This window comes from Lolium rigidum, chromosome 1 (genome assembly GCF_022539505.1).
Source record: "Lolium rigidum isolate FL_2022 chromosome 1, APGP_CSIRO_Lrig_0.1, whole genome shotgun sequence".
Lineage (NCBI taxonomy): Eukaryota > Viridiplantae > Streptophyta > Magnoliopsida > Poales > Poaceae > Lolium > Lolium rigidum.
This window is the reverse complement of record NC_061508.1, coordinates 254839075-254911163: the sequence shown is the minus strand read 5'-3', so window position 1 is coordinate 254911163 and position 72089 is coordinate 254839075. Positions and strand designations below refer to the sequence as shown.

Sequence of the window (72089 nt, the reverse complement as noted above, 5' to 3'; positions counted from 1 at the left end):
AGAAACCAAGGTTTATCGAACCAGTAGGAGCCAAGAAGCACGTCGAAGGTTGATGGCGGCGGGATGTAGTGCGGCGCAACACCGGGGATTCCGGCGCCAACGTGGAACCTGCACAACACAACCAAAGTACTTTGCCCCAACGAAACGAGTGAGGTTGTCAATCTCACCGGCTTGCTCGTAACAAAGGATTAGATGTATAGTGTGGATGATGATTGTTTGCAGAAAACGAGTAGAACAAGTATTGCAGTAGATTGTATTCAATGTAAAAGAATGGACCGGGGTCCACAGTTTACTAGAGGTGTCTCTCCCATAAGATAAATAGCATGTTGGGTGAACAAATTACAGTCGGGCAATTGACAAATAGAGAGGGCATGACCATGCACATACATGATATGATGAGTATAGTGAGATTTAATTGGGCATTACGACAAAGTACATAGACCGCTATCCAGCATGCATCTATGCCTAAAAAGTCCACCTTCGAGGTTATCATCCGAACCCCTTCCGGTATTAAGTTGCAAACAACGGACAATTGCATTAAGTATGGTGCGTAATGTAATCAATAACTACATCCTCGGACATAGCATCAATGTTTTATCCCTAGTGGCAACAAGCACATCCACAACCTTAGAACTTTCTGTCACTGTCCCAGATTTAATGGAGGCATGAACCCACTATCGAGCATAAATACTCCCTCTTAGAGTTAAGAGTAAAAACTTGGCCAGAGCCTTTACTAATAATGGAGAGCATGCAAGATCATAAACAACACATAGGTAATAGATTGATAATCAACATAACATAGTATTCTCTATCCATCGGATCCCGACAAACACAACATATAGAATTACAGATAGATGATCTTGATCATGTTAGGCAGCTCACAAGATCCGACAATGAAGCACATAAGGAGAAGACGACCATCTAGCTACTGCTATGGACCCATAGTCCAGGTGACATAGGCATCCCAAAAGGGCCTGCCAAATATAGTACCCGGGGTTTCACGAAGGCCCACTACCCGAAGAATAAGAAGGTTCGGGAGCCCAAGATATATTAAGGAAAGTAGAATTGTAATAGGAAGTGTTGATTGTAAATCTAGCGGGATGAGTTAGAAACCGTCCCGGACTCTGTAACTTGTACAAAACGACACCCTCGGCTCCACCTCTTATATAAAGGGGGAGACGAGGGACGAGGAGATCATCGAATCATTGTCTACAAACCCTAGCTTTCATAATCGTCGAGTACTTTTCGGCTGAAACCTTCGAGATCTACTTTCCCTCTACTTCTAACTAAACCCTAGCCTACAATCCATAGGCATTGACAAGTCAATACCTTGTCAATTGGCGCCGTCTGTGGGAATTAGAGGCGTAAGGATCTGATCTCGATGGCACGTTCAAGATCTTCGACATCATCAACCGCAAGCAACACAATGGATCGAGGTAAACAGATCGCTGTTGGTCTTGTCGATTTTGTTCCTCACCCACCCTCCCGTTTGGATGCATATGCGTATCTGGCGGAGCCCATGGAGATGACGTTCGGAAGGTTTCACTTTCGCGTCGAGAAGGAAGGATCGTATCGTGTCGAGATTCCGATTACGTCGGGATCGTCGGTGGTCGATTCCGATTTTTCAAGCTATGCATCGTCAACCGAGTCAGGAGAAGAAGAAACCTCGGCGACACGTTACGTCAGCACCGAGCAAGAGAGAAACTCGCCAAGATCTTCAACGACATGTCGTTTGAGTCATCTGCGGACTCATATATAAGCGATCGCTCAAGCGAGGTCGACAGTTACGACTTCATCGACAAATCTATTACAGTGGGCAAGGTCTTCACCAATCTCAACGATGATGTCACCAAACCCAACGTAGATCTGAATACGAAGTATCATCAGATTTACGCCATCGAAGATCAAGAGGAGACATCTGAGGCTTTCGATAGTTTGGAAAATCCATACGTCGATCCCTCCAATCTGCGCCAAGGCCTAGGCAACAAATATATCGGGCCAGAGGCGCGAGACAGAGTTCAACTTTCACAAGCAGCGTGGGACAGGGCCACGAGAGCTATGAACGGTACAGAACCAATGACTACCACGGCCACACCAGAGGAACTACAAGCGTACCAATATAGGCTCGCACGAGCTGCCAGGGACATAGAAAAACAGACAGCTGAGTTGAATAGAAGAAAGGAGGCAGCTTCTGCATCCAGCAGGAGAAGGGCAGACTTAAGTCGACAATCTAGAACTACGGGTGATAGCCACAGGGAGGCGCGGAACAGAGCAAGATCAAGGCTGCAACATATACCCGAAGCAGAAAGAGAGCACTTGGTCCAAAACCTCGACATGTCTTTTATGTCGATAGATACAAGAGGAAACATCATCCCTAAGACACCAGAGGCCGGGTATATGGCGACACATGCTTTTATCCTTGCGTCCAAACCACCTCCAGGTGATCCAAGGGAAACACTGTACAATATGGCGGTAGCAGGAGTTGGAGCTATGGGGACAGCGTTTGTATCAACGCCTCCCGAAGGAGCGCCAAGGCAAAATAGTCCGCGACCTGCAGCAGCAACAGCGGCAGCACCTGAAGGACCAAGTGGAGCAAGGGACACAGCAGCACAAGCAAGGGTCGACAGAGCGCGGCAAAGCAGAAGGGATCATCGGCAATCTCCAGAACTTAATGACGAGGATATGTGCGGCTTACCATGCTTCACGAGGAGAGTTCGAAAAACTCGAGTCCCCTCGAGATTCAAGTTACCCGATCATTTCAAGAAATTCGATGGCCTTCAAGATCCAGAGGATTGGCTAGTCGATTATTTGGAGACAGTGAAGCTCACAGGAGGAACCAGGGCAACAGCTATGCAAAGCATCCAGGTGCACTTGAGTGGAGCCGCACGATCTTGGATAAAGAAACTCGCTCCAGGGTCCATCGACAGCTGGGAAAGTTTCGAGGATGTGTTCGTCAAGAACTTCAGATCCACGTGCAAAAAACCTGCGTCGTTAGAGGAGTTGAGAGCATGTCGACAAAAGCCAGATGAGTCAATGAGAAAGTACATCCAAAGGTGGAATATCATCAAAAACTCGGCAGAAAATATATCTGACGAGAGAGCAATAGATGCGTTTGTCGCAGGAGTCAGGCGTGGAGATTTTGTCGAGGACTTGGGAAGGACCAATCCAAAGACAGTATCTGCGTTAATGGAGATAGCAAATAAATGGGCAGATGGAGAAGACGCTGTCCACAATAAACGACACAGGTCGCCAGAAGAAGACCGTGGTCGAAACTATCAACCGAGGCGAAGGTTTCCTCGGCAGTACCAGAACTATGATGCTCCAGGGCAAATTTCGGCAGGTTTTCGGACAAATACAGGAGGAAATAACAGAGATGATTATCAGAGAAGCAGTGAGCAGCGAGGTGATAACAGGGATGATTCACGCAACAGGCAAAATAGTGGACCTAGGTTCCCAAGGCCTTTCGTATCCCCTGAAGATATGATGAATGAACCGTGCCAGATGCACTTCTTCCTCGACAGCAACGGTAAAAGACAGTCAGGGCACTTGCAGAAAGATTGTCGAAATTTTCAGGCAATGTTGCGATATGCAGAGAACGCTAACGCGCGGGCAGCACAGAGAAACCCTCGAGAACCCAGAAGCGAGATTCACTTGCCGCCTCCTCCCGCGATTACAGAGGACAATCGGCACCAACTCAGAATTGCGGCAGCACCTGCACCACCACCTTATGTTGATCCTAATTCCAATGGAGCAGTGTCGATGATTCAGAAGGGAAGGCCGTCCAATAGGGCTCAGAAAGTAATCTCACGGCAGGTGTTTATGGCCGAGAAAATGCCTCCACCAACAGTTGAGTACCTTAATTGGTCAGGACAAGATATCGGCTTCACAATAGCAGATCATCCGCAGCAAGTTCCTCGACCAGGGCAATCAGCACTTATTCTGCCAGCAGTTATCGCAGGATTTGATGTCTCGCGAGTATTCATAGACGGCGGCAGCAGCTTGAACCTTATGTATGCGGATACACTGAGGAAGATGAACATATCCTTAGCAAACTTGAAACCAACAGACACAAGGTTCCACGGCATCACACCAGAGAAACCAAGTTACCCATTGGGAAAAATCAACCTCGACGTTCAGTTCGGAACCCGAGAAAATTATAGAATCGAGAAACTGGAGTTTGAAGTCGTGGATTTTCCATCACAGTACCACGCTTTGTTGGGACGACCAGCATATGCTAGATTTATGGCAGTACCACACTATACATACCTGTTGTGGAGATTGCCTGGACCCAAGGGACCAATCACGGTCAAAGGGAGTTTCGCCTTAGCTGATAAGTGTGACAAGGACTTCCATCGGTTATCAGAAACTTTCGGGATGCAAGCTGAGTATTTGGCGTCAAAAAGCATGACTGATTACGACGTACTGCCAGACGTCGGGAGGCCAAACAAAGAATCAACTTTCAGTACCGAGAAAAATTCTAAAGAAGTGCAGATTCACCCGACAGACCCGAAAAAGACGACATCTATCGCAAACGACATGGATATCGCATAGGAAAGCGCGCTCGTCAAGTTCCTCCGTGAGAACTGGAAAATCTTTGCATGGTGTCCAGCTGACATGCCAGGAGTACCCAGGGAACTTGCCGAGCACCACCTAAACTTGGATCCAGTAGCGAAACCAATCAGACAACCTTTGCGGCGTTTTTCGGAACCAAACCGCAAAGCCATGCTTTCAGAAATAAATCGACTTGAAGAGGCTGGTTTCATTAGAGAGATATCTACAGAAGCCACATGGGTAGCTAACCCAGTGATGGTGCCGAAGAAAAACACGACAGTCCTTCGCATGTGCGTCGACTTTACGTGTCTCAATAAACACTGTCCTAAGGATCACTTTCCCCTCCCAAGGATCGATCAAATCATCGACTCCACGGCAGGTTGTGAACGTCTTTCCTTTTTGGATGCATACTCTGGTTATAACCAGATCAGATTAAAAGAAGAAGATGAAGCCAAAACAGCGTTTATTACACCTTACGGCGTGTTCTGTTATAAAACAATGCCTTTTGGTCTAAAAAACGCGGGAGCAACATATCAAAGGATGATGCAGAAGTGTTTAGCAACACAGATCGGGAAAAATGTGCAAGTATACATCGACGATGTCGTCATAACGACAAAAAAGGGGGCAACGCTGATCGAGGATCTCAAAGAAACTTTTGACAACCTCGACAAATTCTGCCTCAAACTGAACCCGACGAAGTGTTCTTTTGGCGTCCCAGCAGGAGAACTTCTGGGGTTTCTAGTCTCAGCAAGAGGGATTGAAACAAATCCCGACAAAATACAAGCCATAGTAACAATGAGGAAGCCAACGAAGTTGAAAGAGATACAGCAGTTAACTGGGCGAGTCGCCGCGTTGAGCAGGTTCGTCGCCAGGCTGGGAGAAAAAGCGTTGCCATTTTACGCGCTGATAAAACAAGGAGATAAATTCCAGTGGAACGAAGAGGCCGACAGAGCTTTCGAGGACCTGAAGCGCAAAATTTCGACACCACCAATCTTGGTGGCGCCAAAAGAAAGAGAACCTCTCCTGTTGTATATTGCAGCCACACCCCAAGTGGTTAGCACGGTGTTAGTTGTCGAAAGAGAAGAAGAAGGGAAAATTCATGGAGTGCAGCGGCCAGTATACTTCGTAAGCGAAGTTTTGTCGCCTTCAAAACAAAGGTACCCTCAGTACCAAAAGCTAGCATATGGAGTGTTCACGACAGCACGAAAATTGCGCCACTATTTTTCGGCACACCCGATCATAGTGGTCAATCAAGCTCCCTTGTCAAATATACTGAACAACCCAGAAGCTACGGGTCGTGTCTCCCTTTGGGGAATAGAACTTTCCCCTCGGGACATCACGTATGAAAAAAGAAAAGCAATAAAGTCGCAAATACTGCCGGACTTCATCGCAGAGTGGATGGAGTTACAAAATACAGGACCTCCAGATTTGTCGAGAACTTGGACCATGAACTTTGACGGGTCCAAAATACTAGAAGGAGCTGGCGCAGGAGTAGTACTCATATCACCTGAAGGCGACAAGTTGAAGTACATCCTTCGGATGACGTTCCCTAACGCGTCTAACAATGAAGCAGAATATGAGGCTCTCATACACGGGATGAAGATGGCGAAAGCCTGCGGCGCAACTCGATTAAAAATCTTTGGCGACTCACAGTTGGTGGCTCAGCAAGTTATGAACCAATGTGACGCAGTCAATGATAGTATGATGGCATACAAGGAGGTGTACAACGAGCTCGAGAAGTTGTTCGACGGATGCGAAGTAAATCATATTAGTAGATTAAGCAACGACGAAGCCGACGTTCTGGCAAACATCGGGTCGCAGTGCCTTCCAGTCCCGCCAGGTGTATTCTGGGAGGAGATAACAGAGAGATCCACCAAATCGACAAAATCAAAAAAGAAGGAGAAGAAACCCTCGAGGGCTACCAAGGAAAAGCAAGAGGAAGAAGAAGAAGATCAAGACCTGGTCATGATGATACAGATACCATGGATGCAGCCGTACATATCGTACATCCTCAGGAAAGAAATACCCGACGATCCAGTTGAGGCAAGGCGAGTAATTCGACGTTCCAAAGCTTTCACGGTGGTTAAGGGAGAACTGTATAAGCGAAGTATTTCAGGCGTCTTGCAAAGGTGTGTCACACCCGAAGAAGGAAGAATAATTCTGAAGGACGTACACGAAGGAATATGTGGCCACCACGCAAGTAGTCGAGCTATCGCAGCCAAGGTTTTTCGAGCAGGATTCTATTGGTTGACAGCAATCGAGGATGCCAAGGACATAGTAAGAACCTGTGACGCGTGTCAAAGGTTTGCCGCAAAACCTCACTCTCCGAGCGGCGAGCTAGCACCAATACCATTGTCATGGCCCTTTGCTCAATGGGGACTTGATATGGTGGGCAAGTTACACAAATCCTGGCCGGGAGGAAAAGAGTATATGCTAGTAGTCTGTCGACAAATTTACAAAGTGGATAGAAGCGAAGCCGATAAATTCACCAGACGGAGCATCTGCAGTAAAATTCGTGAAAGGCCTCGTCTTCAGATTTGGAGTGCCCCACAGCATCGTCACGGACAACGGCAGTAACTTCACATCCAATGAATTCAAAGACTATTGCGAAGAGGTGGGTATCAAGCTGAACTTTGCGTCAGTTGCACATCCTCAAACCAATGGGCAAGTCGAGAAAGCCAATGGCATCATCTGCAATGGCATCAAGAAGCGCTTGTTAGGACCACTAGAAAAAGCTCGACATACCTGGCCTGAAGAACTACCAAGTGTGTTGTGGAGCATCCGAACAACACCAAATACAGCGACACAGGAAACTCCGTTTTTTCTGGTTCATGGAGCAGAAGCAGTATTGCCAATCGAGATAGAGCACAACTCTCCACGCGTCGCGGAGTATGACGAAGAGACGTCGAGAAAAGCGCTAGAAGATGATGTCGACGCACTTGATGAAGCTCGAGATGAAGTACTGTCTCGGGTAACCAAATATCAACAGGACTTAAAGAATTACCACAGTCGACGTTTACGGCCAAGATCTTTTCAGGTAGGAGACCTGGTTCTTCGGCTCACGCAAAAAAGTCATGAAAAACTCGAGTCACCATGGTTTGGCCCTTACATTGTCACGGAAGTAATCGGAGGAGGAGCATACAGGATAAAGGACAAGAAGACAGGGGTGGAGGAGCCAAACCCCTGGAATGTGGCGCAACTTAGGCGGTTCTACGCCTAGAGTCGAAATATAGTCCTTGTAAAATTCAATGTACTGAAACGCCCACGAGTTTTCAGACGCACTCTTTTCCTTTTTCGGGGCACCGAGTGGGGCCGGGAAAGGTTTTTAATGAGGCGGGCTCGTGGTGCTGCAATATAATAAAGATAGTGGAGATATACTTCTTATTTTTTCGACACGCTCGGGGGCTCAACGCCCAAGTCTCAAAATACATACAATATAGATTCACTGAAATATTTCGCCTTGGTACATTAATACCTCGCCAAATATAACAAACTCGGAAGCCAGCAATCATAAATATAGTGTACACATCAAAAAACGTAAGTGCCTTGGTCTAAAAACCTCGCTATGTAAATATAGAATTTCGACATCAAAGATACTCGAAGATTGGCAATCCATCCAAGGGACGAACAAGGATGTCTTATTACAACAGAAAAGATAGATTTGAAGGAGGAAAAAATAGTGCAACCTTCGCCCAGTTAGGCTCGGGGGCTTCAACAACATAGAGGACCTCAGCAATATACAATAAATTCCTTCGGAAATATAAAAAAGAGGAGGGAAAACAAAAAAGAGTCAGATACAAGGTTTCCAATATAATACAAGTCAGTTAAACCCCAAGATAGTATCTACGGACAAGCCCCTGGTTGTTTTATGTTCAGCATAAGAACCTTTGGTAAAAAACTCCGAGTCCATCCGAAGAAGTTCATCTATCATCGATTCGGCCACAGGAGCTACCATCGCATCAATTGAGTCAATATCATTTTTCCGACGCGTTTTCTTGGCCAGGCAACCAGCAACAATCTTCGTCAGGTCCAACTTTGGATAACAGATGTTTATCATAATCATGGCAAATCTCGCTCCAGCAGTGAGTTGAGCCCGCACAAAGTTATGGATGCGAGGAGCATCTCTGAATACCTCCAATAATTCGGGAAGAGTTTTCGGAACCTCGTTTCGCGGAAATAGATTCCTATAGACAAGGGTTAATGTCGCCGTGCAAAAACTGAGAAAATCGCGCACTTGGCAAGCACGATCTTGGAACCTAACAATTTGTTGGGTTCGTTCAGGAGTGGCCCGGAACAAACACCCATGATTAAGGGAAAGATTGACAAGAAGATTTGTCCTCTCATTCACTCTCTGATCTTCGGCAGCAGAATCAAGAACTGAGCCTGTTAAAGCAACAGGGCAAGAAATTGGAAGAAAGGCACAGCAAAATAAAGAGAAGGCGCCTTGAGATTGCAAAAACGTACCTAACATATCCGTGCTAGCTTCCAGCATTAGCTCTAGCATACTATTTTCTCGGGTTGTGGCTCCCTTTGCTTCCAGCACGGCAGCATCCCTAGCAGCCATAGCTTCTTTGGCTTGATGAAGAGCAAGTTTTTCTCCTTCAGATGCTTTCCGAGATTGTTCCATCATGGCCAAAGTTTGTTTCTTCATAGATTGAAGTTGTTGTCGAAGTTCTTGCAAATCTTCCGACAAATGTCCGCTTGCTGAACTCTCGAGGAGATTATGATCGACCAGTACTTTCTTCGAGAAGGAAGATGCAGGTGAAGCAGCGGCAGAACAAGGAGGGGTCGAGTAATTATCAAATATTAACTGGAAAAGAAAGGCCCAGGATCAATGAAAAGCACGAAGAGAAATTTCATTACTTGCTAGAAAATTTACACAGACATTACACAAGAAAGTTTTCCAGGGGGACTAAGAGGGTAATTGTCGCCAAGGCTAAAATGGCGACAAGAGCAAAAGAAACAGAAAAAGAAACAAGGAGGCATGCAACTAGACCTCCGGCCTCGAGGAGCTAGGAGTCGAAGCTGGCTTGATCCCGAGATACGCCAAGATCTTCTTCGTGTTGGGCTTGGCTGCCTTGATCAGCGACCTCCATCTCGACTGCTCTATCTGATCGGTGTCGCCAACCTTCATCCAATCAAGCGTCTGTTGGCTGTCAGCAACCAGGGCAACAGTATTCTCGACAGCAACCTTCATATTCTCCTGACGCATCTTCAATCCAAGGTCTTCCGACGAATTGAAAAGCTTGGCAAGGGCAAGGAAAGTCGAAGGTTCCTCTTTCTTCGGGAAGAAGTAGGGGAACAACGCCGACAAACCTGCACTGGCATTGGCCACGCCTTCACGAATTTCACGCCCATGAAACTCCAGAAGAGAAAGTGCGTCAAGGAGAGGGTCATTGACGGGATTCTCCAGATCAAAATCTTGGTTTGTTTGGGCTGCCACACGAGACAAAACATTAGTCGAAAACCAAGAAACAGGAAGTACAATAAAATAGAAGGGATTGATGATATTACTCAGCGTACGTCGACTTTGCGACTTCAAACGATTGATGATCCCTTGCTCACGTGCAGCTTGTGCAGCTTTCTGCTCATCTAAGGCAGATTCAGCATCTTTGAGCCTTTTCTGCAGTTCCTCAACACTAGCAGCCTTTGCTTTGGCATCATCAGCCTCAGCTTTAGCTTTGCTAGCGGCAAGTTCGGCTTTCTCGCGAGCCGCCTCACTGTGCTCTAGTTGGTGAGCAAGTGCGTCGGCACGCTTGTTGGCCTCTGCAAGTTTCTCTATCAAGATAAAAAAAAGGGGGGAAAGAAAGATCAAAAAAAAAATTGCGACAAACAAAAAGGAGCAAAATTCAGGAAGAACAGTAAATATAAAAGTTATTACCTTCGGCTCTGCTGGCATACTCGCGGTACCCAATAAATTGGGACCCGATGCGGATAAGATCCTTGATCATAGGCTGTCAAAGAAGAAGAACGAAGGGGAAGACATCGGCATTAAAAAAAATAAGGGTCTACAAAAGCAAAATAGAAGAAATATAGACATCGACAAAACTTACATCATCCAAGAGCTGCGACGAAGAACTGCTCAATTGAGGAGGAGGCTCAACGATCATTTCAACCCTTGCCCTTTTTGGCGAAGGGACAAGGGGGCTCGAAGGAGGAGTAGATGTATCAACATTTTGTTGAGGAGGCGACGATTCTTCTCCTTCAACGGGCTTTTCCGAAATAACTAAAGTATGTGACGTGCTCGTCCGAGGAGCTACGTCACGAGGTGGTACTTCTTCCTCGTCATCACTGCGAGTAAGGATCAATAGCATAAAAAGCAAGACAAGGAAAAACTTCGACTACAGAAATAAGAGAAAATCAAGGTAACTTACGAGCTGACGAGGGATGCAACATAAGGATCATAAGTCGCCTTCGGATGGGAAGGAACAACTTCCTCGGCTTTGGATGTGCCGGAATCTTCGACATCGTTCCTCCTCCTTTTCCTTTGTGGGGAAACAGCGGGAGGAGGAGATTGTACTGACGTAGTGTCCTCGGAAGATCCCGCAGATTTTCGAGAATCCACGGGATCATTCACAAAGGACGGAGCTTCTTGATTGTCGTCGGTAACAATGCCCATTTCTTCGACTTCTCCATCCTCAGGAAGAGGAGGAAGGGAAGCCATAGTAGGGTGATTCTACAAGAAAATAGCGGCAAAGGCAAAAATAGAGAGATATCAATGCAATGAGATGCAGGGAAAATTCAGAACAAGATAAAAATTCGAGAAGACAAAATACCTCGGGGAGAGGATTGGTGGAGCTGTAGGGTTCCACGCGACAAGAGGAAGGAATATGATCCCTCTTGCTCAGCGAGGTAATTCTTCGAATAAGCTTCTCCAAGTCCTTCACAGAAAGATCATTGGAGAGCCTATTGGCGTCATTGGCACCAGAATACGTCCAAAGGGGATTTTTGCGAGCCTGAAGAGGCTGCACTCTAATCCTAAGAAAATAGGCAGTGATTTGGACACCAGATAACTCTTTGCCTCGAGTATTTTGGAGCTGATGAATACGAGACATAAGAGTTTCTGTCGCCTTCTTCTCTTCTTCGGAAGCTTCGGCGTCCCAGGAGTAGCGGCGTTGAATTTTTGCGATTCCGTCGAAAGGAACTATGTTGTGTTCCACGGAATTGGCGCTTTCTTCGTGTATATAGAGCCACCTTTTGCGCCATCCTTGGACAGAGTCAGGAAATTTGACGTCGAAATAATCGACATCGGTTCGGACACAGATAACTACACCACCTATGTTGTAGGTGGCGTTGTGAGCGCCATTGCGGCGAAGGCAGAAAATGCGCTTCCAAAGAGCCCAATTAGGAGCAACTCCAAGAAAGCATTCGCAAAGCGTGATAAAATAGAAATGTGAAGGATGGAATTGGGGGTCAGCTGGTGCAGCTGAATCCCATAGACAAAGAGAAGACCGCGGAGGAAATCATGGATTGGGGTAGAGAGGCCGCGGATGAGATGATCAACGAAACTAACCCGGTACTCCATTGGAGGCTTGGGATAGCTTTCTTCGCTGGGAAAGCGGATGGCGTCTTCCTTCTTCATCAGGCCGAGCCTCTTCAGCATATTGACATCTTGGTTGGAGATTTTGGATCTCTCCCACTCAAGATCCTCAGCGGCCATCTTGGATTCCGGAGTGCTGTGGCGGGTGAGTCGCGTGCGCGGTGGCATCAACAGCACTGGAAAAGTAGTGTTTGTGCGTGCGGAAGATCAGAAAGAGTTGGGCGCAGAGGAGTTTTTACAGAGGGGAACAGATGTGCGGCGCAAGCGAAGGAGTGGACGGAGGTTGAAGAAAGGTTTATATAGGCTTCGGGAGAAGTAATGAACCGTCGGATGAAGAAATCGTGTGGTGAAGAGAGATCCAGTAGATATGAGGGTAAAAAGGTATTTTTACGGAGATGAAATGGAACAGGCGTTACCGAACGTGCGCCAGGAAAAGCGGAGGACGTGTGTCCCCCACTTGCACGACGTGTCAACGTGGTGGGAACAATGGACCCACAAGGCAGAGAAATCTCGACCATTAATAGAGTTGAAGAGAATTTGACAAAGGAAAATATGTCGACAAGAAAAATAAAAGGAGGAGGCGACAGGATAAGTTATTTGCATACTTCGGGAGCCTTTGGTCAGAAACAAGTTTTTGCCCAAATGCTCGGGGGCTACTTCGATAAAAGTAAAATTTCGACTATGGCAAATATAGAAATTGTGGAGCCTACAACCAAGCACAAGTTCTTGGATGTAGCCTCGGGGGCTACTCCCATCGGGAGCGCTGTTCGCGCACCCGATAGAAAAAAAAAGAAGAAAAGAAAGAATATCGGGAGATAAATGGCAATATAGTGACAAGGTGGACTAAAATGTTGAGCCTACAACCAAGCACAAGTTCTTGGCTGTAGCCTCGGGGGCTACTCCCATCGGGAACGCTGTTCGCGTACCCGATGAAATATAAAAAGAAAAAGAAAGAAAGATAGAAAAGCAAGAGAGTATATTTCGAGTTATAATTAACTCTACATATACTCCCATCGGGAAGATTAATATAAGTCATATTTGACTCGATAAAATGTGCCATTCCAACAGCCGGAAAAGCACTCGACAATATATTCTCAGAACGCCAAAGTTGCGATCAATTTCTGAATGCCGCAAATTTGCGAAGGTAAGACCCCAGATCCATTCTGCTGGGCGTAGCATCGCCGAAGACTGCGCTCTGCTACTTTTATCCGTATCAACAGATACGAAGAAAAATCCTAACGGACGCGTTAGGTACTCGATAAATTTGACTGGGACTCGACAGAATGGTAAGACCTTAAGCGGCACCTGTCGAAGTTTGCACCAGTATCCCGAGATCATGTCCAGGGACGTGATTTTGAAGTAGGTTTTTGCGGATTGCCACTAGAGCAGTTAACTAGTACCTGATCCGTCAGATGAACTAGCCCCAACTACCAATATCCATGTGCAATATAGAAATTTATATAAAGAAATATAGAAAAGTTTAAATTGTTGAATAAGAGTAAGCAGTGGAGATTTTCCCTGATTCTACGATTCAAGCAAAATCTCGGGGGCTACTGACATAGGCATCCCAAAAGGGCCTGCCAAATATAGTACCCGGGGTTTCACGAAGGCCCACTACCCGAAGAATAAGAAGGTTCGGGAGCCCAAGATATATTAAGGAAAGTAGAATTGTAATAGGAAGTGTTGATTGTAAATCTAGCGGGATGAGTTAGAAACCGTCCCGGACTACGTAACTTGTACAAAACGACACCCTCGGCTCCACCTCTTATAAAGGGGGAGTCGAGGGACGAGGAGATCATCGAATCATTGTCTACAAACCCTAGCTTTCATAATCGTCGAGTACTTTTCGGCTGAAACCTTCGAGATCTACTTGCCCTCTACTTCTAACTAAACCCTAGCCTACAATCCATAGGCATTGACAAGTCAATACCTTGTCACCAGGGGTGAACTACTCACTCATCACTCCGGAGGCGACCATGGCGGTGAAGAGTCCTCCGAGAGATGATTCCCCTCTCCGGCAGGGTGCCGGAGGCGATCTCCTGAATCCCCCGAGATGGGATTGGCGGCGGCGGCGTCTCTGGAAGGTTTTCCGTATCGTGGCTCTTGGTACTGGGGGTTTCGCGACGAAGACTATATGTAGGCGGAAGGGCAGGTCAGTGGGCCACACGAGGGCCCCACACAACAGGCCGGCGCGGCCAAGGCCCAGGCCGCGCCGCCCTAGTGTGTGGCCGCCTCGTGGCCCCACTTCGTATCCTCTCCGGTCTTCTGGAATCTTCGTGGAAAAATAGGCCCCTGGGCGTTGATTTCGTCCAATTCCGAGAATATTTCCTTACTAGGATTTCTGAAACCAAAAACAGCAGAAAATAGCAACTGGCTCTTCGGCATCTCGTTAATAGGTTAGTGCCGGAAAATGCATAAATACGATATATAATGTGTATAAAACATGTAGATATCATCAATAATGTGGCATGGAACATAAGAAATTATCGATACGTCGGAGACGTATCAGACGCCGCCGCCGCCAATCGCATCTCGGGGGATTCAGGAGATCGCCTCCGGCACCCTGCCGGAGAGGGGAATCATCTCCCGGAGGTCTCTTCATCGCCATGATCGCCTCCGGATCGATGTGTGAGTAGTTCACCCCTGGACTATGGGTCCATAGCAGTAGCTAGATGGTCGTCTTCTCCTCATTGTGCTATCATGTTAGATCTTGTGAGCTGCCTATCATGATCAAGATCATCTATTTGTAATCCTACATGTTGTGTTTGTTGGGATCCGATGAATATTGAATACTATGTCAAGTTGATTATCAATCTATCATATATGTTATTTATGTTCTTGCATGCTCTCCGTTGCTAGTAGAGGCTCCGGCCAAGTTGATACTTGTGACTCCAAGAGGGAGTATTTATGCTCGATAGTGGGTTCATGCCTCCATTAAATGCTGGGACGAGTGACGTAAAGTTCTAATGTTGTGGATGTGCTGTTGCCACTAGGGATAAAACATCGATGCTTTGTCTAAGGATATTTGTGTTGATTACATTACGCACCATACTTAATGCAATTGTCTGTTGTTTACAACTTAATACTGGAGGGGTTCGGATGATAACCTCGAAGGTGGACTTTTTAGGCATAGATGCATGCTGGATAGCGGTCTATGTACTTTGTCGTAATGCCCTGATTAAATCTCATAGTACTCATCATGATATATGTATGTGCATTGTTACGCCTTCTTTATTTGTCAATTGCCCAACTGTAATTGACCCCGGTCCTATTCTTTACATCTTAAATACAATCGGCTGCAATTGTTCTTTACTGTTCTTCGCAAACAACCATCATCATCCACACTATACATCTAATCCTTTGTTTACAGCAAGCCGGTGAGATTGACAACCTCATCGTTACGTTGGGGCAAAGTTACGTGATTGTGTTGTGCAGGTTCCACGTTGGCGCCGAAATCCCTGGTGTTGCGCCGCACTACACTCCTCCACCAACAACCTTCAACGTGCTTCTTGGCTCCTACTGGTTCGATAACCTTGGTTTCTTTCTGAGGGAAAACTTGCTGCTGTACGCATCACACCTTCCTCTTGGGGTTCCCAACGGACGTGTGTCTTACACGCCATCAAGCATTTTTTCTGGCGCCGTTGCCGGGGAGATCAAGACACGCTGCAAGGGGAGTCTCCACTTCCAATCTCTTTACTTTGTTTTTGTCTTGCTTTACTTTATTTACTGCTTTGTTTGCTCTTATATTAAAAACACAAAAAAAATTAGTTGCTAGTTTTACTTTATTTACTGTCTTGTTCTCTATATCAAAAACACAAAAAAAATTAGTTACTTGCATTTACTTTATTTAGTTTGCTTTATTTACTACTGCTAAAATGGGTACTGTTGAGAATACTAAGTTGTGTGACTTCACTAGCACAAATAATAATGATTTCCTATGCACACCTATTGCTCCACCTCGCTACTACAGCAGAATTCTTTGAAATTAAACCCGCTTTACTCGCATCTTGTTATGAGAGAGCAATTTTCCGGTGTTAGTTCCGATGATGCTGCTGCCCATCTTAATAATTTTGTTGAACTATGTGAAATGCAAAAGTATAAGGATGTAGATGGTGACATTATAAAATTAAAATTGTTTCCTTTCTCTTTAAGAGGAAGAGCTAAAGATTGGTTGCTATCTCTGCCTAGAAATAGTATTGATTCATGGACTAAATGTAAAGATGCTTTTATTGGTCGATATTATCCTCCCGCTAAAATTATATCTTTGAGAAGTAGCATAATGAATTTCAAGAAATTAGATAATGAACATGTTTCTCAAGCATGGGAGAGAATGAAATCTTTGGTAAAGAATTGCCCAACCCATGGACTGACTACTTGGATGATCATCCAAACCTTTTATGCGAGATTGAATTTTTCTTCGCGGAACCTATTGGATTCAGCTGCTGGAGGTACCTTTATGTCCATCACTTTGGGGGCGGCAACAAAGCTTCTTGATGATATGATGATAAATTACTCTGAATGGCACACGGAAAGAGCTCCACAAGGTAAGAAGGTAAATTCTGTTGAAGAAACATCCTCCTTGAGTGATAAGATTGATGCTATTATGTCTATGCTTGTGAATGGTAGATCTAATGTTGATCCTAATAATGTTCCTTTAGCTTCATTGGTTACCCAAGAAGAACATGTTGATGTAAACTTCATTAAAAATAATAATTTCAACAACAATGGTTATAGGAATAATTCTGGTAACAACAATAGGCCATATCCTTGTGCTAATGTTAATAGTTATGTTAATTCTTATGGGAATTCTTACAACAATAATAGGAGTGTACCCCCTGGTCTTGAAGCCATGCTCAAAGAATTCATTAGTACACAAACTGCTTTTAACAAATCTGTTGAGGAAAGGCTCAATAAAATTGATACTCTTGCTTCTAAGGTTGATAGACTTGCCTCTGATGTTGATCTTTTAAAATTAAAAGTTATGCCTAATAAGGATATTGATAATAAAATTGTTACTACAGCAAATGCCATCCAAGTTCGAATTAATGAGAATATTAGATTGATGGCTGAATTGCATGCTAGGTGGGAAAGAGAAGAAAACGAAAAACTAGCTAAAGAGAATAATGTAGCTAAAGTTTGGACTATTACCACCACTAGTAATGTTAATGATTCACATGTTGCTACACCTCCTACTATCAATGGTAAAATAATTGGTGTTGGCAATGTTTCTACTCCTAGTGCAAAGCGTGCAAAATTGCCTGAAACTGCTAAAACTGCTGAAATTGATAAAACTGTTAAAAATTTTCAAAATATTGGGGACAATGCTCCCATTGCTGTAGATCATAATGGTTTGGACTTTGATGATTGTCACATCTCTGAAGTTATAAAGTTTCTACAAAAGCTTGCTAAAAGTCCCAATGCTAGTGCTATAAATTTGGCCTTTACAAAACATATTATAAATGCTCTCATAAAAGCTAGAGAGGAGAAACTAAAACTTGAGACTTCTATTTCTAGGAAGTTAGAAGATGGTTGGGAGCCCATCATTAAGATGAGGGTCAATGATTTTGATTGTAATGCTTTATGTGATCTTGGTGCAAGTATTTCTGTTATGCCTAAGAAAATTTATGATATGCTTGACTTGCCACCATTGAAGAATTGTTATTTGGATGTTAATCTTGTTGATAATGCTATAAAGAAACCTTTGGGGACGATTGATAATGTTCGTATTATGGTTAACAATAACCTTGTCCCCGTTGATTTTGTTGTCTTGGATATTGAATGCAATGCATCTTGTCCCATTATATTGGGAAGACCTTTTCTTCGAACTGTTGGTGCTACCATTGATATGAAGGAAGGTAATATTAAATATCAATTTCCTCTAAAGAAAGGTATGGAACACTTTCCTAGAAAGAGAATGAAGTTACCTTATGATTCTATTATTAGAACAAATTATGATGTTGATGCTTCATCTCTCGATAATACTTGATACACATTTTCTGCGCCTAGCTGAAAGGCGTTAAAAAAAACGCTTATGGGAGACAACCCATTATTTTACTTCTGCACTTTGTTTTATATTTGAGTCTTGGAAGTTATTTACTACTGTAGCAACCTCTCCTTATCTTTATTTTATTGCATTGTTGTGCCAAGTAAAGTCTTTGATAGTAAAGCCAATACTAGATTTGGATTACTGCGCAGGAACAGATTTCTTGCTGTCACGAATTTGAGCAGTAGTCTGTGTAGAAAAATCAAAAAAATCTGCCAATTTACGCGCGTGATCCTCAGATATGTACTCAACTTTCATTCAATTTGGGCATTTTCATCTGAGCAAGTCTGGTGCCACTTTAAAATTCGTCTTTACGAACTGTTCTGTTTTGACAGATTCTGCCTTTTATTTCGCATTGCCTGTTTTGCTATGTTTGATGGATTTCCTTGTTCCATTAACTTTTAGTAGCTTTGTGCAATGTCCAGAAGTGTTAAGAATGATTATGTCACCTCTGAATATATGAATTATGCACTGACCCTCTAATGAGTTTGTTTCGAGTTTGGTGTGGAGGAAGTTTTCAAGGGTCAAGAGAGGAGGATGATACAATATGATCAAGAAGAGTGAAAAGTCAAAGCTTGGGGATGCCCCCGTGATTCATCCCTGCATATTTTAAGAAGACTCAAGCGTCTAAGCTTGGGGATGCCCAAGGCATCCCTTCTTCATCGACAACTTATCAGGTTCCTCTAGTGAAACTATATTTTTATTCAGTCACATCTTATGTGCTTTACTTGGAGCGTCTGTTTGTTTTTATTTTTGTTTTTGTTTGAATAAATCGGATCCTAGCATTCTTTGTTTGGGAGAGAGACACGCTCCGTTGTTTCGTATGAACAAATATGTTCTTAGCTTCATCTTTAATGTTCATTGCGAAAGTTGGACTATTTCATTCATTGTTATATGGTTGGAAACGGAAAATGCCGCATGTGGTAAATGGTTTAATGTCTTGAATAATGTGATACTTGGAAATTGTTGTGTTCATATAGATCTTGTTTAAGCTCTTGCATCATGTACCTTGTACTCATTAATGAATAACTACATAGAGCTTGTTAAAATTTGGTTTGCATGATTGATCTCTAGAGTCTAGATATTTTCTCGGTTGAGGTGTTTGAACAACAAGGAGACAATGTAAAGTCTTATAATAGTTACAATATGTTCATATGTGAGCTTTGCTGCACCTTTTATACTTGAGTTTGCTTCAAACAACCTTGCTAGCCTAGCCTTGTATTGAGAGGAATTCTTCTCGTGCATCCAAATCCTTGAGCCAATAACCATGCCATTTGTGTCCACCATACCTACCTACCACATGGTATTTCTCCGCCATTCCAAAGTAAATTACTTGAGTGCTACCTTTAAAATTTCTATTCTTTGCCTTTGCAATATATAGCTCATGGGACAAATAGCTTAAAAACTATCGTGGTGAAGAATATGTACTTATGTGTCTTATTTCTTAATAAGTTGCTTGTTGAGCGGTAACCATGTTTCGGGGACGCCATCAACTCTTTTACCTTTGTTGAATATCATGTGAGTTGCTATGCATGTTCGTCTTGTCTGATGTAAGGGCGGTTTTCACAATCAAATGGTTTGAGTATGCATACTGTTAGAGAAGAACATTGGGCCGCTAACTAAAGCCATGATTCATGGTGGAAGTTTCAGTGTGGACAATTAATACTCAATCTCTTATGAGAATATTAACTGTTGTTGAATGCTTATGCATTAAAGAGGAGTCCATTATCTATTGTCTATGTTGTCCCGGTATGGATGTCTAAGTTGAGAATAATCAAAAGCGAGAAATCCAATGCGAGCTTTCTCCTTAGACCTTTGTACACGCGGCATAGAGGTACCCCTTTGTGACACTTGGTTGAAACATATGCTATGCAATGATAATCAGTGTTAATCCAAGCTAATTAGGACAAGGTGAGAGCACTATTAGTATACTATGCATGAGGCTTGCAACTTATAGGATATCTTATACATAACACATATGCTTTATTACTACCGTTGACAAAATTGTTTCTTGTTTTCAAAATGAAAAGCTCTAGCACAAATATAGTAATCAATGCTTCCCTCTGCGAAGGGCATATCTTCTACTTTATTGTTGAGTCAGTTTGCCTATTCCTTCTATCTTAGAAGCAAACACTTGTATCAACTGTGTGCATTGATTCTTACATGTTTACTTATTGCACTTGTTATATTGCTTTGTGTTGACAATTATCCATGAGATAAATATGTTGAAGTTGAAAGCAACCGCTGAAACTTAATCTTCCTTTGTGTTGCTTCAATGCCTTTACTTTGAATTTATTGCTTTATGAGTAACTCTTATGCAAGTCTTATTGATGCTTGTCTTGAAAGTATTATTCATAAAGACTTTGCTATATGATTCACTTGTTTACTCATTATCTTCATCATTGCTTCGAATCACTGCATTCATCTCATATGCTTTACAATAGTATGATCAAGATTATGATAGCATGTCACTTCAGAAATTATTTTTGTTATCGTTTACCTACTCGAGGGCGAGTAGGAACTAAGCTTGGGGATGCTTGATACGTCCCAAACGTATCTATAATTTCTTATGTTCCATGCTACATTTATGATGATACTCACATGTTTTATACACATTATATGTCATTATTATGCATTTTCCGGCACTAACCTATTGACGAGATGCCGAAGAGCCAGTTGCTGTTTTCTGCTGTTTTTGGTTTCAGAAATCCTAGTAAGGAAATATTCTCGGAATTGGACGAAATCAACGCCCAGGGTCCTATTTTTGCACGAAGCTTCCAGAAGTCCAAGGAGTAAACGAAGTGGGGCCACGAGGTGGCCAGACAACAGGGCGGCGCGGCCCAAGCCCTGGCCGCGCCGGCCCGTTGTGTGGGCCCCCCTGACGCCTCCTGACCTGCCCTTCCGCCTACTTAAAGTCTTCGTCGCGAAACCCCCAGTACCGAGAGCCACGATACGGCAAACCTTCCAGAGACGCCGCCGCCACCAATCCCATCTCGGGGGATTCAGGAGATCGCCTCCGGCACCCTGCCGGAGAGGGGAATCATCTCCCGGAGGTCTCTTCATCGCCATGATCGCCTCTGGATCGATGTGTGATAGAAAGATCATGCCTCCATTAAATCTGGGACAGTGACAGAAAGTTCTAAGGTTGTGGATGTGCTGTTGCCACTAGGGATAAAACATCGGTGCTTTGTCTAAGGATATTTGTGTTGATTACATTACGCACCATACTTAATGCAATTGTATGTTGTTTACAATTTAATACTGGAGGGGGTTCGGATGATAACCTGAAGGTGGACTTTTTAGGCATAGATGCATGCTGGATAGCGGTCTATGTACTTTGTCGTAATGCCCTGATTAAATCTCATAGTACTCATCATGATATATGTATGTGCATTGTTATGCCTTCTTTATTTGTCAATTGCCCAACTGTAATTTGTTCACCCAACATCTGCTATCTTATGGGAGAGACACCACTAGTGAACTGTGGACCCCGGTCCTATTCTTTACATCTGAAATACAATCTGCTGCAATTGTTCTTTACTGTTCTTCGCAAACAACCATCATCATCCACACTATACATCTAATCCTTTGTTTACAGCAAGCCGGTGAGATTGACAACCTCACTGTTACGTTGGGGCAAAGTTCTGTGATTGTGTTGTGCAGGTTCCACGTTGGCGCCGGAATCCCTGGTGTTGCGCTGCACTACACTCCTCCACCAACAACCTTCAACGTGCTTCTTGGCTCCTACTAGTTCGATAACCTTGGTTTCTTTCTGAGGGAAAACTTGCTGTTGTACGCATCACACCTTCCTCTTGGGGTTCCCAACGGACGTGTGTCTTACACGCCATCAGCGGCAGGGCCTCCTTCTCCGGGCGACGACCAGTCGATCTCGCGGCAGCGGTGACGATACCGAGCATCGGCGGCAGCGAGGTGCCGTGGCCTTCCAACAGTGATCCCCCTTCGATGGATGGGTCGTTGGTGCTGCCTGTTGGCCACGCCCCATGGCTGCCTTCGGCGGACCCGGATCCGTCATGTGTGGACTCCAGGCTTGTCGTCGAGGTTGTGGGCATCATGGCGGCACCTGGCTACGCTGACGCATGGGCACCGAGGTGGTGTCGCCGTCGATGAGCTAGGCGGGTGCGGGATCTCAGGCGGCGGCCCTATTGGATCTTGGTGGCGGCGGTCGCCATGGCTATGGTGGACGGTGCGGTGACCGGGGTTTGGAGGTGATGCGCCTGGAGAGTCTACGGGGGGACAAGCTCGTGGTCTTGGCGGTTGCTTGCAGGCGACGCTAACTGTGGCTTCTCCGCTGGCGTGCCATTGGTGTATTGCTTCCAAACTTGGAGTGCATGCGGACAAAAGGTAGTGTGGGGGCTGCCTATCCTGGTTTCGAATAAAGGTGGCTGTCCTAGGGTTCAAACTCGCTCCAAGATGAAGAGCTGCCAGATGGATGTTACCATTGATCTGACTGAAGTGTTCTGTTTCGGAAGGCTCCGCTGGCGAACTCCAATTGACGATTCATGCCTGGAGATGGCTAGATCGGGTGGAATTCGGTCGTGCGCACCCATCTTTTTTCTCTGACCGTTTGGTTTCAGAGGGAGCGCTTCGAAGCTCTGCTGGTTGTTAATATCATGGGGCATGTTCTCGTTCCATGGTGCTGGCGGAGAATGTCATGAAAGCCGAGATCTGATGACTAGCGATGGTGGTTTGAGTCTGGTGGGCGATGAGGAATAGACTTGGTGATTCGTGACTTGAAGCAGTGGCTTGCCAGTGAGGGCGGCAACAATGGCGAAGCTCAAGTCTTACCTTTCAGGTTGAAAATTCAAGGTCTGACCTTGTTGAAGGCATTGTTTTGAGAGCAAGGACTTTCTTCGGGGTGAAAACCTAAAATCTATGATCGGGAGACGACGGCGCTTGTGCACTATTTTCTTCTTGGGGAGGCATCGTTTTTGAAGAAACTGGGCGCTGCCTGGAGGTGTTAGTGCCGAATTGATCACTCGACTTTTTTTTTTTGTAATTCTTCTTTGTTTTTTGGATGGGTGCATCTGTAATGCCTACTCTTTGTCGAAAAAAATAAACCTGACAAATAAAAGTGCTCTTATTCTCCAAGAATTAAGATTTAATGCTTCTTCTTACCCCTTGTTGTGTATTAATCGACACAAATAACCCATTTTAGTGAAATTTACTCCAGCTTTTTCCCCTTTTAAGCATTTGACCCTTTTTTCTGGATGGGACTTTCGTTAGGTTGATGTGTTGCCCGGTGAGAAGGTATACTTCCTTGTGGAAAATCCTAATGACATGCTCGGCGTGTGCATTGTCTAACACTAGTGATTGGCAAGTCCAGAACAACGATACGACAGAGCACTACATGCTAGAGGAGGAGGGTGAGCTCGGTGGTGACGACTCCAGCGGCTGAAACATTTAGGTTGACCGCCCACCGCTTGCTAGCTAGTAGCTACATGTCAAGTTGTCAACTGACCCTGCTCATTTTTTTTTACGAAACAAGTCTCCTCTCATAGATTTTCATGACAGAAACTGCCATTATTTTACAAGCAACAAAATCGAAAGAAAGTAAGAAAAGCAGCCAACCTACAAGACACAGCCAAGTTTACATACATTTTCATCCACTGAGAACCAACTTAAAGCATGACTCGATGCAAAAGGACCATTTCAATCGCAGCCTGGTACCACCCAAACCTTGCAAACAGACCATATCACATCATTCTTCGCGCATACGCTTCTGAGATCACGCCTTCCTTCAACTTCTCTACGCCACCCTCGATATTTCTTATGTGTTGGCTTTTCTGCAACATCGCCCATGAGTTAACAATACTGCATAATTTGTATAGAACATTTGTTGGATCATGTGGGAAGCAACATTTAAAACAAGCATCATTGCTAAGAAAACAATGACCTTCGCCCTGCCCATTGCTGATGACAAACGAAAGTGAAGAGAAGGCATTCCGTACTGTTGCCCCCTACCGAGCCTATTTCATCGATGCTCCAATGTGAAAAAAAAACACAAAATGTAGATGTAATTTTTAAAACCCAAAACCAGAGTTGGAAATCCAGTATACCTCACGAAGTCATCAGGTAGACACGTCTGCCGAATCAAAGACGTATTTATATCTATACCTTCAACAATAAGGTGGGTTTATGGCGCGGGCGGTAGAGAAGCCTCACAGATTTCGGATGAACATGAACTTGGGAGGTGGCCATCATCCTGGAAATGAATTTTATTATTGCATGACTCAGATTGATCATCCTAAAATCTGCGATCTCAACGGCACCACTTTTTTTGATGGACCAAGGCATAATTTGCAGAGATGAGCACCAGGAAAATAAAGTATGGAAGACCTACATAATCGCATACTTACCCACGTAGACTTGATAAAAGGACCTACTGGAACCATTGTGTGTGGGCCTTATCACCGGGTGAATGGAAGATAATTGCATAACCTCCTACATCAAGAAACTAATATATAGACCCAGCATGTCCTAGGGCACACGTTGATTCTAATTAAGGTGAAAAAATATGCTTGCGCCATCTTCTCTTAGGTTTGTAGCCTGAAAACATTGCTTTTTTCCATGCTCTCGCTAGAACCGCAAGGTCAATGATTCTTCTTGACTTCTTGTTAAGTTGTCTTGCATTGGATAAATTCAAATTTTTATCTCTTATTAGCCATCAATTGTAGCATCTGATTTTCATATAATTTGTAAATTAATTGCACTTATTCTACAAGAGAACATACGCGTCCATCTTTGTTGTAAGTGCATTATCAATCCACTAAAAAGTTTATTATCACTACAAAAATATCAATCTTTTGCAAAATAACTTATATTAAATAAATACCAACTGAATTAAGCAACCGAAAACTAAACCACAAACATTATTTTCTCTAGTTTTGAATGGTCATGGGTAGGAAAAATGAAAGTACACCATAGACAAATTACGTGCGTTAGGTGGAGGAGCCATCAAAATTGCAAAGTGTAATCTGCACTACTTTCCTTCTCAGAATAATCAATGTAATGTGAATGGCAAATTGATTAAACCACTTTTTTCAGGTACACGTAGATAAAACCAGCATGGTCCTTGATTTTTTTTTAAAACGCTTTGTTAAACTCTAAATTAAAGTTCGCATCAAGCCAATTCCAAGAACAAGATTTTACACCCGTCCATGAAAATTTTTCTTGTAAGAGTGCAAGTTGTATGGAAATGTACATCCATGTTTGGATGCATGAGCAACGCTGATAACCATAGGCATGCTGACAGGTGTGTAGTCATTCCAGATTAGTAGACGACAAATATTCCAGGGCTACAATAATAATAATAAAAAATAGAGTGAATCATGTTGTCCTTAGAGTACTCTTACTGGTTAAACAATCTCTAGATGGCCGGGTTCTACGCATGCTGTGGGGAAGCAGATCGAGCGGTGGAGGTGGAGAACTTGTAAATATACTGCTGTCCAGCCATCTCTCCGAACGTTAATCTTCCAGATATGTGGCCATGAATTAGCAGACTGAGATGATCTCAGTTTTCAGCCTTCAGGAGTATTAGAAGATCTGAGTTTCCTGTGTTCTCTTTACAGGGGTCTGAAAGCAGTGCACTAAACTACATAACCAGACTATAAGAGTAAGAGAATATTTGACCGATGTCCTCAGAAATTCAGGCGCTTATTCGACCATATGCACATATTATCCGAACAAATATAATTGAGTAGTTGCATACTCTAATTATTTTGTTTGATGCCTAATTGCGCTTCGACTAATCTTGAGGCCCAGGAAGATATCCATGGTATTGATGTAACTATAAGAAGACAAAACTATGTTATATCTTAGTGTACTCATTAGACAGTATGCACCTTCATGACAAGATAACCACAGAAAAAACATAGTATGACAAAATATTTATGATTTATTTGAGTCAGATATATCACCAGTACATCTTAAGTCTTTTCACTGGAACTGGACTATCCCTGCTGTGTCTATCAGCTGCAAGTAATACAGTTTAAACAATGTTTGTGGTTGTAGAGCTGGTTTCCACAATACTACCATGTATAATGCCCGGAGCCCCGGACCCTGCTCTACTGAAATCGAATATCTAGTAGGGTTAAAATATAGGATGAGACAAAATGCAGCAGGTTAGAGCACGAGGGCACAGACATGCTCTCCTAAACTCTAGAGGACAACCAATAATTAACTACTAAAACAATACTGTTTCAGCACATTGGACATAATAAAGTACTACGGACTCAGAGATCTAGCTCAGAGACCCTTGTCTCTACCTTTATTAACAAATCTTTGCAGCTCAGTGCTTGCTCAGCTTTAGTAGTTTCCTTGTGGACTTCGTATGTGCTGTTGTACTTTCTCCAAATTTTAGTTTTGTTTCTAGCCTGTACGTGAGCACTGTCTTAGCTGAAGACCCGCCGCGAACGCAGGCAAACATATTCCGTTGGATGCAGATCTTCTGCGCACTCACACTGTTGCGCTGATGCATGAACTGTTGAGAGCTTAGCTGTCTGCTAATACTGACCATATTTCATTCGTACAACTCCAATCCCTGTGTAATCCGATGCTATCGGCGGCAGATGAAACCAATGCTTGGAGTCATGTGCAGCTTTTGATGTTTCCCTATCTTGTTTCCTGCCGATGTTTCAAAATAAATTATCACCCATCTCAAAAAGTTCCCTGTTGAAATTCGTGTGTCTCTCGGACCCTCGGTGGTAATTTACTCTGCTCAAATGTATCTGTCAGTGGAGAACTTCATACCGAGAACTTCTCTGCTTTTCAACAAAAACTAACACATTCCTTTTCACGTTGCAGTGAGATCTCTAGCTTAGGATTATTGTGAATACCATTTCGGCACTTTCGTGGAATTCCCAATCAATTCATGATGCTACATAAAATTATAAAAATAACTTGAGTACTCTCTTTTACTCGGAATAGATGCTAGTAAATCTTACTATTTAATTCAAACATGTCGCGATGGTCGGTACAACATTTTTGATTTCGTATTTTACCCCTGCCTTGTCAGATCGAGTTAGGAAATATTACATGCTCTGCCACCGGAAAATGCAATGTATCATGTGGCTGTTACATGGAAGTCCTTCTATCATTCCAAATCATATTTTATCATTCTGAAGCATATTTTATTATTACGAAGCATATTTATTTTTTCCTCTTACTAGCTCTTTTTTTTCCTGTTACCTATTTGCAGACTGATTGGTGTTGTGCAGATGTGCTTGAAACTATTGAAAATGCGTGGCTTGTTAACCTGTAGAAAGGACAAACAATTGAATAACTTTTTGATGGTATGAGCTCAACCGAGGCATCAGCTGATTAATTTCTCTCTGGTAATATACCATTAATTTTCTGGTAGAATTCAATTAATTTGAGGCATGACACAAGCATGAGACATTTGCTCTTTCAAATGTTTATTGTTCCTTGGTAAGCACATGTGTTTGCTCCTTCAAAAGAATTCCGTTGCAAGCGCAAGAGTGTCTTAATATTAGTTTATTAATAACTAATTTAAGACATGAATGTACAATGCATTTCAAGTTATAATTAGCAAATACAAATACGAGACAGAGTGTCTCTTATTCGACCGACTAGAGTGAAAGAAAAGAGTGTTCGGTGATATGGTAATGTCTGAGCTATTGCCATTGTAGTACCGCCAGGCTCTGCCCTCGGGTCGCTCCCCCGCGGGCGACTCCAGGGCGTCCAACCCTAGCTCTCCTCCACCCCCTCTCCTCCGCCCTCCCCCGCCGCCGCCGCCGGCGGAAGCCGTCGGGCAAAGCCCGGACGGTGCCGGCGGCGGGGGCCCTTCTCTACCCGGCGTTCTCCTCTCCAGGCGGGGCTGGCGGGCTGGCGGCGGTGCACCCAGGTCGACGAGGTTCCGGCGGCGGCGCGTCCCTCAGGCGGCGTGGCGGCGGGTGGCGCCGTGGCGGCGGCGCGGCTGCTTGGCCGCGGGACGGCGTGGGGGCTCGGGACGGCGCCTGCCTGGCCCAGATCTGGGCCCCTCGGGCCCCATCTGGGTCCGGGCGGGCCGGCTCCCTCCCCGGCGGTGGTCCTCGTGACGGACGGTGGGGCGGCCAGCGTGGGGGGTAGCGCTGCCGGCGGCACGTACGCTGCGCGCGGAGACCGGATCTTCACGAGCCCGCTCGGGCTCGGCCGGGCCAGATGGGCCTGGTGTGATCTGGTCACCGCGTCCGGTCGGTGTCCGCAGGTGGCGGTGGAGGCGGTTCCCTCCGACGTGGCTGTTGTCGTGCTACCTCTCGCTCCCGGTTGGCCCATCTTGTTCCTGATGTCCCCAGTTCGTTGGTCACGGTGAGACGGCGGTGGTGCTTGCAAGGCCGTGGTGGCGTGAGGTGGTGGGCGGCAAGTGTGGTGGAGCACGATGGAGCGTCCAAGGCGGGACTACGAGGGTCGGGAGAAATCCCTGTCGGTTCCGCCGACACCGACGCGGTGACGCCCGCGGGCGCCACCCTTCCTTCTTGAAGGGCGTCCGGTGAAGCCCTGTTTTCCCTGTCCTTGCGCGTACCGGGGGAAACCCTAGGTTCACTCCGGGCAGCAGCGTCGTCATCGTCGCATCCCTTCTTGAAGGTGTTGCTTGGTACGCGGGGCTTCCATGTGCTAGGCTTGTGGTGGATATTCTTCGGCGGGCGCAGCAGTGGCGAGGCATCTCCGTTTTCGTCGATCCGACCTTTTTCGGCATTAGTTTCTCTTGTCTTTCTTTTGTGTTTTCTTTTGGGCGTGCTTGTGCTGTTTGCCCCAGCCATGGATCCTATGATGTATCGATCTTGTGCTATATTAATATAGCGGGGCGAAAGCCTACTTCGAAGAATATGGTAATGTCTTACGTACAACAATGAACGCGATAAAAAAAAATCGTGTTGTTCTGAAGAGCATGAGTATACTTGAAGCCATCTATATGATGCAAGCCGAATGAAATCTTAGTCATGCCTATGATGTAAAATTATTGATTCTTTGTCGAATACATTTTTTAGCAAGATATAATCGCATTTGTCTTCAACATGATATGGCTATCTTCCTCTCTACACAGGAATTTTATATGTATTATATATAATTACATATGTGCCAAAAAGTTTGGGATATCTATGGCAACATATGGGCTTTCAATTAGTTTCGGACAATATATCATACGTAGTATTCAATGGGTTCCATATCCGTTGATAAACAACAGCCCGCTCTCACGATGCTTAATGGATCTCAGGCCTTGTGTTGTGTACCCTTCGGTAGGAAAAACAACTCCTTTTTTAAGAAAGTAAAGATAATTCTTTGATTCTTGCGTCTCTTTTTTAGAGCATCTCGACTCATCTGCCCATACATCGTCCGGCGTCTACCTGTATTGGGGGTGCCGGCAGGTAACCCCTAAATAGGGGAGCATCGGCATCCAGGCGCATCCCCCAAACGTTCATCCCAAATTTCAAACTGAAAAACATACGGCGATCAAATAGATTTCATGCCCACAAAAGAATCAATGTCTCGACTAACACATCCTCGCAAATGACAAGTCTCGACGAACACATCGTCGCAAATCGCAGCATATCAATGTCTAGCGAACCAAAAAAGGAGGCACGCTTGCCAGCTAGCATTAGATAGCCGCGTCAATCAAGCAATTTCCTCCACCGAGGAATCGGGGACGATGGTGCGTGTCGTCGGCGTACCGGTCGGCGATGGCGGTGTGGCAGTCGACGGGGAAGTGTCTGTGGCCGGTGGAGAAGTATCCGTCGCAGGAGTCGCGGTACTGGCTAGGGCGCGGACGGAGATCGACTCTCGGCTAGGATCGTGGCGCGTTGCGCGGAGCACCACGCCTTGACGTCGTCGTCCATGCCGCTGGTGTCGGCGAGCAGGATCGCCAGCTCGTCCTTCCTCTTCTTGGCGACGATGTTGGCCTTGATCAGGTCGAGCTTGATGTCCTGCCTCTCCATGACTGACGCCCATCTTGCCGACGCCACCTCCTCCATCTTCGCGGCTTGCTTCGCACGCGTGGTGGCGTGCTCGCCGAGCGCCGCCTTCACCCTCTTCCAATAGGACTTCGCATTCTGATTGGCGCCAATGAAGGGGTCGATGCTCACCGTCTTCCATTCCTCGGCGAGGCACTCGTCCTCCCTCGAGCTCCACTTTGGCCCGCGCCCGCTGGCCTTCTTCTTCGGGTCCGCGCCCGATGCCGTGGCAGCCTTCGTTTTCTTGCCTTTGGGGTCGGCGACGGCCGACGCGATCTCTTCGGAGGCCTCGACGTAGGTGTACACGTTGTTCTCCCACCCAACATCGTCGCCTTCTTCCTCATCTTCGGTGTACGCATCGGCTTCCTGCTGCGTGAAGGACGGCTACCCGTTGGTGCCGTCGATGATCATGTCCTCCAAGATGGCATCGCCCGGCATCGCGCCGGATGGCGCTTGTGCGCTGCTGCTCGCAGCGAACTGCTGCTAGCCGGGGTGAGGAGGAGGCCTGCCTTCACTTTAGAGAGTGCGTTGGAGCTCAGGCGATCCGGCCAGCATGTGCAGGTCGCCGACGGTGAAAGTGTTTGGGGCGGCGAAGGTGTTTGGGGCGGCGAAGGTGTTGGGGTTGAACCCAACGAGCGGGTCTAAATCGTGGCAGCTCGCCGAGAAGCGGGACAGGTGGGGTGGGTTACCTTGGGCGTCAAGGAACAACGGCGACGGTGATGCGGTGGACGGTGACGGCAAGGAGACGATGCCCTGTCTACTGCTCCACGTGCCAAGGTCGAACGGATGCTCAAGCATATGGGGCGCCGCCATGGCAGTGGTCCGCTCCATCAATGCCGCCTGCTTCGCCACCGCTGCCGCAGCCCTCTTCGCCTTCAGCTTCGCCTCCCTCGAGCGGCGCTGGTGTTCTCCACCGAGCGATGCTGGATGTCGAACGTCCACTCGGCGTCGGTCATTCCCTCCGGCCGCTCCTTGGCGCTGGATGTCCGCGCCTTCTTCTTCTTCGCGGGATCAGGCTTGGCAGCGAGGGCGTCCGGTGCCAACGTGCGTGGAGCGACGTACTGCCTCACCTTCATGGTTGGATGGTGGAGCAAGATGATGGTTTGCATGGGGGAAATGTCGAGAATTAGAGCCGGAGAAGGGGAACGGGGTGATATGACGCCAATAATGGTGAGAAAGTTAATATTTTTGGGGGAAACTAGTCATGTCTGACCAACAGAGCTGGGCCATGCTTGCTTTCAGCGTCATCCGGCGCCGCCGATAGCTTCCTGCAAGATTGGGTTCGGCCTGAGGATGCCGGATTGGACGCCCGAACTACACATCGTGCGGGCGCGAAAACATTTTTAGGACAGCAGGTAAGAGAGTATTTGGGTTTTTGGGCTGTAGGGGGCGAGTGGTGGATGATTCCTGCGTCCGTGTTCGTGAATCATCTGTGCGCACCAGCCCGCTTAGGGATCAGCACGGGCCGAATGAGCCTGCTGTTGCAGTGGGTCGAGTAAGGTGACGAGGAGTTGGGCCCTGGAAACTATGGGCTGAGCCCGGCCGGGAGAAGAAACGAGTGAAATTGGGCACACAAACCCGGAAAAGCTCAAGAGAAGCTAAAAAAAAAGAGACAAAGCCACGAAGGATGTTGATTAAGTTCCAGAATTTATTAGAACACAGAGATTCGTATTTAGCCTGAATAAAGAACACAGAGATTCGTATTTATCCTGGATAAAATACCAACCCTGCTCCATAATACTATAGAGAAATGTAAATAGGTTGTATTAGAATGCAGATCATATCATATAGTACAGTACCTAAATTGAATTTCGAATTAAAGAATCGATCTAGAAAAAGAATTTACCCTTTTAAGGATTCATGACCTGAAAATGTATACAGTTATATCTCTATTATGGTAATAGTTTAATAAAAAATACACAGTGAGGAAACCCACTGTTCATCCTCAAAACAAATTATGGTAATAGTTTTTGCCCACAATCACAAGGTCACATATATAAGAGAATATGGATCTATTAATTCTGTCTAGATAATATTAATATCTCATCACAAGCCAAGCACCTCATAGAATGTAGGTCCTAGATGTAAGGCTGAGGTCAGTATATTCATTGTATTGTGATAGATGATACCCTGTGGGTTTGCTGGACATTATTCAAAAAGTAGTCATTGATAGACAAAATGGTGTAAAACAATGTGGATCAGTGGTCGACCTCCTAAAGTATGTTTCATCTAGGAAGAAATATGTCTTTTGACTTGTCAAGGACTCAAGGTTATCCGAGGATAAAAAATATTAATACTATGATTTTCTCCCATGAAAAGACGTTATAGTAAATATCTGAACATGACATGATGAAAGATAAATCCACCAATCTTTGCGACAAACGCATCTATCTATTTGTGTTGGCCACCACACTTCGGGTTAGTGTATTTTATATATTTAAAATGTTGAATAAATTATACTTAACTTTGATAATAATTGGAATGGTAAAACATTTCATGATTTTTTATCAGAACTGGGACATGAATTTCCAGAGTTAGTATAAATCCCTTACAAAATATGTGATGTAATTGCGAATAGTGATTTTTTTTAATATGATGCCCTCTCAATACACTTCTTTCTACTACTAAGACTAGCAACAAATATGTAGGATATATATATCTAGTCAATGGAAACCCTACCTCCCCTGTCGCCCCCTCCTAGAGGACCCCGTCCTCAAGCCCCAGCAGCCGTCCCTCAGGCCGCCGCCGCTGCCGTCTCCGGTGGCGGTGGCGGCGCATCATGGGAGGTGGCCAGGCGCAGGCTGAGGATGCCAGGCGGCACGACTGCTTGGCCGTGGCCTGATTCACTTCGCCGATCGGCATGGAGGAGTGGATGGAGCGTGGCGGCCTCCGCCCCGAGCGGAGGTTCGGTGGTGGCAGTAATCTACGCATGATTTGGGTCCTCTAGGTCCCAATCATCGCAGGATCCAGGGATTCAGCCAAGCCATCATCGGTGCTCCGCGCGCGCCTCTTCTTCTTCTCTGGTGATCCGGCAGGAGTGACTGGTGGCGTGAGGGCTGCTGGTATAGCTTTGTTTTGGTGGCGGTCCTCGGGTTTCTCGCATGCGAAGATGAAGACCTATCAGAGGTCAGTCTGATTTGATCTGGCTAGAGTGATGAGTTCTGGAAAGCTCCGCCGGTGAATGGAACAGTGCATCTTTTGCCTGGAGTTTGCTGGATCGGGTGGTATTCGGTCGCGCGCACCCATGCTTTTATTCCGACCGTTTGGTTCCGGAGGGAGCAACGCGAAGCTCTATTCTGTGTTGACATCAAGTGACGTTTTGTTCCATGGTGAAGTCAGAAGAAGGAATATCATGAATGCCGGATTGGTGGACTAGCTAAGGGAGTTTCAAGTCTCCGCGATGTTGAGGGACTTGCTTGGCGTTCCGGGTTCCGCAGCAGTGGTATGAAAGTGGGACCGACAGCACATGTGAAGTTCATAGTCCTACCTTTGAGGGTGAAAACCAAAGGTCTGGCCTTAACTGGTTGTGTCTGACAATGATCTTGTTGGAGGCATTGTTTTGAGAGCGGGGACTATCTTCAGGGTGAAACCTAAGACCTTTGGTCGAGGGATGACGGTGCTGGTGCACCATTCCCTTCTTGGAGGCGTCGCTTTTGGAGAGTCTATATTTCAGGTGTTGTCATGGTGGTGGATGTATTGCTGTTGCTAGATCTGAGATGCTATAGCGGGACTTTTATTTCTTTTCTCTTGTTTGACTGTTTGCATCCATACTGCCATTAAGGTGTTGCGTTGTTGCAGAATCTAGGTGTAATTGGTATCTTTGATATTAATATATTTCCTTTATCGAAAAAATATATCCGGTCAATGATAGTTGTACCCTGTAAAGAACAAAAAAAAATACTTATCCCTATAGTATTGTCACGTCAATCACCAATAATGCACCAACTTGAAGATATGACGTACTAATAAATAAATCTGCTCCAAATGATGGCGTTCAACGCGCTACCCTTGAGAGTCGCGTGTGAACGCACATATGAAAACATGAGTTGGAAATCAAACGGAATCAGATTATGAAGTAGTCAATAAAGTACTTAACAAATAAAGGACGTACAAGCTTCCTTATAATTTTTCTGGAGGCGAACTCAAACTTTTAATCAGAGCAATGAAATATATTACTCCCTCATATCCACAATAAATGTCGAAGTTCTACTTCAAATTAGCTAAATCATAATCTCAGATTACAAAAAATGTGTAGATCTTTTGAATTATGTCAGGCTTGTACGGGATGATTTTTTGTTCTTCGTACATTTCGTATGCTCTATAGCTAGTTGCAACGAGAGTGTGTGATCACCTGGTCACTTAGGCCTTTCACAATGAGAGTATCTTAAAAATGCTGGAAATTCAATTCGGCTCCCGGGTGCGTATGCACCCTCTACCAAAAAGTCATATTTTGAAATGTCAAAAAATTTTAACAAATTTTTTTACAAGTACATCTTCATAATATATGTTCGTTCGTCAAGTTTCACAAAAAACCAATATTTTTTGTAGTCTATATAAGAAAGAGAAAACTTATCTTGTGAAAAGCATTATTTTGAGCACTGAATTTTGTCTTTTTTACACACGTCACATGATAAGTCGATTTTTTATGAAACAACTTTCTAAGCGTGTAGCACGAGAAAATTTACATGCGAATTTTTGGTTTCAATTTTTTGGAAATTCAAAATATGTGTATATAATTTGCTCACGTGTCACTATATTAATTGAGGAAAGAGATTGGTGTTGTATCTTAGCTAAGATACAATGCTTGACGAAGGCATAAGCAAAATCAGTTGATAGGCCAATCCCATAAAAACATGTACACAAAATCATTAAATGTAGATATGTATTAGAGTGTTTTTGTGGCTTAACATATACCCCTATCTAGGATAACGCGCTAAGATACAATGGATTGTGAAAGACCTTACGTGAGGTATACATTTTAGGCGTTTTGAACGACCTGGATTTTGTGAACATGGCTATAGATGGACCTGTTTTTCAAAAAAACAAATCCATGTTCTAGAAAAAAATGAAATAATTCACACATGTACCTTGATAGTTATCTGTGCAATTATTTAATTTTTTTTGAGAATACAGTACAACGCGGACGGTCACAAACACGCACGTACAAACATCCCTATGAACGCACGCATGCACATCCTACCCCTATGAGCACCTTCGAGGGACTGAGTCGGCATATCTTCAGGTTGACGAAGTCACCACTGGCGTCTCGTTGTTGACGGGCACGTCACCTACAACTGAAAGCATAGCGTCGGTTAAATCCTGGAATAAATCCAGGTAAATGCAAACACCAATACCAAGTCTAGGACTAAGGCAAGATACGATCACATATTGCCTACATAAAAAGGATAAAATGATTTTTTTATTTCTTTAGATAATTTATCATTTTCCTGTAGACCACATACAATCATATTTTTTTAAAAAAAATACACGATTAAGTGTCAAGATAATATTTCAAAAATCTATTTCAATAATTTTATAAGTTTTAAATAGCAGTTATTATATTTAAAAAAACCAAATGCGCCTAGATCCACGTTCCACTAGCACATTCCGGCGTCCTTGGTTCAAACACTATTTTCTCGAAACCTTGTGGAAACTGGCGATGATATCGTAATCATATATATGTTGAACTAGCCAAACGGCCCAAGTGGAGAAGAGACATGTGGTTCTAATAGCATTTCAAGCTGCCCAAGTGGACGGGCTTAGTTAAGAAAACAATCAAACCCTCTTGCAGAGAGTTACATCCATGAAAGCAAACATATGCACGTCGACGAATTCAGGTACGTGTATTAGTTGGGCTGTCAAAATCCCTCCACTTTTGGTTTAGAGTTTCTTCCGTTCCTGAATCCTGACCTCGTCAGAGTTCCGACCAAGAAGCACGACGACGCAAAAACACCGGAGACCTTGTGAATATTCAGAGCATCGGCGCATGCTTTCCACTCTTAGAGCGCGGAGAAGGCTCGAGCGACCCAACTCTATATAAGTTTGCTCACATTTCATGCTTTCCACTCATCCGCTACAACCTAGCTAGCAAGCTTGCCAATTAAACATTTCACTCTCTCCTTGGCTCTTTGCCAGAGATCGTTTCTCGTATAATCTCACCATCGGTCGATAGATGGCGTCCTCCAGGAGCTCATCTTGGGTCACAGTACTGGCTCTGCTCCTCTTCGTCGCTCTCGCGCACACCGCCAACGGCGCCGATCCTCTCTCCGCCGGGTACTACGCAATGACATGCCCCAACGCGGAGCGCATCGTGTCGTCCGTAATGGCCAACAGGGTCGGCGGCGGGAGGATGGCGTCTGCAGTACTCCGCCTCTTCTTCCATGACTGCTTTGTCAACGTACGGCGCATTTCTACATATACTATGTTCTTTTTTTTTGCGAAACTACATATATTTAGTCAAAGTTAGTAAAGTTTGACTTTTGACCAGTCCTTAGACGCCTTATATTTTGGGACGGAGGGAGTACTATGTTTGTAAATTGTGTTGGCAACCGTTTTCCTACGCCTCCATTACTAGTCTACTACTATGTACAACGTCTTCATAACAATTCTCAATCATACATATATGACAGGGATGTGATGCCTCGGTTCTCCTCGACGGGCCCGAGAGCGAGAAGGATGCCGAGCCGAACCTGTCCCTCACCGGCTTCACCGTGATCGACGAGATCAAGGCCGCCCTTGAGCGCGACTGCCCGGCCACCGTCTCCTGCGCCGACGTGCTCGCGCTCGCGTCCCGCGATGCCGTCACCCAGCTCGGAGGTCCCACCTGGAACGTGCCCCTCGGTCGCAAGGACTCGCGCTTCGCCCCCAACAAGGGGTTCACCACGCAGCACCTCCCCAAGGCGAACGACAACCTCGGCAGCCTCATCCAGATGTTTGGGGACCTCGGCCTCGACGCCCGCGACCTGACCGCGCTCTCCGGCGCGCACACCGTCGGGATGTCCAACTGCGAGAACTACAGAGAACGCATCTACGGCACCAGCGACACTAAGTACAACATCGACCCCTCCTTTGCCGAGACAAGGCGGCAGATGTGCCCGCTGCAAGGCCCCTCCGGTGACGCCGGCAAGGCGCCGTTCGACAAGGAGACGCCCAGGACGTTCGACAATGCTTACTACCGTGACCTTATCGCGCATCAGGGTCTCCTCAACTCCGACCAGGCTCTATACAGCGGTAGCGGCCTGGACAGCCTTGTGGTGATGTACGGTTCTGACAATGATGCTTTCGGGAGGGACTTTGCCAAGGCCATGGTGAAGATGGGGAATATAGCCCCGCCAATGGGAATGCCCACGGAGGTGAGACTCCACTGCTCCAAGGCCAACTAATGACGGCTCCATGCTAAAGAGGATGCTTACCCAATATATATTGGATTCATTTATCAAATGTGCAGGTTGTATCAAATATAAGTAAATTATACCTGTATTAAGTTTTTTTTGCATCTTAATTTATTTGTCTACAATATGGTCGCATTGTAATGTTCTCATAAATTAGCCAGGATTTCGCAAGGGCATCATCTTAAGTGTATTTAACGTGCCCGAGAAATAAATTTTTGGTTCTATTCTATGAATATACTAAAAATACTAATTTCCAGTTGGTATTATTCTACATCCATCACAAACACTGATCATAGTTCACATAGTTGCTTGCAAAAAACAATAGGAAGGAATTCACATCATGTAAAGGGTTAGCTCAATTTTGCAATATGCTGATGACACAATCATTTTTATGGAACATAATTTAGAGAAAGCCCACAACATGAAACTAATCTTATGTATCTTTGAGGAGCTGTTGGGCTGAAAATTAACTTCCACAAGAGTGAAGTTCTCTGCTTTGGCAAAGCAAAGAAAGTTGAGACAGATTACATAACTCTCTTCGGGTATGAGGCCGGTTCTTTTCCTTTTAGATATTTGGGAATCCCAATTCATCACCCCAAACTAAAAAATAGTGAATGGAAGGCCATCGAGGACCGTTTCGAGAGGAAATTCGCAAGTTGGGTGGGAAAGCTTTTATCTTATGTTGATAGGTTAGTGCTAATTAATTTAGTATTAACTAGCCTGCGGATGTTTATGCTCTCTTTGTTTGAAACACCAAAAGGGATTAGGAAAAGACTGGATTTTTTTAGATCAAATTTTTTTTTTGGCAATGTGATGGCCTTAAGAAGAAGTATAGACTGACTCGTTGGAACATCATGTGCCGACCCAAGAATCAAGGCCTAGGTGTGGAAGTGCTAGAGATAAAAAAAATAAGTTTTTACTCAGCAAGTGGCTTTTTAAACTGCTAAATGAACAGGGTGTATGGCAACAACTTATAAAAAACAAATATCTTCATTCAAAATCGTTGTCCCAAGTTAAAGCAAAATCTATGGATTCCCTTTTTTTGGCGCGGTTTGATGAAATCGAAAGATGATTTTTTTCAAACGCGGGTCCTTCACGGTAGGTAATGGAGAAGTAACTTGTTTCTCGGAAGATACATGGCTTGGGAATACGCCTCTCTCCCAACAATATCCCTCCCTATATAACATTGTGCAACGCAAACAAGTTTACTTGCTCATGTTATGTCACAGGTACCTTTAAACATAGGTTTTAGACAGGAACTTGTGGGAAACAGGGAGGATAGATGCATACACTTGTGCAACCGGATGTTTTTATTTGGAAGTTAACAATGTCTGGAATTTTTTCGGTCAAATCTTTGTATCCATATTACACGAATGACCACACAAAGTTTCTACGTAAATACATTTGGAAGATGAAAGTACCACTTAAAATTAGAAGATAATTTAGCAAAGAGGTACTGACAATGGAGTCGTAGATGTTGTTTTTTTGATCAAGATGAAACAATACAACATTTATTTATCGCTTGCCCCTTTGCAAAAATGGTATGGCGTGTAGTCTATATGATTTTTAATATTACGCCCCCCCCCCGCAAATATTGCGAACTTGTTTGGGCATTGGTTAGAGGGTGTACCAAAGAAAGATAAAGTGCACATCAGAGTTGGTGTCTGCGCTTTATTATGATCGATGTGGAATGATTATATTTTTAACAATGCAAAATCAACTTCTTTTATGCAAGTAATACCAATGGCTACACATTGGATCAGTATGTGGTCATTCCTACAACCAACAGAGAAACGCCAAGACTTGGATATTGGGTGCACCCTGGCTAGAGAAGGTTGCACGGGATATATACAACCAGTTCGGCTGGCGTTTTGATCTTAGATTAACATGGTAGCGCAGAATCGCCACATGTTTTCTCTTGTTTTTAGATTGTTGATTCATGTCTCAATCTTGTGTGACCCATGATGTAATCTTTTGTAAAGCGTACACTTAAAATTAATAGTCATCAATAAAAGTTGTATGTATCACTCGATGCAGAGGCTGGTGTGAGAGTCTCCATTTCGAAAAAAATGTAAAGGGTTAGGTGAATTAAAAGGTATGTTTTTCCTGACCTATTATTGACTGATAACGCGTGAAGCACACGTCCGTTGGGAACCCCAAGAGGAAGGTGTGATGCATACAGCGGCAAATTTTCCCTCAGTAAGAAACCAAGGTTATCGAACCAGTAGGAGATGAAGGCCACGTGAAGGTTGTTGGTGAAAGAGTGTAGTGCGGCGCAACACCAAGGATTCCGGCGCCAACGTGGAACCTGCACAACACAATCAAAATACTTTGCCCCAACTTAACAGTGAGGTTGTCAATGTCACCGGCTTGCTGTAAACAAAGGATTAAACGTATGGTGTGGAGAATGATGTTTGTTTGCAAAGAACAGCAGAGAACAATGATTGCGATAGATTGTATTTCAGATGTAAAAGAATGGACCGGGGTCCACAGTTCACTAGTGGTGTCTCTCCAATAAGATAAATAGCATGTTGGGTGAACAAATTACAGTTGGGCAATTGACAAATAGAGAGGGCATAACAATGCACATACATATCATGATGACTAATATGAGATTTACTTAGGGCATTACGACAAAGAACATAGACCGCTATCCAACATGCATCTATGCCTAAAAGTCCACCTTCGGGTTAGCATCCGCACCCCTTCCAGTATTAAGTTGCAAATAATAGACAATTGCATTAAGTACTGTGCGTAATGTAATCAACACAAATATCCTTAGACAAAGCATTGATGTTTTATCCCTAGTGGCAACATCACATCCATAACCTTAGAACTTTCTGTCACTGTCCCAAATTCAATGGAGGCAGGAACCCGCTATCGAGCATAAATACTCCCTCTTGAGTTACAAGTATCAACTTGGCCAGAGCCTCTACTAGCAACGGAGAGCATGCAAGAACATAAATAACACATATATGATAGATCAATAATCAACTTGACATAGTATTCCATATTCATCGGATCCCAACAAACACAACATGTAACATTACAAATAGACGATCTTTATCATGTTAGGAAGCTCACAAGATCTAAACATGATAGCACAAGAGGAGAAGACAACCATCTAGCTACTGCTATGGACCCTTAGTCCAAGGATGAACTACTCACGCATCAGTCCGGAGGCGGGCATGATGATGTAGAGCCCTCCGGTGATGATTCCCCTCTCCGGCGAGGTGCCGGAGGCGATCTCCGAATCCCCCGAGATGGGATTGGCGGCGGCGGCGTCACGGTAACTTTTCTCGTATCGTGGCTCTCGGTAATAGGGTTTTCGCGACGGAGAGAATAAATAGGCGAAGGGGCAGAGTCGGAGGGCGCCCGAGGGGCCCACCCCATAGCTGGGCGCGCCCCCCCTCTTGGCCACGCCGCCTGGTGGTGTGGGGCCCCCTTGGCCCCTCTCCGTCTCTCCTTCGGTGTTCTAGAAGGCTCTGTGCAAAATAAGACCGTGGGCTTTTGTTTCGTCCAATTCCGAGAATATTTCCGGTGTAGGATTTCTGAAACCAAAAACAGCAGAAAACAGGAACTGGCGCTTCGGCATCTTGTTAATAGGTTAGTGCCGGAAAATGTATCAAAATGATGTAAAGTTATATAAAACATGTGAGTATTGTCATAAAACTAGCATGGAACATAAGAAATTATAGATACGTTTGAGACGTATCAAGCATCCCCAAGCTTAGTTTCTACTCACCCTCGAGTAGGTAAACGATAACAAGGATAATTTCTGAAGTGACATGCTACTATCATAATCTTGATCAATACTATTGTAAAGCATATGAGATGAATGAAGTGATTCAAAGCAATGGTAAAAGATAATGACTAAACAACTGATCATATAGCAAAGACTTTTCATTAATAATACTTTCAAGACGAGCATCAATAAGTCTTGCATAAGAGTTAACTCATAAAACAATAGATTCTTAAAAGAAGGTTTTGAAGCAACACAAAAGAAGATATAAGTTTCAGCAGTTGCTTTCAACTTCAACATGTATATCTCATGGATAATTGTCAATACAAAGTAATATGATGAATGAAAATAAGAAAGTATGTAAGAATCAATGCACACAGTTAACACAAGTGTTTGCTTCTAAGATAGAAAGAAGTAGGTAAACTGACTCAACATAAAGTAAAAGAAAGGCCCTTCGCAGAGGGAAGCGGGGATTACTCATGTGCTAGAGCTTTTTATTTTGAAAACATGGAAACAATTTTGTCAACGGTAGTAATAATTCATATGTGTTATGCATAAAACATCCTATAAGTTGCAAGCCTAATGCATCGAATACGAATAGTGCTCGCACCTTGTCCTAATTAGCTCGGATTTCCATGGATTATCATTGCATTACATATGTTTCAACCAAGTGTCACAAAGGGGTACCTCTATGTCACCTGTACAAAGGTCCAAGGAGATAGATCGCATTTGATTTCTCGTTTTTGATAGATCTCAACTTGAGGACATCCATACGGGACAACATAGAAAACAGATAATGGACTCCTCTTTAATGCTTAAGCATTCAACAACAGATAATATTCTCATAAGAGATTTGAGGATTAATGTCCAAACTGAAACTTCCACCATGATACATGGCTTTGGTTGGCGGCCCAATGTTCTTCTCTAACAATATGCATACTCAAACCATTTAATCATGATAAATCACCCTTACTTCAGACAAGACGAACATGCATAGCAACTCACATGATATTCAACAAAGGTGTAACAGTTGATGGCGTCCCCAGAAACATGGTTACCGCTCAACAAGCAACTTATAATAAATAAGATACATAAGCAACATATTCAATACCACAATAGTTTTTAAGCTTTTTTTCCATGAGCTATGTATTGCAAAGACAAGGAATGATATTTTAAAGGTAGCACGCAAGCAATTTACTTGGAATGGCGGAAAAATACCACATAGTAGGTAGTTATGGTGGACACAAATGGCATAGGTTTTGGCTCAAGGTTTTGGATGCACGAGAAGCATTCCCTCTCAGTACAAGGCTTTGGCTAGCAAGGTTGTTTGAAGCAAACACAAGTATGAACCCGTACAGACAAAACTTACATAAGAAAATATTGCAAGCATTATAAGACTCTACATCGTCTCCTTGTTGTTCAAACACTTTTACCAGAAAATATCTAGACTTTTAGAGAGACCAATCATGCAAACCAAATTTCAACAAGCTCTACGGTAGTTCTCCACTAATAGGTTCAAACTACATGATGCAAGAGCTTAAACATGATCTATTTGAGAGCTCAAAACAATTTCCAAGTATCAAATTATTCAAGACCATATACCAATTACCACATGGAGCATTTTCTGTTTCCAACCAAATAGCAATGAACGAAGCGGCTTTCAACCTTCGCCATGAACATTAAAAGTAAAGCTAAGAACACCAGTGTTCATATGAAACAACGGAGCGTGTATCTCTCCCACACAAGGAATGCTAGGATCCGAATTTATTCAAACAAAAACTAAAAAAACACATAGAAGCTCCAAGTAAAGAACATAAGATGTGACAGAATAAAAATATAGTTTCACTAGAGGTGACCTGATAAGTTGTTGATGAAGAAGGGGATGCCTTGGGCATCCCCAAGCTTAGATGCTTGAGTCTTCTTGAAATATGCAGGGATGAACCACGGGGCATCCCCAAGCTTAGACTTTTCACTCTTCTTGATCATATATCATCCTCCTCTTTTGACCCTTGAAAACTTCCTTCACACCAAACTTCTCATAAACTTCATTAGAGGGGTTAGTACTCAAAAAACTTTAATCCACTTTAGTCCTGTAGTGACACATTGCAAGAACTCAATAAAACATTAGCTACAGCTCTCCACGTCTAGAAAGCCTCACTTAAAGTCCACAAGACTTGTGGACATTACCCAAGGCTACTGAAAGTTAATGGAGCAAAGAAATCCATTCAAACACAGTAAAGGAGGCAATGTGAAATAAAACGCAGAATCTGTCAAAACAGAACAGTCCGTAAAGACGAATTTTTTAGAGGCACTTAACATGCTCAGATGAAGAAGCTCAAATTTAATGAAAGTTGCGTACATATTTGGGGATCACTCATGAATTTTCGCAGATTTTTCTAAGTTTCCTACAGAGAGTTCTACTCAAATTCGTGATAGCTAGAAATATGTTTCTGCGCAGAAATCCAAATCTAGTATCAACCTTACTATCAAAGACTTTACTTGGCACAACAATGCAATAAAGTAAAGATAAGGAGAGTTTTCTACGGTAGTAACAACTTCCAAGACACAAATATAAAACAAAAATTGCAGAAATAAAATAATGGGCTGTCTCCCATAAGCGCTTTTCTTTAACGCCTTTCAGCTAGGCGCAGAAAGTGTAAATCAAGTATTATCAAGAGATGAAGCATCAACATCATAATTTGTTCTAATAATAGAATCAAATGGTAACTCATTATCTTTCTAGGGAAGTGTTCCATACCTTTCTTAAGAGGAAATTGATACTTAATATTTCCTTCCTTCATATCAATAATAGCACCAACAGTTCGAAGAAAGGGTCTTCCCAAAATAATAGGACAAGATGCATTGCACTCAATATCCAAGACAACAAAATCAACGGGGACAAGGTTATTGTTAACCGTAATGTGAACATTATCAATCCTCCCCAAAGGTTTCTTTATAGAATTATTAGCAAGATTAACATCCAAATAACAATTTTTCAATGGTGGCAAGTCAAACATATCATAGAGTTTCTTAGGCATAATAGAAATACTTGCACCAAGATCACATAAAGCATTACAATCAAAATCATTGACCCTCATTTTAATGATGGGCTCCCAACCATCTTCCAACTTCCTAGGAATAGAAGTTTCAAGTTTTAATTTCTCTTCTCTAGCTTTAATGAGAGCATTTGTAATATGTTTTGTAAAGGCCAAATTTATAGCACTAGCATTAGGACTTCTAGCAAATTTTTGCAAGAACTTAATAACTTCAGAGATATGACAATTATCAAAATCTAAACCATTATGATCTAAAGCAATGGGATCATTGTCCCCAATACTCTGAAAAAATTCAGCACTTTTATCACAAACAGTTTCAGCAGTTTCAGACAATTTTGCACGCTTTGTACTAGGAGTAGAAACATTGCCAACACCAATTATTTTACCATTGATAGTAGGAGGTTTAGCAACATGTGAAGCATCAACATTACTAGTGGTGGTAATAGTCCAAACTTTAGCTACATTATTCTCTTTAGCAAGTTTTTCTTCTCTTTCCCACCTAGCATGCAATTCAGCCATCAATCTAATATTGTCATTAATTCGAACTTGTATAGCGTTTGCTGTAGAAAATGACTTAATATCTTTATCTTCATTAGGCATAACTTTCAATTTTAAAAGATCAACATCAGCAGCAAGACTATCAACCTTAGAAGCAAGAACATCAATTTTACCAAGTTTTTCCTCAACAGATTTGTTAAAAGCATTTTGTGTACTAATGAATTCTTTAAGCATGACTTCAAGACCAGAGGGTACACTCCTACTATTGTTGTAAGAATTACCATAACCATTACCATTACTAGAAGGATATGGCCTATAGTTGTTACCAAAATTATTCCTATAAGCATTGTTGTTGAAATTATTATTTTTAATGAAGTTCACATCAACATGCTCTTCTTGAGCAACCAATGAAGCTAAAGGAACATTATTAGGATCAACATTAGATCTACCATTAACAAGCATAGACATAATAACATCAATCTTATCACTCAAGGAGGAGGTTTCTTCAATAGAATTTACCTTCTTACCTTGTGGAGTCCTTTCAGTGTGCCATTCAGAGTAGTTGATCATCATATCATCAAGAAGCTTTGTTGCGGCACCCAAAGTGATGGACATAAAAGTACCTCCAGCAGCTGAATCCAATAGGTTCCGTGAAGAAAAATTCAATCTTGCATAAAAGGTTTGGATGATCAGCCAAGTAGTCAATCCATGGGTAGGGCAATTCTTTACCAAAGATTTCATTCTTTCCCATGCTTGGGCAACATGTTCATTATCCAATTGCTTAAAATTCATTATGCTACTTCTCAAATATATAATTTTAGCAGGAGGATAATATCTACCAATGAAAGCATCTTTACATTTAGTCCATGAATCAATACTATTCTTAGGCAAAGATAGCAACCAATCTTTAGCTCTTCCTCTTAAGGAGAAAGGAAACAATTTCAGTTGTATAATGTCTCCATCTACATCCTTATACTTTTGCATTTCACAAAGTTCAACAAAATTATTAAGATGGGCAGCAGCATCATCAGAACTAACACCAGAAAATTGCTCTCTCATAAGAAGATTTAGTAAAGCAGGTTTAATTTCATAAAATTCTGCTGTAGTACCAGGTGGAGCAATAGGAGTGCATATAAAATCATTATTATTGGTGCTAGTGAAGTCACACAACTTAGTGTTCTCAGGAGTATTCATTTTAACAATAATAAAAATAAACTAAGCAAACTAAATTAAGTAAAGTAAAATAAGTAACTAATTTTTTTGTGTTTTTGATATAAAGAAAGCAAACAAAACAGAAAATAAAATAAAGTAAAGCAAGACAATAAACAAAGTAAAGAGATTGGGTGTGAGAGACTCCCCTTGCAGCGTGTCTTGATCTCCCCGGCAACGGCGCCAGAAAAAGAGCTTGATAACGCGTGAAGCACACGTCCGTTGGGAACCCCAAGAGGAAGGTGTGATGCGTACAGCAGAAAGTTTTCCCTCAGTAAGAAACCAAGGTTATCGAACCAGTAGGAGATGAAGGCCACGTGAAGGTTGTTGGTGAAGGAGTGTAGTATGGCGCAACACCAGGGATTCCGGCGCCAACGTGGAACCTGCACAACACAATCAAAATACTTTGCCCCAACTTAACAGTGAGGTTGTCAATCTCACCGGCTTGCTGTAAACAAAGGATTAAATGTATGGTGTGGAAAATGATGTTTGTTTGCAAAGAACAACAGAGAACAATGATTGCAGTAGATTGTATTTCAGATGTAAAAGAATGGACCGGGGTCCACAGTTCACTAGTGGTGTCTCTCCAATAAGATAAATAGCATGTTGGGTGAACAAATTACAGTTGGACAATTGACAAATAGAGAGGGCATAACAATGCACATACATATCATGATGACTAATATGAGATTTACTTAGGGCATTACGACAAAGAACATAGACCGCTATCCAGCATGCATCTATGCCTAAAAAGTCCACCTTCGGGTTAGCATCCGCACCCCTTCCAGTATTAAGTTGCAACCAACAGACAATTGCATTAAGTACTGTGCGTAATGTAATCAACACAAATATCCTTAGACAAAGCATTGATGTTTTATCCCTAGTGGCAACAACACATCCATAACCTTAGAACTTTCGTCACATCGTCCTAGATTCAATGGAGGCATGAACCCACTATCGAGCATAAATACTCCCTCTTGGAGTTACAAGTATCAACTTGGCCAGAGCCTCTAATAGCAACGGAGAGCATGCAAGAACATAAATAACACATATATGATAGATCAATAATCAACTTGACATAGTATTCCATATTCATCGGATCCCAACAAACACAACATGTAGCATTACAAATAGACGATCTTGATCATGTTAGGCAGCTCACAAGTTCTAAACATGATAGCACAAGAGGAGAAGACAAACCATCTAGCTACTGATATGGACCCTTAGTCCAAGGATGAACTACTCACGCATCAGTCCGGAGGCGGGCATGGTGATGTAGAGCCCTCTGGTGATGATTCCCCCCTCCGGCAGGGTGCCGAAGACGATTTCTAGAATCCCCTGAGATGGGATTGGCGGCGGCGGCGTCACAGTAACTTTCCTCGTATCGTGGCTCTCGGTAATAGGGTTTTCGCGACGGAGAGAATAAATAGGCGAAGGGGCAAAGTCGGAGGGCGCCCGAGGGGCCCACCCCATAGGTGGGCGCGCCCCCCCTCTTGGCCGCGCCGCCTGGTGGTGTGGGGCCCCCTTGGCCCCTATTCGTCTCTCCTTAGGTGTTCTGGAAGGCTCCGTGCAAAATAAGACCGTGGGCTTTAGTTTCGTCCAATTCCGAGAATATTTCCTGTGTAGGATTTCTGAAACCAAAAACAGCAGAAAACAGGAACTGACGCTTCGGCATCTTGTTAATAGGTTAGTGCCCGAAAATGCATGAAAATGATGTAAAGTGTATATAAAACTAGCATGGAACATAAGAAATTATAGATACGTGATGACCCACAAGTATAGGGGATCGCAGCAGTCTTCGCGGGTAGTAAAACCCAATTTATTGATTCGACACAAGGGGAGACAAAGAATACTTGAAAGCCTTAACAGCGGAGTTGTCAATTCAGCTGCACTTGGAAACAGACTTGCTCGCAAGAGTTTATCAATAGTAATAGTTTTATAGCAGTAGCAGTAGTGAAATAACAGCAGCAGAGTAACAGAGACAGCAGTAGTGATTATAGTAAACAACGGGATTAAAATATTGTAGGCACGGGGACGGATAACGGGCGTTGCATGGATGAGAGAAACTCATGTAACAATCAAGCAGGGCATTTGCGAGATAATAATAAAACGGTGTCCAAGTACAAAGCAATCAATAGGCATGTGTTCCAATTATAGTCGTACGTGCTCGCAATGAGAAACTTGCACAACATCTTTTGTCCTACCAGCCGGTGGCAGCCGGGCCTCAAGGGAATCTACTGGATATTAAGGTACTCCTTTTAATAGAGTACCGGAGCAAAGCATTAACACTCCGTGAACACATGTGATCCTCACATCACTACCATCCCCTCCGGTTGTCCCGATTTCGTCACTTCGGGGCCATTGGTTCCGGACGGCGACATGTGTATACAACTTGCGAGTAAGACCATAAACAATGAATATCATGATGAAGTAATAACATGTTCAGATCTGAGATCATGGCACTCGGGCCCTAGTGACAAGCATTAAGCATAACAAGTTGCAACAATATCATCAAAGTACCAATTACGGACACTAGGCACTATGCCCTAACAATCATACACTATTACATGACCAATCTCATCCAATCCCTACCATCCCCTTCAGCCTACAGCGGGGGAATTACTCACACATGGATGGGGGAAACATGGCTGGTTGATGTAGAGGCGTCGGTGGTGACGGCGGCGATGATCTCCTCCAATTCCCCGTCCCGCGGAGTGCCGAACGGAGACTTCGGCTCCCGAGACGGAGTTTCGCGATGTGGCGGCGTTCTGGAGGGTTTCTGGCGACTTCGACTTCCTCCCGTGCGTTTTTAGGTCGAAGGCAATAAGTAGTCCGAAGGAGGGCGTCGGGGGCCGACCGAGGGGGCCACATGCTAGGGCCGCGCGCCCCCCTCCTGGGCCGCGCCGCCCTAGGGTGTGGGGCCCTCGGGCCTCCACCTGACTTGCCCTTCTAGCTCCGTGAGTCTTCTGGGAAAATAGGGCCTTCTGTAAAAATCCCGAGGTTTTTCCTGAAAGTTGGATTTCTGCACAAAAACGAGACACTGTAACGGTTCGCTGAAAACAGCGTTAGTCCGTGTTAGTTGCATCCAAAATACACAAATTAGAGGCAAAACAATAGCAAAAGTGTTCGGGAAAGTAGATACGTTTTGGACGTATCAACTCCCCCAAGCTTAGCTTATTGCTTGTCCTCAAGCAATTCAGTTAACAACTGAGCGATAAAAGAACTTTCACGAACACATTTGTTCATACGATGTAAATATTCTCATGCTATGGCTAACACTTAGGCAGTTCATAATAAGATACATGCAAATAAGATCATCTAATAGCTATGTCAATCATGGAAAGGTACCAACAATTAATAACAAGCATCATGAATCATGTATATAAGCAGGATTGCAATGTTCATAAAAGAGTATGATAGAGTGGTATCTCGCTTTCCCATATTTGATTAGCAAAACATAAATGCTCAGGCACCTCTGAAGTTCATAGAAAGACTAGAAATAGTGATTGTCAAAGATAAAAGCATCAAAGTTATACCACAATCAATCATATTTTGAGACAAGCATATTATACTAAGAATGACAGTTGTGCTCTCAAGAAAGTGCTCAAAGAAAGGATGGAGACACAACATAAAAGTAAAAGATTGACCCTTCGCAGAGGAAGCGAGGATTAACATGCGCTAGAGCTTTTCATTTTTAAAACGAGAGTAAAATTGTTTTGAGAGGTGTTTGTTGTTGTCAACGAATGGTAATGGGTACACCAACTACCTCGCCAACCGGACTTCCAAGAGCGGCTCCCATGAAGGACGTTATCTCTACCAGCAAGGTAGATCATCCCTCTTCTCTTTTGTTTACACACGTATTTTAGTTTTATTAAGGGTGACACTCCCCCCCAACCTTTGCTTACACAAGCCATGGCTAACCGAATCCTCGGGTGCCTTCCATCAATCACATACCATGGAGGAGTATCTATTTGCAAAATTAAGTTGCTTACCGATGAATCAGAGCAAAACATGTGAAGAGAATTATTAGTAAAGTTTGTTAATTGGGGCTGGGAACCCCATTGCCAGCTCTTTTTGCAAAATTATTGGATAAGCGGATGTGCCACTAGTCCATATGGAAGTCCGTCAAGAGTAAATGACAAGGTTGAAAGTTAAACACCACATACTTCCTCATGAGCTATGAAACATCAACACAAATTGAGAAGCATTTTGAAGGTTTAAAGGTAGCGCATGAGAATTTACTTGGAATGGTTTGAAATGCCATGCATAGGTATTTATGGTGGACACTCTGGAATAACTTGGTTTTAATGTGTTTGGAAGCACGAGCAGCGTTCCCGCTCAGTGAAGGCTAGCAATAGACTGGGAAGCGACAATCAAGAGAGCAGTAACTGTCATAATCATGCTTGCGGCAAAATAAATTAACTGAGGCATAAAAGTGATACAAGAACTCTGAAGCAATGTAAATCATTGAGGCTTAATTGACTCTTGTTCAGTCATATGCATGCGTGAGCATATGCCAAGTTAATTCAAACGAATTATTCAGAGGAGGATACCACAATATCATACCTATTTATGAATAAAACAATGCAAGCAAACATCCATGACATGCTACTCATATTAATAAATTGGAGCTAAACATGAGAGATCATGAACTACTAGACTTTCTTAAATGACATATACCTCACATGGACCAACTAAGCATGCTCACATGGATGAGTATATGTACAAAAATGAAAACAAATAGAGTTCATACCAGCCTCTCACCACAATCCAATTGTCGAATATCGTCATTATTGCATTTTCACTTGTGTAGCTTGAATAATATGGAATGAAAAACCACGCTCCAGCCACCGAAGACCATTGAACTCATAATGAACTTTACAAACCAAAGAAAAACATCAAATATTTTTGGTGTTTTCGAATTCGAGAACAAGAATAAAAGGAAGCAAGCAAACAAAGCAAAATCTTTTTGGATTTTCTTATAGCAAACCAACGATAGCAAATAAAGCAAGATAAAAGCAAGAAACTAAAATAAACAAGTGGTGAAGAGAAATAACAGAAATATTTTTGGTCTTTTTGTGTTTTAGGAAAGAAACAAAGTAAGAATAAGAAAATGAAAACTAAAAGAAACACAGAAAAACAAGATGGCAGAAATCTGCCAAAACTTGACAGCAGTACAGTAATCGATTTTAAAGAAATTCTTAAGCTGATCAGCTCGAAAAGTGTTCAACTAATGAAAGTTAGATAACAACCTGGGGAACACGCACAAATATTGGCAGCTCAAAATAACGTTCTGGCTGTGCGCACGAATTTTTTTAGTAACAGTCCAGAATCTGTTTTCAGGCAGCACTTCCCCAAATATCATCTCCCTCTTATTAGAAAACCACTCAAAGAAACTAAACAAGTTTATACAAGTATCCAGCAACCATAATATGCAAAGAATGAGTGATGCCGGTATACCTCCCCCCAAGCTTAGGCTTTTGTCCTAAGTGGAGATCAACCCCATGGTGCCCATGAAGAAGCACCCTCGTAGTACGAAGATGGATCATATTCCGGGTATGTGCTAGAAGAAGCACCCGGATACGTGACGGTGTAGTCGTAGGAGGGCTCGGCGTCCTCGGAGTCATGCTGCTGGTGGAAGTTGTGTATCTTCGGCTTCTCATCCACCTCCTCCTTAGAGCGCGACCATGGTTTCCCGTTGATACCGAACAAATCTGGTTGGGGCAAAGGGACTTCCTCTCTTCCCCGTCAGCAAACAACACTCTATAGACAATATTATCTAACCTAGAGTCAGCTGTAACAAATTGATGACTCTTCATAGCAGCAATATCGAGCCTCATAGGAGCTATTTTTACATCACTAGGGTCAAGAGGAAGCTCTAAATATGCTAAAACGCGCGAAGCAATAATTCCTCCAAATATGGGCCCCTTGTTAGACAAGCGGCGAGCAACAAGAGCACCAAGATGATAAGGTGTTTCCCCGAGTGAGTGCAGCAATTAAGAAACCAAGGTGATAGCTAGATATGTTGCTAGTGTTCTCCCTACCAAGAATGCTAGTGCCAATGTAATAAGCAAAATACTTAATGGCGGGGAGTTGAATGTTTCTTATCTTGCCACGCTGAATGGTGCGACAATCATCATTGGTGATCCCTCGATAGAGCTCCAACAATTCCCTTGGGTTGTCCTCGATCTTCCTTGCTGTACCTACAGGGACAATACCCAATGCAGCACAAATTTTTTCCAACTTCATAGTAATAGGTTTACCATAGATCTTGAATGAAACTGCCGGGTTAAAGTGCCTATTGTTGAACTTGAAGCTCTCCACAAAGATTTTAGTGAGCGTGTAGTATTGCTCACTCTCATCTCCCACATAGGTGGTTAAACTTGCCCTACCGACGAGGGTAAAGAAATCATCCAACAACCCCGCATTACTCAAAAAGTCATAACATGGAAAGGATGCGGCGTTGGGGACTCCATTGTCCTCCTCGGGTGCGAAGCTTGGTGCGATGAGGTCCTCATTATAGGATGGCTCGCACCGGGTGGATGACCTAGAGGGCCTCCCCGTGCTTGTTGTCTCCCCTTGGAACACTTCTCCAAAGTTAAAGTTGTCCATCCCCCTTTTCTGAAATTTTTCAACAAACAATATAAAACTTGATTTGGTGACATATAATTAGGGGAAACTACCATAGGAACTTGCTAGAGTACTAATCATGCATCAAAACTAGTTTCTACCACTTAGAACAAGCATGCAAGCTCACTAAACATGTTACCTACAGCAGCAAAATATGCAAGATATACTCCACCAAACAAATTTCTACTTGGATAATCGAAGGAGTCACATACCGAAGAGCAAATGTGCCAAATTTCGGACGAAATCTGGGCTGAGCAAAGAGATCGAGAAATCTGGAGTTCTTGAGCAAAAACACGAGTGAGAGGAAGCTGGTGTCGATTTTTTTGGGAGAGAGAAGAGTGTGGGAGGAAGAGATGCTAAAGTGGGGTAAAGGGGGCCCACACAACAGGGTGGCGCGCCCCCCTTGCTGGCCGCGCCAGCCTGTGTGGTGCCACCCTGGGGTGCCCCACTGGTCATCCCCAGGTGCTCCCAGGTGCCTCGTCGAAAAACAGGACCAACGGTATAATTTTTGTGAATTTTTGAAAACTTTGAAAAATGCACATTTCTGGGTATTAAGTTTATTATTACTGGCCAGGAAAAAATTTGAAATCTCTAATTAACTAAGGAACTTTGCAAATTAAAAGTGCTACAGCAAGTAGAGTAAGTGGTGGAAGAAAGAGATGTTGTTTACCTCCTCTATGCATATAAAAAGTATTTGTTAACAAGGTTGATCAAGTCTTGCCACCAAATAAATTTTACATAGCATAAGAAGAAATAAACCTCAAATCAATCATGTTACCTTGTATTGTATTGATATGGATCCAATCACAAGAGTTTGATATTCTTCTTTAGGCTCATATATTGGACAATAAATAGTTCCCACTTTGATAGTTCTCACATTAGAAATTGTATTTACTCCACATGCTTTTTCAATTCTCTTGGGGAAATAGACGGTGTGCTCCTTGTCATCAACATTGAAAGTAACCTTTCCTTTATTGCAATCAATAACAGCCCCTGCGGTGTTAAGAAAAGGTCTCCCAAGAATAATAGACATATTATCATCTTCAGGCATTTCCAACACAACAAAATCAGTTAATATCAAGCAGTTATTAGTAACTTGAACAGGAACATCCTCACATATACCAACAGGAATAGCAGTAGATTTATCAGCCATTTGCAAAGATATATCAGTAGGTATCAACTTATCTAAGTAAAGTCTCTTATAAAGAGAAAAAGGCGTAACACTAACACCGGCTCCCAAGTCACATAGAGCAGTTTTAACATAATTATTCTTAATAGAACAAGGAATAGTAGGTATACCTGGTCGCCCAACTTCTTTGGAACTTTGCCATTGAAAGAGTAATTAGCAAGCATAGTGGAAATTTCCTCATTGGGGATTTTCCTTTTGTTAGTAACAATATCTTTCATATACTTTGAATAAGGAGGCAATTTAATAGCATCGATCAAAGGGATTTGCAAGAATAAAGGTTTCATCCAATCACGAAATTTATTATAGTGTTCTTCTTCCTTTGATTTTAGTTTCTTAGCAGGAAAAGGCATTTGCTTTTGCACCCAAGGTTCCCTTTCATTACCATGTTTCTTAGCAATAAAATCTTCTTTAGTATACTTTTTATTTTTATCTTGCTTTTCGGGTTCATCTTCAACCTCTTCTTTATCGAAATATCATTCTTATCATTACCATTATTATTATCATGTTCATTACCACTTTCGGTTTCAGCATCGGAAATAGAAATACTATTAGGATCATTAACGAAGTTCGGAGGATTCTACAACATTTTTATGTTTCTTCTTCTTTTTCTTAGAAGGAGCTCTAGGTTCAATGCGTTGAGAATCTTGTTCAATTCTTTTGGGATGCCCTTCGGGATATAGAGGATCCTGGGTAGAGACACCACCTCTAGTTGTTACTTCATAAGCATGTTTCTCCTTAGAATTATTTTGTAATAAGTCATTTTGCACTTTAGTGAGTTGATCAATTTGAGTTTGAACCATTTGAAAATGTTTAACAAGCATCTTAACATCATTGGATGTTCTCTCCACAATATCATGCAAATTGCTAATAGCTTGAGAATTTTCCATTAGATGATTCTCTACTCTCGTATTAAAATTTTCTTGCTTAACAATATAATTATCAAACTCATCTAAGCATTGCGCAGGAGGTTTTGAATACGGAATATCCTCTCTAGTAAAGCGCTGAAGGGAGTTTACCTCAATCATGGATGAAGGGGGAATTATCTCACATATATCTTCTATGGGGGGTAGATTCTTCACATCTTCGGATTTAATACCTTTCTCCTTGAGAGACTTCTTGGCTTCCCTCATATCTTCATCATTCAATTTAATTAAACCCCTCTTCTTCAATATTGGCGTTGGAATTGGTTCAGGCGTAGTCCAATCATCATGATTCCGGCCTATTTTAGCCAATAATTCTTCGGCTTCGTCCGGAGTTCTTTTCCGAAAACACAACCAAGCATAACTATCCAGGTATGCCCTAGACTCAATGGTTAGTCCACTATAAAATATATCAAGTAAATCATTCTTTTCTAAATCATGTCCAGGTCGAGCTCGATAAGAGAACAAAATCTTGCCCAAGCCTCGGGCAATTTCTCTTCATCTCCCCGGTCAAATCTATAAATTCTCCGTAAAGCAATATGTTGAGCACTAGCAGGAAAGTATTTTCGAAAGAAAACATCACGCAAATCAGTTGGATTTTTAATAGAACCAGGAGGCAAATTATTATACCAAGTTTTAGCATCATCCTTTAATGAGAAAGGAAAAAATTTAGCGACAAAATAAGTACGCATCTTGATATCATCAGAAAACAAACTACTCATAGAAGAAAGTTCAATCATGTGTTCTACAACACTTTCTTTTTCAGTACCACAAAAGGGGGCTTTCTCTACAATAGCTATATGAGATAGATCAAGAGAAAAATCATAATCTTTATCCTTAATGCATATAGGAGATGTGGCAAATTTAGGATCAGGAGATAACTTATGTCTAACAGTATATTGTGTGAGAAACTTTTTAATTTTACTTGCATCAGCAGTAGCATTGCATCTATTAATAAGATCATCATTAAGCTCCACATAATCTTCATCGGGATCATCACTAGAATAATCAAGTTCAGGTGAACTAATAGGTGTAGTAGCATCAGGAGTTTCAGCATTTTCAATTTGTCTAGACCTAGCAATTGTAGCATCTAGAAAGGATCCCAATGAACCACTATCATCAAGCACAGCAGAAATATTATCAAAATTATGAGAGTTTTCAGATTCAGCAGAAGTACCAGCATGTGAAGCATGTGGTGGTGAAACAAGTTTATCAATCACAGATGGTGAATCAAGAGCAGCAGAGGTACTCAGAGTTGTACGTTTTCTTGTAATGGATGGTAATATGGCGACTTTAGGATCGCGAGATTTACCCATGATGGAGAATTTGCAGCGAACAATATCAATCCAAGTGAACTTCCAAATAAAGCTATGCTCCCCGGCAACGGCGCCAGAAAACAATCTTGATGACCCACAAGTATAGGGGATCGCAGCAGTCTTCGCGGGTAGTAAAACCCAATTTATTGATTCGACACAAGGGGAGACAAAGAATACTTGAAAGCCTTAACAGCGGAGTTGTCAATTCAGCTGCACTTGGAAACAGACTTGCTCGCAAGAGTTTATCAGTAGTAACAGTTTTATAGCAAGTAGCGATAGTGAAATAACAGCAGCAGAGTAACGAGACAGCAGTAGTGATTATAGTAAACAGCAGGATTAAAATACTGTAGGCACGGGGACGGATAACGGGCGTTGCATGGATGAGAGAAACTCATGTAACAATCAAGCAGTGCATTTGCAGATAATAATAAAACGGTGTCCAAGTACAAAGCAATCAATATGCATGTGTTCCAATTATAGTCGTACGTGCTCGCAATGAGAAACTTGCACAACATCTTTTGTCCTACCAGCCGGTGGCAGCCGGGCCTCAAGGGAATCTCATTGGATATTAAGGTACTCCTCTTAATAGAGTACCGGAGCAAAGCATTAACACTCCGTGAACACATGTGATCCTCACATCACTACCATCCCCTCCGGTTGTCCCGATTTCGTCACTTCGGGGCCATTGGTTCCGGACAGCGACATGTGTATACAACTTGCGGGTAAGACCATAAACAATGAATATCATGATGAAGTAATAACATGTTCAGATCTGAGATCATGGCACTCGGGCCCTAGTGACAAGCATTAAGCATAACAAGTTGCAACAATATCATCAAAGTACCAATTACGGACACTAGGCACTATGCCCTAACAATCTTACACTATTACATGACCAATCTCATCCAATCCCTACCATCCCCTTCAGTCTACAGCGGGGGAATTACTCACACATGGATGGGGGAAACATGGCTGGTTGATGTAGAGGCGTCGGTGGTGATGGCGGCGATGATCTCCTCCAATTCCCCGTCCCGGCGGAGTGCCAGAACGGAGACTTCTGGCTCCCGAGACGGAGTTTCGCGATGTGGCGGCGTTCTGGAGGGTTTCTGGCGACTTCGACTTCCTCCCGTGCGTTTTTAGGTCGAAGGCAATAAGTAGTCCGAAGGAGGGCGTCGGGGGCCAGCCGAGGGGGCCACACGCTAGGGCCGCGCGCCCCCCTCCTGGGCCGCGCCGCCCTAGGGTGTGGGGCCCTCGGGCCTCCACCTGACTTGCCCTCTCCGGCTCCGTGAGTCTTCTGGGAAAATAGGGCCTTCTGTAAAAATCCCGAGGTTTTTCCTGAAAGTTGGATTTCTGCACAAAAACGAGACAGCAGAACAGTTCTGCTGAAAACAGCGTTAGTCCGTGTTAGTTGCATCCAAAATACACAAATTAGAGGCAAAACAATGGGAGTGATGTTTTGGCACATGAGAGCATATGCTCCCTTTATTTTAAAATGCATGTTAGACACATTTTAAAATGTCAAAAAAATTGAAACAAAAATTTCGCGCGTACATCTTCATGTGCTACGCGCTCACAAAGTCGTTTCATGAAAAATCGACATGTCATGTGGCGTGTGTAAAAAAGACAAAATTCGGTGCTGAAACAAAGACTTGTCACACGATAAATTTTCTCTTTTTCGCTTAGACTACAAAAAGTATAATTTTTTCGTGAAACTTGACGAATACACATATATTATGGAGATGTACACGTAAATTTTTTTGTCAAAATTTTTTAACACTTGGAAATATGTTTTTATGGTAGAGGGATCATACGCACCAGGGAGCCGAATTGAGTTTCTGCAAAACAATAGCAAAAGTGTTCGGGAAAGTAGATACGTTTTGGACGTATCAATACGTTTGAGACGTATCATTGACCTGGCAAGGAGATTACTGTTTTAGAAACCTTCCATCCATCTCCAACATCTCTCGTAATTTGATCAAATATCTAACAAACCATATCCGTTATTGACCTGGCAAGGAGCTTACTGTTGAAGACACCTTCCATCCATCTCCAACATCTCTGGTGATTTGATCAAATTTGTAACAAAACATGCCCCTGTCTTGAAGTGCTATAGAGACACAAAAAGTAATCCCTCAACGGTATAGTTGAGTGGTGTCGCAAAACTACCTCAATCATTCGAACATCCACTCTAACTCCGGCAACGCTAGGGCAAAACTTATATCTTCGTTTTTCTAATTAAAAAACAACAAAAGCACATCAAACCAATTACTTAGAGGAAACGATCAGCTGATTTTTTTCATACATGAAGTGATTGATCAGTTATATGAGATAACAGTCATATGACACGTAAATGTTCCAACATAGTCATAACTGGATGACTTGGATCAAGAAAGTGGTTACTGGTGGGACTCTCAGTGTCAAAGGCGAATGACAAGGTGGGCCCATATTTCACTAGTCATAAGGGAGTAAGGCAAGGTGATCCCTTTGCTCCATTTTTGTTTAATATGACAGCACAGTCTGGCTAAAATTATTAGTCTGGCCCAACAAAGTGGCTTAATTACAATATTAGCTAGCAATTTGATTCACAAAGGAGTTGCTATATTACATTATGCTGATGATACCATTTTGCTAATCCAAGATGATACACAACAAGCTATCAATTTAAAACTCTTGTTGTATATATTTGAATCTATGTCTGGACTAAAAATCAAATTTTAGAAGAGTGAGGTGATGATGAACCTGGAGGATGACACCAAAAAAAATTACTTTGCTGGCCTGTTCAACTGCAGAGAGGGAGTTGGCCTATCAAATATCTAGGGTCTCCTGTTTGTGCTAGAAGGACTACTGTTGCTGAAATGAGCTTCCTAGGGAAAAAAAAATAAAGAAGAAAATGAGTGGGTGGATAGGAAATTCCATGTCTATTGGGTGGAGATTGGTGAAGATTGATGCTTGCTTGTCCAGTACTGCTGTTTACCAGATGTCGTTGAGACTTTTGCACAAAACAAATATAGAACAAATGGATAAACCTATTAGGTCCTTTTTCTGCGCTAGTAGTGCTGATAAGAGGAAATATCATTTTGTAAAATGGAAATGGATATGTAAACCAAAATCAAAAGGTGGACTAGGTGTGAAGGACTTGATCAAATTCAACATCAGCTTGATGTGTAAATGGTGGTGGAAACTGGAACATGATTCTGGTCCTTGGCAAGATTTTATAAGTTTGAAATATCTCAAGGGCTCTGGTGTCTATTACACCAAACATAGAACTGGTGATTCACCTTTACGGGCATATATGCTTCAAGTAAAAAAATATCTACCTCTGTGGCAGAAGGATGCGGGTGGGGAGTGGTACCTTGACCAATTTCTGGGGTGATTTCTGGTGCGGTGTTATTCCTCTGAGAGATATGTTTCCTGATTTATATAACATCTGTAATGAAAAGTCTGTAACTGTTGCTGGTGCAGCTGCTATGAGCTGGACTTTTTCCTTCATGAGGTGGTTGACACCTGACCTGATTTGATTCTACAAAGAGATGGCTTATTATATTTACTGAATCTGATAACTTTGTCCCGGGAAAAATATGTCCCCTACTTGAAATGGTCCAAGGGTGGCAAATTTTCTGTTAAGTCAGTCTATAAACACCTGTGCAACAATGGGATTGATAGATCCTTTTGCCACATGTGGAAGAGCAAAATTCCCCTGAAGATAAAGATCTGGCTTTGGTTAATCTGGCACAATGCCATTTCCACCAAAGACAATTTGATCAAACGCAATTGGACAGGGAATCCACTATGTCAGTTGTTTATTCTTTGGTTGTGCTGCTGCTAAATTTGTGTGGAGTGATGTGGCTGCCATAAACTCTTCCACGCGTCCTGGGAGTTTTTCCTAATTCTTCTGGTGGTTTCCGAAATTTGTCCCCGCCAGCCGTAGCACACAGATTGCTGGCTTGGCAGTGATCTGCTGGGCTATTTTGAAGTTGAGAAACAGAGCATGTTTCGAAAACAAACTGATAACTTCGACATGTGAACTAATTAGCTATGATGTTGTGTTTATGAAATACTGGGCAGGGCTTCATGGAGAGAAGGATGCTGCTGACATTCAAGCTGGAGCTAACAATTTTCTAAGACTTGCTTCGGCGGGAGGTGGTGCTGGTACTGGAAACGCTGGCCCAAGTCATTTGCTTCGCCTGGAGGATAAGAAGTCTGGAGAGAACAATGACGCTGGAGATGTTGCTTGTTGTTGTTTCCCTCCCAATCCTTGGAGATAGATGGCTTCCTTTTGACGAGTTTTTTGTTGCTGTTGGTGTTGGCCATGGTTGGCTTTGGTCTGGCATGTTGCCATTTAGTTGATCTCGATGAAAAACTGTCTTAGTTTCCTATGGCATGAAATATCCCTTTAAACGCTAGCAGTAGGCGGAGATCTCTCCCCCCCTCTGCTTTTTCTTCTTATGTTCCAGAACTACTGTTGTTTTTCGTTATCCTCCGATAATGAAAATCGATCCCTTGGTTGGGTTGCTTGAAATAAAAAAATGTTCCAATGTAGTGCTAGCTAGCCCAAAAAAAAAAATCATGTAGCTACAAGTCAAATTAAGACTGTTACGGAAGGGAAGCACCAATTACAAAGTTCTATGCAAACCTACAGATAGATTATGCTTGTGTACTTGCCATCACTTGGGTAGAGCTTGCTTGTGTGAGTACATCTTGAATTTCTGATACCGCCCGTCATCAACATCTAAATCCTTACTCCAATCCCCCCCCCCCCCCAAAAAATCCTTATTTTAATGAACGTGTGCCTTGTATTGTACATTCTCTGCCCACAGGAGTAATACCAGCAGCCTCGTAGATCCAATCTGGGTACGTTCAATGGGAAGACTTGATCACGATTTAGCCAGCCTGCTCCGCCTGCTCCGCCTGAAGATGTAGCCAAGGCCTGCACCGATCCTAGCAAGAATGATTAGCTTGGATGAATCGATCAGCGCGCCAACCATCGGTAGGGCTTCCAGCGCGTACGTCCATGCTGTTGATCGAAGGTTCCTCTCAGAGCGAGCTCAGCACCTCTCGGTAGCTATCCTCGACTACTCTAAGCCATAGATCAAATGGGTATAAATCAAACTAGTTGACGGCTCAGTGCCGCCAGGGATGAAGCTGGAAAAAAATACAAACAAGTGTCAGCACTATCATTTCTCTATCTCACTGGGATCACCCTCTACAAATTAACACTTGGTAGTACTAATCAGTGACAAATTTTGTATTTTCCATGGGGGTCAGCTGACCCCAGTGACCTTCAGGCAGCTCCGTCCCTGAGTACCGCCATAGATCGAAGATGCATGCAGTACCTAGGTATAGATTTATTATTAGGCACAGAATCTTTACTATTGTATTGGAGTTGGTCGTACGTCATACAACGCGTTTGGTGAAGGAGATTGGAAACATCCTGTCCGTTTAACCTCTGGCGACATAACATCACCGTCGGATCTGCAGAAGGCACACGAACCACGGCGAAATTGCCACCGCACCATTCCAGCGAAATGTTTCTTTCCCCTCTCTAACCTCGCAGTTACTTGCTCGTTTCGCGCGTAGGGTTTCCTCCTGAAAACGAGCCGCCGCCGCATCGCCACCCAGCGCCGCCCCCGAGCCACATCGCTGGCTCGCACACGACGACGATGCCGCTGCCACGCACAAATCCCCTCTCCGCAGATGTCCAAGAGATCGCCTGCTCAACTCCAGGTCCACGCTTCCTTCCGCTAGGATCTCACGAAGTATTTTAGGGGGGCATGGACGAGGAACACGTCGTTGATTTTCTGCACATGGTTGTCCTTGAGAGTGCGGTCGAGGCAACGAGCCGGATGCGCTTCTCCCGGACGTGGGGCGCGTCTGTTCACCTCCTCCACCGAGCGATGGTGAGTTCCTAGATCTCATCGCTGACATTGGCATAGTGTTGCAACTTCTCTCCTTACCTCTCTACCTACGTCCCTTTCTTTTAGGATCTTGTGGCACTTGGATCGCACTGATTGAAGCTGTATTTGATCACTATTGGGTATTGACAGATGCGCCTAACGATATCCATGTCGGTGTTGCCGCGGACGAGGAGACTGAGACTGAACCGCACTACAGGGATGAGGAAGTCTATCTCTCTTTCCGTCAATTCTGTTTGGAACATCTCGATCTGCTTGAGATGGCATCGTGTACAGCGCGTTAATCGGCTGATTTACCCCAATATCATTGTCTCATCTTTCAGGTTTATGGAGTACAACATCTGGTAATTACTTGACTGCCAATTGCTCGATAGAATGCCCCTAACGATCGGCCAGGGGCTATCCTCCATTGCGAAAACGGTAAAACATGATGCGGAAGTTCCTGGCAGTCAAAACAATTGGATGGTGTTCAATACTTCACTGTGAATTGCTCTGAGCTTCCACGAATCAAGATGCCAGATGTGCAAAAGGTATCGCATGCTCAGCCTTAATAAAAGAACATGCAAATATCTCCACTAATATAAAAAGGGAGAGAGGGTGGTGATCCAACTAATCTTGGCCTTACAATACTACAATCAACGCTCAGGATGGCGTTGTCCGTCGCGCGGACTCCGCTCGCGCGAGATGTCCCGAGTCCCCGAGCCCGATCCCCCACGTCTGTAGCAGTTTTTTTTTTGAGATGTCTGTAGCAGTTTTCTGTAGACGAGTCCTCCCAATCACCAACCGCCGCCACGCTGCTCCCGCTCCCAAATCCGAGACGGTCGCCGGTTGCTCTGCGCCCGGTCCCAAACGCCGCGCCGCCAGTCGCTCCAACACTACCGCCCGATGCGAGGATGCCCTCCCCTGACTGGAGCGCCGCCCGAGGACTCTGATCCGCATCCCCAAGGCCACGCCGCCCGTCCCCCTGACGCGTCGCTGCCTGAATCGTCGGAGTTGCCGTCGCGCACATCGTTGGCGGATTGCCCCAGTGTCACCGTCTGCCCAGTCATCGTCGGCGGGCCGCATTGTTGCCCTCCGCTACACCCGTCGAGGACACAGTTAAGGTCCTCCAACACGCCACATTCCACGCCCCGTCGTCGTGCACCAACATACCGTATTCCTACCGTCCTCTTCTGCGGACTCGCACTCTGCAGGTCGCCTCTGCTCCGGCTGCTACAGATACTGAAATTACTGCTATGTTGTTGTCTTACAGTTTTCAAACACACTGTTAATGCCCCTTGTCTTCTCATGCATTTTATGCATATGCAACAAACAACGCAATCTTACTTCTGTTAGAGATTCGTATTAGATAGATTTGAAAATAGAGTGAAAGAGTCCACGGTGCCATTGGGCTAAATTTATTATTGACATTCAAAGTTTCCTGTATGTTACTCTGAAATGCCAAGTAGAACCATCTCTGCTAGCAGAGAACTCCATTCTGTTCTAATATTAGTGCAATGCAAAATTACTTCCTCATCTGGTACTGACTAGATCAGACAAAAAATATTTATCATGGGAGATGCATGATGTGTATGTAATTTTTGGGAATCTCTCACGGGTCTGACATATCATCAATTAGTCTAAAAATATATTATGACGAAAATATTAATTACAACATTAGCTTTTATAGAATCTTCTTTATTTATTGTTCCACTTTAATAGCTTGTTTGTGCTGTGATGTGTGTATTTGCTGACACTTGCTCGGTCCGGAAAGTTCAAGACTTTACATTGCTATATTTTTTTCCAAGGTAACATTGGTCCCATGTTTACTGTTTTTCTTTGTTTAGATTCCCAGGTTATTGCTTATGCAACCCTACATCAGTTTAATTCTTCTGACATGGAGGCACCTAATATATGTTTTCTCCATGTAGACTTGGTTTTTTAGTATATTGTTTCTATTTGGTTCTTGGAACTTTTTTTTTTCGAGAACCCGCAGGAGATCTGCGCGTCATTTCATTAAAACATATAAGAGATGTTCTTGAACTTTTATGTCAGGCACGTATTATTATTTCAAATAGATGCATTTTGTCATTATGACTTTCCTGGAACCTTCATGTGCTCGCACGAATTTGTGCTCAATAGGTTTGTCTCAGCCATTAAAGCAGTTCGAATATTTATAAATATTGTTTCAGTCAAATTAGAATGCTTATGGGGGTGCATCCTGACCTATAACCCAGATCCCAGACCCTAGATGTGTTCCTGTCGTTGACAGAAACGCCAATCAGTTTTTCCAAATCGACAAGCTTCGTAGAATAACCCGTTGATGAGATAGCTAGCAGTTTTGTTTACTTCTGAACATCAACGATTTCTTTTAAGTGAACTTAGTTTGTTCTTTCTCGGGTCAGCAATGATTGCACCGAAATCCCAAGAAACCACTGCCTTATAATTATATTTGTTCTCGGTTCACTTTTTCTTATCTTGTGATCAGCGATTCCACACAAAATCCCATAGCAAAAAGGTAGATGTAAACGTCCATTAGTTAATATATATCATTCGGCTTTATATTACTCAACTTGTTTTGTTATTCATGGCATATAGCTAAACTACGAGGTTGGGTTATTCTTGCCGAGAGGGAAAAAGGATAAAGGGGCAGAAGTTGCACGAACGCGAGTGTGATCAGTTTCGTGCTTAAGCTTTCCCTGTAACTGAAGCACAGTACAATATTAACCCTACTTCAAGAATTAGGCTCTCTGCATTTATCTAGCAAAGTTTAGTTTCTCCACTCAATTATTCCATAGGATGCCTTGCGTCATCGTAATCAAAGGATGGCCTTTAGTTCTTGTTTAACAAGCTGATGCAATACTATTACTGCTTCTCAATTTACGAGTTCCTTGTGGGATGCATATTTCTATCTCCATCCAAATTACTAAATTTGTCAAAATTATTACATGCATGTAGCCTTCTAATTGAATACTACCTTCAGAATTATTTATTGGGAAAAGTGGAGTTGATCAGGTAGATGAGATTATAAAGGAGAATATATTTGTTACAAACAAAAATTCCTTTCTTTTGGGACCTTTATTTTCAACAATGACATGTTTAGATCACACTCCCTTGCAGGTTTGGGCACTCCAACAAGGTTCATTTTGAAGTTATCAGGTTTCCAGTGATATTAGACGTGTTCCATGAATTGTTGATACCAGGTGTCCTTTTAACCTTGCTATGCACGAGCTCAAGAGGAGATGTGCTTATGTATGATGTTTGGTTAATTTCAGATCATAGGATGAAGAATTAGATCTTGTCCTGGATGAAACCAGGTGTCCTTTTAAGCTTGTTGTGCACGAGCTCAAGAGGAGATGTGCTTGTGTATTATGTTTGGTTAATTTCAGATCATATCAAACCATAGGAGATGCACAATTTCTTTTATGAAATCAGTTGTATTCTGCATTATCGGGTACAGTATCAGTGTTCTTCCTTCCATATTTTTGCTGGGTTAGTATGTGGCTTTGTAGCACAAAAAATGGCCACGATTCTATGTAGTTGGAGAAGGAAAATAAAAACCCTATGCTCATTTCGTTTTTGTACATTATTATTCTTTTCATTATGCATGCTACTCCTTTGTATTTATGCCATTCTTTCTTTGCCAGAACATATTTAATATGTCACTTAGTATCTCAAAACTGCAGGATGGAACATTCAGTACTATCACTGCAAACTATACAGTATTCAGGAATCTAAAAGATTTGCTTTTGCACTTCTATTTGTCAATCATGGAATACTTTCGTCTTGAAGCACCTACTTATGGAAAGCCAATTGTGACAAGGTGTGCATCTTGTTTCTATCAAGTATTTTTTTTTTAATCTTGTGCCTCAATATCACAAGAACCATTTCTGTATTACCATTCCTTTTTGTTTATTTTATCATATATGGTATTCATTACATATACGCAAACTAGGCCCTTTTACTCTTGACCTTAAAGGTGAGGGTAACAACCAGTAGCTGCAATGATCTATATTTGAGCACCTAATTTCTTCATATTTATTTACATTGTACTATCTGTGTTCTATTTTCATATGCATGCATAATTCGTTCAAAGTAATGTCAATCACTTCCAAAAAGTATTCAGATTTAGAATTATTACCGATTCTCGATTAAATTTAGAGAGTTACCTCAGAGTTAGCAAGAAGGGAGTTATTTATCCTTTTCTCACTTTAGTAGAAAGTTACTGAAATCGTGTGTGTTGCTACAGGAGTAAGAAACATGATCAAGTGGCACATCATTCTTTACACACCCAATGGTTAAGGAACTATCTTAGACTTGAGAAACAAGTAGGAAATTTGCAAGCTTCAAATAAGCGCCAGGCGCTAAGCGAGCAATGCGACACAGCTTAGTGTAATTGCAGCTTAAGCGCTCCCAGGCGCAGCTTAAGTGTTTGATACTGATGTCATATGGCCAGGAACAACTTTTACTCCGGTAACATTTTAAACCAGCAAGTTCTTTAGAAAGATATTCTTTCTGCATATTGCATAGTCATACTAGGCAATGAACAATTAGGCTCAAGTGAGCTTTTACCGGAGACTCAGTTTCAGGCTATTAGCATCTTGTGCATTTCAGGTTGGCAGGAATTCGTATCTTATCTGAAATGTTTTTTTATACTTTTGTATTCATGGATTCTATTTGGAAATTGAAGTTATGTCAATAAGAGACTTAACTGTATTGTGCCCGTGAATGCTTTATGTTGGATATAGGCGTATAGCAGTAATCAAGACTGCTAGCTCGAATCGGGGCTTGTGAATGGTATATTAAACTCAAGCCAAATCAGACCTATGATTTATTTGAACTGTAACAAAAAAATTGTGCACCGGGATTCTCATGTAGTGTTAGGATTTAAACTTCCGAAGCTTTCATTGTGGCACTTATTATCTCAGAGAGTTGTTTGTATCCCCTGAAAATGTCTTGTTAACAATTTGCCTTACTTTAAATCTAATTGATACTACATGCATCTAGGTATAGCCTGAAGGGACTCACTTCTTAACTGCATGGTTTGAATTTTGAAAGGCCAACAATTTTTTTCCAGATGGTAAATATATTTTGTTCCTACGTTGCCATTTTCTCATTTTCTGGCTTTTTTTCTTTCTAAATCGCTGTGTAAATATGGCTATTTGCTATTTCACATACATACCTATTTATTGCTTGGTGGTCAAGCTGAACTGAAACTTGAGCATAGTATTGTGTTGCTTGCTTAATCATATTTTTGTTTGCCAGAAAGAGGTATTATGCATATTTTCCAAAAAAAAGAGGTATTATTCGTCTGCAATGTTCTTTAAGTTACATATAGCAGATTGGGAAGAGATAACACTTACACCGTGTTACCACTTCTATCATATGTAATTTATTTATAGAATCAACCATTAGTTAGAGGTTGTGCGTTTGCACGTGCAAGCTTACTAGTAGTGGGGTAATTCTTGAATGATTGATTGGTCACTTTTCTTGAGGAAGATCTTAGAATTAAGTAACATGATTTCTACCAATGTCATTTAATTAAGTGGCATTCTAGAGGAGGCGAACATGCTACACGCATCGTAAGAGAGCCTATGAGGCAAACAATTTTAATTTATTATCATTTAGGACGGGGAGAGGCAAAGAAACATGTGAAATAAAGGGAGCATCGCCAATAATTCACACACAATTTCTATTCACGGAAACGTGTGTGGTGATGCGCGTATCCGCTAATGGTTACTTCAGACATGACTATGTGCGAATTTTCTGTTACGGTCTCAAAAGCATTTCTGCGTGCGTTTTACCCGCACTAGGAACTGCCTGGACTGTGCAGACACGGTCGAAATTATTGAGTAATTCAAGCATGGCTGGAAATTGCCACTAATGAATTCAAATGGTTGAAACAAATTAAAAAACATGTTGGATACTCGTGTTAATCCACACCCATAAGAAAAACTTCAATCAAATAAAAATTCAAACAAGCACGTATACCATTTCTTTTCATTCGGAATTTTAAACAAGTTTAATCAACTTAATTTTTTAATTAAGTCCCTGATGGAATGATCTTCTCCTAATCGGGTTTGCAGGTCAATAAGTCATGTGGCTTCCTGTATATCATCGACATTGTGCACTCATGCTGGTGTGAGTCATTTAGCATCAGCAATGTTGAGGAAATCGCTATCGGGGTTAACTCGGTCGGCTGACGATTAGCGATTAATAGGCAAATCGGCCGATTAATCGAACGATAAATGGGTTAATCGGGTGATAAATGAGTTTATCGGCTAATCGGTGACCACTGAATAGGGATTAATCGGGCGATTAATCGTTGAATCGGACGATTTTTTGAACAGTGAGCATCAGCCTGTAGTTCCTCCATGTCTTCCTCTAGCACCACGTTTTCCTACTCCTATGTACGAAGGTCTAGAGATCTAACAGATCTTACATAAGCACCTGGTTGTAAGCCACGTCTACTCTGACTTTCCACTAGTTGAAAAATAGCTACTGGTGGCATGGTGGCCCGCTGCTAGTAAGGGCTAGTAGTGGCACCAATACTATCACACAAATGGTGCGCCACTGGTATAGGCACTACAACAATGGCGCACTATATCATTGTCAACGTGCACCACCGGTAAGGTTTTTTTCATTACAAAAAAAAACAGGCTGGCCACCCGTCCAATGTACTGTGGGGTGATTTCAAATACTACAGAGATCTAGGCGCAAAAATGTCAGATCCATATCTTGACTGACATCTCAAGTAATACAGGGGCCTCAACGCAAGAATGTTAGATCCTGATCAGGAGCCCCACTGCCACGCCCCTGCCCTCTCCGCCGCGCCCGTAGCACCTTGCCGCTTATCCTCTCCATCTACCTCCAGCACCCCGCTCCGCCGCTGATGTGGGTATTATCCTTCGGGTAACTAGAATTGCACTACCTCTTTCGGCCCAACCGGGGGGCCATGAAAATCATCTACCGACCAAGGTGGACCGCTATGTCGGTTCCAACGAAGGATTTTTTAAGGACAAGGCAAGAAGACACAGGAAACAAGGAAAGTTTAGATGTAAAACTCTTTGTAATCTAGTCGAACCCGGACATAACTCTTGAGACCTAGTGTCAACACCCGGATTTTTAAGTCCAGATGCCTATTATGCCATACATCGCAATCCCAGGAATATTGTTGTTGCGAGACATAATAGTTGAATATCATAGAGTCATCATTTATTACAACACATAATCGTCTTACAAAGGTAGATCACATGATCCAATATTACAATAGTAGTTGATCTATCGATCAACGAACATCACAAATAAGCGGAAGTGAAGTAGTAGTGGCTATCTAATCCACGGGCCAACGCTTGACGTCGGGAGCGGTCCTAGTTGTCGTAGACGTCCTGCTGTCCATCTTCCTCGTCTTCGCTGTTCACCTTCATAGTCCGGCCATTTGAATAGCCGGGGACAAAGCCATGAGTACTTTTAAAGTACTCGCAAACTAATACTAGTGTAAGCACTATCAACTATAGTAAGGGGGTGCTAAGCTCTAAGTTTATTTGCATAAAGCCAAGTTTATTTCATAAACATTTAGAAAAGACTCTTCATTTGCTAAACTAACTCAAGTGGGAACATTAGTGTTATTCCCACAACTCTGTTGTGATTCAGTTCAAAGTCACCATTCACCTTTCAAATTCAAGTCCCAAGTCATATGTCACATTTTTGAAAATGGTCTGATGACGGAACAGTATGGCCTTCCCAACCGTCCATAACCGTGGACGCGGCTATTCGAATAGTTCTAACTCTGCAGAGGTCGTACACTTGTGCCACAATATTTGCAATAATCCGTCAGGGTTAACTGGCCCTGATTTACCATACTCCGTATGCGGACTACCAACCATAACCTTTCACTTACATACTCTAGTATAGGCACCTCTCCCCATGAGCTTGGCCTCCCGGTGAAAACCGCGATCAACCGGGAACTGCACGGGGCTTGGGCCGGACATTCACCTCATTCCACGTCATATCGTATCGTTTTGTTTGTTGTGGAGGCAGCCCTCGGCCTAACCCCGATGACGCTTGTTTAGAGGGAACCCATACTAAAGCACATAAATTTCTAGTTAAGCCCTTACCCATATTGGGTATTGTGGGGGTACTTTCAAATTGGAATGGTATCGCATCCGAACCCAACCATCAGTTTTGGAAAATTCACCAAGTCATTCACCAGTCATATTCACCTTCAAAATCTTTCAATAGAATGAAGCATCATTCCAAGGTTTTCAAAGTCATTTCATTTCACAAGTTCCCAACTAGAGTAGTCACTTTTAATTTAGCACTAGCATCTATGTATGAGGGGTGCTAAGTACTTTGCTTTGCTTCTAGGCTAACCTTGATACTCTTGTACTAATCCAGTACTAACCAAGTGAATCATAATTCAAAAAGTACTTTGATAAAACCAAAGTAAATAAAGCTTGTAAAGTAAAACTGGGAAATAGGATCATAAGCATAAAGTAAATGGGGTAATGTCTTGCTCATGGTGAGCTTTGCACTTTGCAAGAGTATTATCTTGCCTTGATTGGTGTATTGATCAAAGTTTTACGGCTCTTCCTCCTGGTAGAATACCTCCTCCTCTTGATAGTCTCCGGTACTAGCGTCTAAAAACGAATACGAGGATACAATCACCAAACAATACTTAAGTACTCTTAATTAGCCTTAATGGCTCACTCAAATGATCTAGCATCACTACTTAACATTTATTCACAAATTATGCTAGGGTTTCTTTATTTAATATTAGGAAAATAATTTCCTCTCATTGAAAATGTGGGTTAGGGTTTCTATTTGGTTTGGGAGAGATAATTTCCTCTCATTGAATTCTTCTTAAGATTTAATCTTCTCAAATAACCAGGGATGATCCCATGTTGACCAAGGTCAACACTTCACACTTATTATTTGAGAGAAAGGATTTAAATGAGATTCATCATCTCATGTGATTTAAATAACTAGTGCAATTTAAATACTATGTTGATTTAAATTCTACAAGTGAGCAAGTATGAGCCTAAGCATTGTAAAGGTCAACACATTACTTCATATCACTTGTGAGAATGATTTAAATGAGGTGCTACACCTCATAGATTTAAATTCTAAAATTTGGAATAGTTTGAATGGGCTAGTATTGACTACATAGCCAATATTTTGAATCTAGCCCATGATCATGTGCAGAACATATATCATATTTTTACATAGTAAATTAGAGTTTGTTAAATGTGAATTATTGCAATTGGATTCACTTCAAAATTCAAATTGGTTGATTTTTAAGATTTATTTGAATACTGAAAAGTCTCTGTTTTGTCATTTTTGCTATTCAAAAACTATACCACATATGGGGTTGAATCCAGTGGGGTTAGTTAGGGCAAATCATAAGCTTTCCAGAACATTTTTATTTGCTAAATTTGTATTTGTAGAATTTGAACTATTGAATTTATAGTACTGACCAGAATTGATAAATGGCTGAAACAAAATAATTCAAACAGGGGAAATGGGCTTAGGCGGGAAATCAATTGGGCCGCGAGGTTTAAAATTATGAAACTGGCCCAGCCCAGTAACGGTTCACCGCCGCGGGCCTGCTGACATGTGAGGGGCCACCCGTCAGCGAGTTATAAACACCGAAGCGGTAAGGGCTCACCTCGTCCGTTAGATTAGATGAGGATCGGGTGGTCGACCGGTCGTCGTCGTCGACGGGGAGGAGGCTCGCTGCGCCGGCGAGGTAGGGGGTCGACGGCGCGACGGAGGCTCCCGCGGGGCTCCGCCGGGTGTGCGGCGAGGTTGTCGAGGACGAGGAGTCGAATGGTGGTCGCGGCGTCGATTGGGGTGGCCTAAATCGAAGGGGTTTCTGCGGCGGACTCCGGCGATCGACGTCTCAATTGGAGCGGTGTAGGGCTTAATCGGCGTGGAGCAGAGGTCGGGGAGGTCGAGAAGAAGGAGGGGAGCAGGAATGGTGTGGAGAAGTTGTGCTCTGGGTGCCTCTATTTATAGGTGCGGTGGTGACCGGCGGGTGCTGTGAGAGGTTGTCCATGGCGCGGCGTCTACGGTGAGCGAAGGGGCAAGCTAGGGCGAGCATCGTGTAGGAGACGTCTAGGCGGTGCTAGCGCGCTTGATGGCGCGT

General features: G+C 43.1%; 1 protein-coding gene across 1 annotated transcript; it reads left to right on the top strand.

Moving 5' to 3' along the window:
- Positions 1–36208: 36208 nt before the first annotated feature.
- LOC124683530 (peroxidase P7-like) lies at positions 36209–37605 on the top strand. Its single transcript, XM_047218028.1, has 2 exons — positions 36209–36497; positions 36730–37605. Exons 1-2 carry the CDS (start codon positions 36273–36275, stop codon positions 37480–37482), a joined length of 978 nt encoding a protein of 325 aa, XP_047073984.1. The 5' UTR covers positions 36209–36272; the 3' UTR covers positions 37483–37605.
- The last annotated feature ends 34484 nt before the right edge of the window (positions 37606–72089 follow it).

Coding starts and splice junctions, on each gene's coding strand:
- LOC124683530 (XM_047218028.1), top strand. CDS start 36,273: ATGGCGTCCTCCAGGAGCTCATCTTGGGTCACAGTACTGGCTCTGCTC. Junction 36,498..36,729: donor TCCATGACTGCTTTGTCAAC/GTACGGCGCATT, acceptor CATATATGACAG/GGATGTGATGCCTCGGTTCT.